We start from the raw sequence: 72089 nt of genomic DNA, 5'->3' as shown, positions 1-72089 counted from the left end.
TACTCAAGCATGACGGTTATGCGCATTCTTTCAGGTGGATGTTGCATGTGGGAGGGTTGGAGCTGCATATTTCAGATTCAAGCATCTGGTACGTCTCTTGTCAAGAATGCACATGTGTAGTTCATTAAACAGTACATTATGTGATATCATGTGCATGATATCTATGTTGTAATTTCCCTCATGTATTTTGCTTAAAATCCATATTTATGTATGATTCTCATGCATTGACATGGATTTGAGCTAAAAAAGATCGAAATAGAAAATTTGAGAAAACAGGGGAGATTTTCTTTTATAAAGTAAGTATTTGGGACCAAGTGGTTACGTATTTGCTCCATTAAATTTGCTCGAAATTAATGGAGCAGACCCGGATGTGCGTCGGAGCTATCCAGATAAGCAGGGGTCCCTGGAAGGTGGGAACCGTTGTTATGACCATGATGAAGCTGCCCATTTCCTATGGACAGCATTGGAGGAGCCTGGCCATTTGGATAGGCCGTGTTTATGTATTTGATCGAAATTAATAGAGCAGATCCGGATGTGCGGCGGAGCTATTCGGAAGAGCGGGGTTCCCTGGAAAGAGGGAACCGCTATTATGACCATGATGAAGCTGTCCATTTTTTATGGACAGCATTGGAAGGGGCCTGGCATTTGCGTCGGATGGCCTTGTTTATATCTGTATTTGCTTTGCAGGGACCATACCCTTAACCTTTCTCAATTCCCTAAACTTAAACCTACACCTAATCCTAATCGTAACTCCCTAACCTAAACCTATGTTTAAACTTTAAAACCCATACATAATACCGAAACCGAACCCAAACCCGATATCCTAAACCTAAACCTTAACCTATTCTCAATTCCCTAAACCTATGTCTTATAACCTAAACCTAAACCTAAACCTAAACCTTAACTTAGACCTATAACCTATATCCTAAACCAAAACCCATGACCTAAAATCTTAACCTATAACCTAAACCTCAACCTTAACTTAAACCAATAACCTAAACCAGAACATATAACCTTAACCTAAAACCTATAACCTAAACCAAAACCTATAACCTAAATGTATTCTCAATTCCCTAAACTTAAACCTACACCTAATCCTAATCGTAACTCCCTAACCTAAACCTATCTTTAAACTTGAAAACCCAAACATAAACCCGACCCCGAACCCAAACCCGATATCCTAAACCTAAACCTTAACCTATTCTCAATTCCCTAAACCTATGTCTTATAACCTAAACCTAAACCTAAACCTAAACCTAAACCTTAACTTAGACCTATAACCTATATCCTAAACCAAAACCCATGACCTAAAATCTTAACCTATAACCTAAACCTCAACCTTAACTTAAACCAATAACCTAAACCTGAACATATAACCTTAACCTAAAACCTAAAACCTAAACCTAAACCTATAACCCAAATGTATTCTCAATTCCCTAAACTTAAACATACACCTAATCCTAATCGTAACTCCCTAACCTAAACCTTTCTTTAAACTTGAAAACCCAAACATAAACCCGACCCCGAACCCAAACCCGATTTCCTAAACCTAAACCTTAACCTATTCTCAATTCCCTAAACCTATGTCTTATAACCTAAACCTAAACCTAAACTTCAACCTATAGCCTATATCCTAAACCAAAATCCATGACCTAAAATCTTAACCTCTAACCTAAACCTCAACCTTAACTTAAACCAATAACCTCAACCTTAACCTAGACCTAGACCTAAACCTAAATCTAAACCTAAACCTATAGCCCAAACTCAATTCCCTAAACCTTAACCTAGACCTAGACCTAAACCTAAACCTATAGCCTAAACTCAATTCCCTAAACCTCAACCTAAACCTAAACTTAAACTTATAGCCTAAACTCAAATCCCTAAACCTTAACCTAGACCTAGACCTAAACCTAAACCTAAACCTATAGCCCAAACTCAATTCCCTAAACCTTAACCTAGACCTAGACCTAAACCTAAACCTATAGCCTAAACTCAATTCCCTAAACCTCAACCTAGACCTAATCCTAAACCTAAACCTAAACTCAAATCCCTAAACCTTAACCTATAACCTAACCTAAACCTATAACCAAAACCCAAACCGACACCTAAACCTAAACCTATAACCTAACCTCAACCTAGACCTAAACTTAAACCTATAGCCTAAACTCAAATCCCTAAACCTTAACCTAGACCTAGACCTAAACCTAAACCTAAACCTATAGCCCAAACTCAATTCCCTAAACCTTAACCTAGACCTAGACCTAAACCTAAACCTATAGCCTAAACTCAATTCCCTAAACCTCAACCTAAACCTAAACCTAAACCTATAGCCCAAACTCAATTCCCTAAACCTTAACCTAGACCTAGACCTAAACCTAAACCTAAACCTATAGCCTAAACTCAATTCCCTAAACCTCAACCTAGACCTAATCCTAAACCTAAACCTAAACTCAAATCCCTAAACCTTAACCTATAACCTAACCTAAACCTATAACCAAAACCCAAACCGACACCTAAACCTAAACCTATAACCTAACCTCAACCTAGACCTAAACTTAAACCTATAGCCTAAACTCAAATCCCTAAACCTTAACCTAGACTTAGACCTAAACCTAAACCTAAACCTATAGCCCAAACTCAATTCCCTAAACCTTAACCTAGACCTAGACCTAAACCTAAACCTATAGCCTAAACTCAATTCCCTAAACCTCAACCTAAACCTAAACCTAAACCTATAGCCCAAACTCAATTCCCTAAACCTTAACCTAGACCTAGACCTAAACCTAAACCTATAGCCTAAACTCAATTCCCTAAACCTCAACCTAGACCTAATCCTAAACCTAAACCTAAACTCAAATCCCTAAACCTTAACCTATAACCTAACCTAAACCTATAACCAAAACCCAAACCGACACCTAAACCTAAACCTATAACCTAACCTCAACCTAGACCTAAACTTAAACCTATAGCCTAAACTCAAATCCCTAAACCTTAACCTAGACCTAGACCTAAACCTAAACCTAAACCTATAGCCCAAACTCAATTCCCTAAACCTTAACCTAGACCTAGACCTAAACCTAAACCTATAGCCTAAACTCAATTCCCTAAACCTCAACCTAAACCTAAACCTAAACCTATAGCCCAAACTCAATTCCCTAAACCTTAACCTAGACCTAGACCTAAACCTAAACCTATAGCCTAAACTCAATTCCCTAAACCTCAACATAGACCTAATCCTAAACCTAAACCTAAACTCAAATCCCTAAACCTTAACCTATAACCTAACCTAAACCTATAACCAAAACCCAAACCGACACCTAAACCTAAACCTATAACCTAACCTCAACCTAGACCTAAACTTAAACCTATAGCCTAAACTCAATTCCCTAAACCTTAACCTAGACCCTAGACTTAAACCTAAACCTATAGCCTAAACTCAATTCCCTAAACCTCAACCTAAACCTAAACCTAAACCTATAGCCTAAACTCAATTCCCTAAACCTTAACTTAGACCTAGACTTAAAGCTAAACCTATAGCCTAAACTCAAATCCCTAAACCTTAACCTAGACCTAGACCTAAACCTAAACCTATAGCCTAAACTCAATTCCCTAAACCTTAACCTAGACCTAGACCTAAACCTAAACCTATAGCCTAAACTCAATTCCCTAAACCTCAACCTAAACCTAAACCTAAACCTAAAACCTAAACTCAATTCCCTAAACCTCAACCTAGACCTAATCCTAAACCTATAACCAAAACCCAAACCGACACCTAAACCTAAACCTAAACCTAAACCTAAACCTATAACCTAACCTCAACCTAGACCTAAACTTAAACCTATAGCCTAAACTCAAATCCCTAAACCTTAACCTAGACCTAGACTTAAACCTAAACCTATAGCCTAAACTCAATTCCCTAAACCTCAACCTAAACCTAAACTTAAACCTATAGCCTAAACTCAATTCCCTAAACCTCAACCTAAACCTAAACCTAAACATATAGCCTAAACTCAAATCCCTAAACCTTAACCTAGACCTAGACTTAAACCTAAACATATAGCCTAAACTCAATTCCCTAAACCTCAACCTAAACCTAAACCTAAACCTATAACCTAAACTCAATTCCCTAATCCTCAACCTAGACCTAATCCTAAACCTAAACCTAAACTCAAATCCCTAAACCTTAACCTAGACCTAGACCTAAACCTAAACCTATAGCCTAAACTCAATTCCCTAAACCTCAACCTAAACCTATAACCTAAACTCAATTCCCTAAACCTCAACCTAGACCTAATCCTAAACCTAAACCTAAACCTAAACTCAAATCCCTAAACCTTAACCTATAACCTAACCTAAATCTATAACCAAAACCCAAACCGACACGTAAACCTAAACCTAAACCTAAACCTATAACCTACACCTAAACTTAAACCTATAGCCTAAACTCAAATCCCTAAACCTTAACCGCTGACCTAGACCTAAACCTAAACCTATAGCCTAAACTCAATTCCCTAAACCTCAACCTAGACCTAATCCTAAACCTATAACCAAAACCCGAACCGACACCTAAACCTAAACCTAAACCTATAACCTAACCTCAACCTAGACCTAAACTTAAACCTATAGCCTAAACTCAATTCGCTAAACCTTAACCTAGACCTAGACCTAAACCTAAACCTATAGCCTAAACTCAATTCCCTAAACCTCAACCTAAACCTAAACCTAAACCTATAACCTAAACTCAATTCCCTAAACCTCAACCTAGACCTAATCCTAAACCTAAACCTAAACTCAATTCCCTAAACCTTAACCTAGACCTAGACCTAAACCTAAACCTATAGCCTAAACTCAATTCCCTAAACCTCAACCTAAACCTAAACCTAAACCTATAGCATAAACTCAATTCCCTAAACCTATAGCCTAAACTCAATTCCCTAAACCTCAACCTAGACCTAATCCTAAACCTAAACCTAAACTCAAATCCCTAAACCTTAACCTATAACCTAACCTAAACCTATACTTATAACCTAAAACTATTCCCAAATCCCAAAACCTATTACCTAAATCTAACCTTTCCCTAAACCATAACCCATTCTCAATTCCCTAAAGCTATAACCTATAACCTAAACCTAAACCTAAACCTAAACATAAACCTAACCTAAACTTATAACCTTTCCTAAAACCTTTAACTTAAACCTAAACTTAAAACCTAAATGTATTCTCAAATTCTTAAACCCAAACCTACACCTAATCCTAATCTCAACTCCCTAACCTAAACCTAAACTTGAAAGCCCAAACCTAAACCCGATCCCAAACCCGAACCCGATTTCCTAAACCTAAACCTTAACCTGTAATCAAGTTCCCAAAAGTTATAACCTATAACCTAAACCTAAACCTAAACCTAAACCAAAATCTATAACCTAAACCTTAACCTATAACCTAAACTTAATTATAACCTATAGCCTAACCTTAACCTAAACCTATAACCTAAACCTAAACCAAACCTAAACCTATAATCATATGGTGAGACCATTTCTTTTGTGTCAGTTTCATTCCTCTTTGAGTTTTTTTTTTAATTCATTAAGAAAAAAAGTGGTTATACGTGATGCACTTCTTTTACTGTCTTTCTTTTCTCTAATGGGCATTCTAATTTATGAATGACATGACTGTTTGTAGGATGATGGAATATACGAAGCTGCTGAAATTCGGTGAAGTCGAGCACATTTCTCTAATGAAGCCAAAGATTTGTATTTTCAGCATTATTGTATTTGTAACTGTATTTGATTGTAATTGTAATTAATTGAATGAAGGATTGTAATTGTAATTGAATGAATGAAGGATTGTAATTGTAATTGAATGAATGAATGATTGTACAGGTGGTATTTGAATGAACAGGTGGTAATTGAATGAACAGGTGATGAATGAATGAATGATTGTACAGGTGGTATTTGAATGAACAGGTGGTAATTGAATGAACAGGTGATTTAATTTTTCAATGTATAAAATAGCTACGGATATTGACCGTAGCCACTAGTCAAACAGGTGTAGACTTTTTAATTTTGGCATATTGCTACGGACTTTCAGCTACAAATAATATCCGTAGCTGTTTGAAGTTTTTGCTACAGATATAATTGCTATGGATTATATCTGTAGCTATTTACAATATAGCTACGGATTAAATCCGTAGCCAATAATCAGATAGGTATAGCCTTTTAAATTTTGCCCTATTGCTACGGACTTTCAGCTACAAATATATCTATAGCTGTTTATTTTTTTTTTGCTACAGGGGAAAAGGCTACGGATTAAATCCGTAGCCTTAGGTCTATGGCTACGGTTAAATCCGTTGCAATAGGTTCCAGACCTATCGTTATGGTACCTACGACGACGGTCGTGTTACGGACTACTTGGTCTAGTGTGTTGTAACGATACCCGGATCAAAAGTTGTGATCAATTTACGGTCCACCTTCTTTTGGTCCAAGTATGTTAGGAGTGTATTTGTGACACGTTGAACATCATAAACTATACATGTGGACTATATTAACTCATTTAATTGACTAAATCGTGGAAGCCATATGTACTAAGTCCCAATCTCAAGAAAATGAATTAGTTGAATAATTCTAAGATTTGATTCATGAACACTTGTTTATTGAAATAAGACAATAGGATATTTTTCAGTTTATTGGTCCAGTAAATGCTCACTGACCCAGTTTTCACCTGATCAGACAGTTTAAATTTTTGTTCATGATAGACCCAACCTCACCCAAGACGGTGCAGCCCCATACCGTGGGGCCCGCCTTGTTGTGTGTATTTTGTATCCACTTCACCCATCTGTTTTTTAAAATCATTTTAAAGAATTATTCCAAAACTTAAGATGATCCAATTATCAGGTGGACCATGCTCCAAGAAACATTAATGATTGAACACACCACTATTTGAAAGTTCTTAGGGCCCACGTTAATGTTTTCTTAGTTTTTATTTGCTATCTAATCTGTTGAATAATTTCCTATGGTATGGTCCACCTGATAATTGTATCTGCTTCATTTTTAAAAAAAAGTAATTCTCTAAAATGATATGAAAAAACGGATGGATGGAGTGGATACAGAATACACACATCAAGGTGGGTAACACTGTAAGAGCCGCACCTTCGCAGTGAGTCCAAGATCACACCTAATCCACGCTTGGTGGTGCAGCACAGGTATAGAGAAGAAACGGGAGGTGTGGACATGTGGAACTTTCGTAGGCCTCATCATGAGGTATATATCAGATCCACACTGTCCATATATTTTTTTCATACAATTTTATTGAATAATACAAAAAACCAGGCAGATCTAAGAATTAAGTGGGCCACACTACAGAAACAGTAGGAATTAGAAACCAACCATGGGAGACTTCTTGAGGCCATATAAGACTTTGATCAAGCTGATATTTGTGTTTTCCTTCATCTATGTATTTGCGACCATATGAAGAGGTTAGATGGCTAGTAAACCTTACAGTGGATTCTAAGAAGATTTTAATAATAGTCATTCAATCCCCGCTGGTTCTGTGGTCCACTTGAGCTTTGGATGTGCCTCATTTTTAGATTAATGCTCTAAAATGATCTGTAAAAGTTGATAGACAGTGTGGATCTAAAATATAAATCAGTGTGAGGCTCAGAGAAGTTACAATCGTTTAAAAATTGAAAATTGTTCTTTTCTAGTCGTTGTTTTGAGGACAGATTATCCGAGATGTCCAACTTTAGATCAATGGTTGGGATCCCATCAAGACTGTACAAATTTACAAAATATGGAATATAAACTAAAATGCCAAAACATTAGTAAACAGTGCTGGCCCCACCATGGACGGATTGGACAATTCGACCTGTGGATTGATCTAGACCAGTTATCTGGTTCAAGGATTGGATGACCCCGAGACGGGGAAGACAAAAATGGAAAAAATAAAATAAAATAGCAAAACAGGAAATGAACAAAAAAATGAAATAAAAAGCAAAACATAAAAAGTAATAATAATCATAAAAAAGTGGAATGACTTTAGAAACTGTACTGACTGCGTGGGCCTCATGTCTCACGAATGCGTGAAAGGCCCAATCCCTCTTGCCGATATAATGCCACCCTACCTATTCTCTTACACCGTCACAAATTCCCCCAAACCAAATCAAATGGATCGCCTCCGCCTCTCCTCTCTTACTAATAAACTCTTTTCATTTCCAGTCTTTTTCTCCATTTTCCCTTCCTTATTTACCTTTCTCTTATTCTCTTCCCTCCTTTTATCTACCTCTTTTGTCTTTGCCCGTGTCAGTAATGCCTTGTCAATCCAACACAAATGCATTGAAGGCCACTTCTCTGCTTTGCTCCACTTGAAACAGGGCTTTAACTTCTCTGGTCAGTACACCAAGACTACACTCCCTTCTTGGAATCCTGATAACAGGGATTGCTGTTCTTGGGAGGGCATCACGTGTGATGGTGCCACTGGTCACGTGACCAGTCTCGATCTCAGCGAGCTCGTTATCTACGGTCGGATTGATTTTGTAAGCCTCTTTAGTCTTCAGAGCCTTCAGAAGCTAAACCTCGCTTACAATGACTTTGATCACTCTCCAATCCCATCTGGGTTTGAGCAGCTCACCAGTTTGACCCATCTCAACCTCTCTTCTTTGCAATTTTATGGCCAAATTCCGCTGGAAATCTCCAGCTTGACCACTTTGGTGTCCCTCGATCTGTCTCACAATCAATATTTCAATGGTTCCTACATTGAATACCTGAAACTCGAAAACCCGAACATTGGAGCATTCGTCCAAAATCTGTCCTGTCTGAGAGAACTCCATCTCAGTTGGGCAAACATCTCAGTTCAGGGTAGCAAGTGGGGCTTGGCCTTATCCTCGGCACTCCCTCATCTCCACAAGTTGAGCTTGAGGTATTGTGGTCTATCAGGCCCCATCCATCCTTCCCTTTCCAAGCTCCATTTCCTATCTGAACTCGACCTCAGTGGAAACAATCTCTCTTCGGTGGTACCTAACTTCATAGGGAACTTCTCTTCTTTAACTTCACTGCGCCTCAGATATTGCATTTTGCATGGCAAATTTCCAGAGAGTATTTTCAGGCTGCCAAACCTACAAACCCTGGATGTAGGATACAATCCACTTCTGACGGGTGAAATCCCTCCAAACAATACTCTCCGGGAGTTGTACCTATCCGACACTGGATTTTGTAGCAACCTACGGGATTCATTCAGTAATTCCAAACTGCTGACAATGATCCAGCTTAGACATTGCAAACTAGCCGGCCAATTTCCATCATGGGTTGTGAATCTCGGGAAACTCATGTATTTGGATCTTTCAGACAACGGTTTCAGCGGACCATTGCCATCATGGCTTGTGAAGCTCAAGAAACTCATGCATTTGGATCTTTCATCCAATAATTTCAGTGGTCCAATCCCTTCTTCCTATGGCAACAAGTTTCAAAATCTTCAATGGCTCATCGTTTACAACAATTCACTTAGTGGGACCATCCCATCATTATTGTTTTCACTCCCATCATTACGAGGGCTGTATCTCCTAGATAATCAATTTAGTGGTCAACTTAGTGAATTCCACAACCCATCCTCTTCTCTGCTAGACACAATCGACTTGGATAACAACAAGTTGGAGGGGCTTATTCCAATGTCCATCTTTGAACTCAAAAAGCTTCAATACCTCTCTCTTTCAACAAACAATTTCAGTGGTGACGTAGACCTTGGCTTATTCCAAAACCTTAAGAACCTCTTGGGCCTGGATCTTTCAGATAACAACTTCTCAGTCCATGATGGCAGAAGCAATTCAACCTCCATGTCCTTCTCCCATATTCAATCTTTGCTCTTAAGATCTTGTAATATCACCAAATTTCCAAATATCTTGAGAAACCAAGAATCTATGAGTTTCATAGACCTTTCCAACAACAACATCAATGGTGAAATACCGAAGTGGCTATGGAAGTTGGGAAACGGTGCTTTATCTTATTTGAATCTTTCTCACAATGCACTTGAGGGATTAGAGCAACTATTTCCCTATCATTCTTTTAGTTCATTTGAATATCTTGACCTAAGCTATAACAAGCTAAAAGGCTCAATTCCAATCCTTCCTTTACCTTCCATTTTCCTTTCACTTTCAAGCAATCATTTTAGTGGAGAAGTTCCCTCACTTATTTGCAATTGCACTTTCCTACAAGTCCTCGATCTGTCTCACAACCACTTCAGTGGTTCTATTCCACCATGTTTGGGTCAAATCAGTGATGCCCTCATTGTGTTGAATCTTGGAGGAAATGCATTTCATGGCCCGTTGCTTCAAACATTCAAAGAGGAGTGCACCCTAGAGACACTTGATCTCAATGGAAATCAATTGAAAGGACAGGTGCCAAGTTCTTTGGCTCGGTGCAAGAAGCTAGAGGTGTTAAACCTTGGAAACAATCAAATACATGACACCTTTCCTTTCTGGATAGAAAATTTGTCCCAGTTGCACATTCTCATCTTGACATCCAACAGATTTCATGGCACCATTGGGCACCCCCAAGCAAATCATACATTTCCACTCTTACAAATCTTTGATCTTTCATACAATGGCTTCACAGGTAACTTGCCATCTAATTTGTTTAGGAGCTGGAACGCAATGATGGAAACCAAATCTCAATCTCAAGTTCTTAGCAAAACTGCTGGCAATGGATACTATCAAGATAAAGTGACTATAGTGAGTAAAGGGCTAGAAATGGAGCTGGTAAAGATCCTTACTGCCTTTACGGTAGTGGATCTCTCAAATAACCAATTTCATGGGGACATTCCAGAATCGATTGGGAATTTAAAGTCATTGATTGTGCTTAATACGTCCTATAACCATTTTACAGGCCGAATTCCAGCATCACTCGGAAACATTAAAGCTCTTGAGTCATTGGATTTATCACATAATAGTGTGTCTGGAGAGATTCCTTGGCAACTGACAAAGCTAAACTTCCTTGCCGTGTTGGACCTTTCGCAAAATCTCCTCGCTGGAAGCATACCACATGGTCAGCAATTCAATACATTCACGAATAAATCTTTCCTTGGGAATTCGGGATTGTGTGGCATTCCACTGGCAAAGAAATGTGAACACGTTGAGACACATGCATTACCACCATTGGCACAATCGGAAAGCAAATATGACTGGAAATCCATGTGGATTGGCTTTGGAGTTGGATATGGAGTGGGAATGGGAATCCTTTTTTGGACTCTAGCACTTTGGACAAATGGAATGAGAGAATTCACTATATTTATTGATAAAGTGCTTATGTTGATTTTTCCATGTGAGGCATTTATTCTAATGCATCAATACTGAGAGGATTGGAGCTAGGAGTGAAAGAACTCAAGGGAAAAGAAGCTTAAGAGGAAGGATGATATTTATATTTTTGTATATGATGTATTCAAGTATATATATGTTTATGGCTATATATTAGGCGAGGCATGTCCCCTTTATGTGGAGCCCACCTGCATGTTTGTACACATTTTTGTCAAATCAACAAAGTTACAGGTGGTGTGCTCCCACCTTTCTGGAAAAAAAAAAAAAATCTATGTATTGATAGTTTTGTATTTCATACTTGTTGCTTTCATTTAATTAGTTTTGTTAATTTTCTAAACAGAGTATTAATTATTCAATTTCCACTATTGAACCTTATGTTATTGGCACTACAATTGTTCAAGTTGTTATCTGATCTCTAGTCAATACATGACATAACCGAGTCATTGGCGAATCGTCAGGGTGACTCATGGGGTCAAACTGGATAGGGTCCATCTTTCAAATAAGCTTAGATTTTTGTTGATGGTCCATCTAATTGAAAAACTATAATTTAAACAGTTTAGTTTGAATTATGCAATTTTCGAGTAACCTGCATATTGTCAATGGCACCTTCGTACTCTACAAGAGTATCAATGTATTTCTCTAATATATTATCAGAGTTTTTATCTTTTTGCACAACAGCTGAAGCACATGTATCAAACCATTGAAAGATGAACCAAGGTGGAAAGATTGAGGCCCAATGCATCCAATAATAATACACTAGACTCTATTTTAGAGAGTATTAATTAAGGTGTTGTGTCAATGTTGTATAGCAAATAAACATTACAGTGGACCCTGAAAAGTTTTTAATGGTGAGCATTCAATCACCAGTCTTCTGGAGGTTTAGTATACCTGAGATTTGGATCTGCCTCATTTTTGGGCTCATGCCCTAAAATGAGCTGGAAAATTGAATAAACAGCATGAATAAAATACATACATCATAGTGGGACCCACAGCATCGACCAGTAGCCAGGTTGCCATGGGCAGGGTCAGTATGGTTAGGTCGAATATGTAACCAACCAGACCCATCCTGACAGTAACACATGTTCCAGTCAGATCCCACCGCATCATGTCACCGTGAACATCTGTGGTGGCAGGGTCACCATGCAATTCTTGTGCCTCTTTCCATGGTCACCATCTACAAAACATTCTATGCAGATTGTGTACTCCCCCTGCTTCCACTGATGGGATGTGACTGGTGGAGCCTAGATTGTCAAAGATGGGGCCCATGCATAGCATGTTTGGCCTCTTCTTTCACAGGCTGGGCTCTACCTATCACACCTGCCGTGTCGTGCTTGTACCAATGTTGCTACATCCAAGGGCAGTATCCAATCTACATCCTCAATGGGCATGATTCTCTGATCTGATTCGGCACAAGTCAGTATTAAAAATAAGGATGACTCAGACGAGTCATGACTCAACCAAGGACCCAAGAGGGCCAGGTTGATCTTATCCTAGTCCCTAACCTTCTTTCTTATTATCAAAAGCTTCTTTTCTAAGATGGTTTTGCCAAACACTCCTACACCCATAAAATACAGGCGAGATGACGTACTATCCCACATTCCATTGATTGGCAGACATCCAAACAATCCCTTAATTTCTAGGACACAATAAGCTTTACTTGATCCACCAAAGACCATCTCACTACCAAAAGGAAGAGGCTTACTTATCAATTGACAAAGAAAAAAATTACATTAATTTCAATACATTGTGATGTTACAGTTCTGATTCAGCAGAAACTGAACCTGTTTCTTGATTGAGATTTGAAGCAATGTAATTCCAAAATTTACATAAATTACAAGTGAAGAACAATGCTCCATTGAGAAACGACCAAAGAAATTTCTCTATCAATCTTGAGAACGAAAATCATGGCATCGCAGTACATCTTTTGTTACAAGTCAGCTGTTCATACCAATGCCATGGTCTTGGGTTCAAAAGTCTTCACAACCATCAACGCATCAATGCCCTGCCACCCCTGCCCATCTTCTCTCAGCTATACGGACATTGTCGGAATGGGATACAAGGAAATTATGGAATTAAGCTCAGACATGCCACAATCTTCTGTTTGGCTACCATTTCAAATTCCTCTCTCAATGGAGAAAAAAACTAGTCTGGAATCAGAAAGAACATTACTCTAGAAGCTTAATAATGAGCGTGTTGAGAATTGTAAATGAAGTCATAGATCCCAATTTCTTATGTAAATGAAGTCACAGATCCCAATTTCTTATGCAAAATTACAGAATTCAGCTTCAATCATTTCACACAATGTCTCCGCTCTGCAAGTAGCAAATTGGGTCATTTTCTTCTTGCAAATCACTTCCTGAAACAGCGCACTTTCTGAACCCAAGCTAGAATTCACAAACCGTTGCATCTTGGTCAATATCCCTTGAGATGTGATGGGCCCTACAACTCCAGTGCCTATAGGAAATACAGCGGATGATTCTTGTGCTTGGTATTTTCCAGCTGGGGGAGGGGAAAGGCCTTAGCCGACATCGGCTTGGTGATATAAATTAACGAAAAACAAAAACTACCCACGCGGTCGACTGCAATGGATCTTTTCTATTTTCCCAGTGTGAATTCCTTCTCAACTAGGCTGAACATCTCTTTCAGACGATCAGCCAGATTTGATATCACATTCTTAGTAATCCTTTTCTGATGCTTTGTGCTTTTCAGCCACGCGATTCCCATGAATACTTGAACATTGCATGCCTTCGATCTAGATGGGAGATCCTCAACCTGGTATCTTATATGAAGCTGCAAACCAGACAAAAGCAATGATTACACACGAAACTCATGCATCCTGGAACGAAAAAAGAAGAAGCGCGGAGACGTAGTATTCCGGACTGTGTAAGGTATTCCGCAGCAGAGGGACGGGCGTTCCTGGCTGCGGAAGGATTGTTTCCGCAGCCTAATCCTTTCAGGACTCCACAACAACTCTGGAGGGAGCTTTCCATCTTTAAAAAGGAAAGAGCTTTGGACGAGGGGGGGCATTCAATTTGGAAGGTTGGACGTGAAAGGGAGAGCTGAAGATCGGTTTTGGTTTTAGGCAGAAGAAAAGCTGAGGAAAAGAGAGGTTGGCTGGAACGTGGACAGGGATTGAGGAAGGAGACTTGGAGTCTCGTTTTGGAAGGAGCAGGAGGAAGCAAAAGCAGTTGTTTTTCTTCTGCTGTAACGTGGCACATGAGCTGAGAGAGAGACCTGGTTCTCCTTCTATCCTTTCTCTTTTTATTTCTAAGTTCAGCCACATCATGCCTATGTGTGGCTAAACCCCTTAGCTAGGGCTAAGAGGTGAAGCCTGTAGCGAGATGGGAGATTCTACTTTGTGCCCTTAATTCATAAACTGAATTTGATTTAGTTGATTATTAAAGGAATATTTTTTAGTCTTTTATGGTCTGTTGTGACTGAAATTACAATGGGTTTGCAATGGCTTTGAATATTTCCTTCCCCTTTTTATGTTTATGAAGTCAGGAAGCCCTGTTGTTCATCATTGCTCCATGGGCATGGTAGGATGACAGTACCCTTCCTGATCCTCATACATTGTTGATTGGTTGGTAATTAGTTTAATCCTGTTGCTTGCTTTGTCTCTTGGGCATGGTTAGATGATGGAATTCATTCTAATTCACATACCTTTCACCTCGTGAAGACCAAATCAAGTAAGTTCAGTTTAATTTCCATGGCTCTTGATGCAGGCAAAAGATCTCCCTGATCCCTACAAGTGGATCCTCTGAATCCCTAGTTTCCCTTCTCTGTTTTCCTTAAGTTTTAGATAATTATTCCACAATTATTCCTTAAATTTACATTTTATTTTGATTACATCTTAGTTTAGTTCTAGTTCTACTTGGTTTCAGATAACGTACAGGTATCAGTCCTTTGGGATTCGACCTCGGTCTTACCGAGTTTATTACTACATCACAACCCTATACTTGGGGAGTGAGCAGTGATGAGCCTTTGCACTAATATGATCCTGCAACCTCTATTTTTTACTGTTATACCCATTCCAAGGGACAATAATGCAGAAGATTCTACAGGGCTCACTTTTATTCATGAGCGTGATCATGCCATCCATTTTGTGATCTCATTTTAAGCCATGAACCTAAAAATGAGCCAGATAGAAGTGCAGGTAGACTCTGCTACAGGAAATGCTAGTGATGGAATGCCTAATGTTGAAGCAATGGATTTCAAATTAAGCTGATTTTGTGTTTTCCCTTCATCCACATGTGTGGCCTTTTCAATAGGTTGGATGGCCCTAGTAAGCATCAGGGTGGGCCCTAGGAAGTGTGCAGTGGTGGTTGTAAAAATATGGGATGCAAATTGGGATTGTCCATGGCTGCTTTGGTGGATCCCGGGATTGTGGGGCCCACCTCAATATATATACTGTGAATCCACACCATCCAGCCATTTTGAAAACCCATTTTAGGGCATGATCTCAAAAATGAAACATATTCAATATCAGGTGGAACATAATAGAGGAAATAGTGGTAATCAACCATTAAAAACTTGTCACGGGTGACAGAGTTTTGGATTAAGCTGATATTTGTGCGGTATTTTCATACAGGTCTTAGTGACCTTATCAACAGGTTGGATGAAAAATAAACATTCTGACGGCCTCCCCTCCGTAAGGTTTTTAACGGTGGGGATTCAAAAAGGATGGTTTCCTATGGTGTAATCCACATAGTACTTGAATCTGCTTCATTTTTGGGATCATGTCCTAAATAAGTTATCAAAATGGATGAAGGGCGTGGATGTAAGACACATATATCACATTAGTTTCAAAGTTAGGAATCCACCGACCACGGTAAATCCATGGATATACGGAGAAGGACGTCCAGGGTAACATATGACGCTGGTAGCGGATAATGGTGCACACACTACCAAACTCCATGTTGTAGTAGACGTCACCAAGTTATATAGTCCCAACCATTATATATGTGTTATATCAAAACTGTTTATACATTTTGCAAGATCATTTTAGTGCTTGAGATTAAAAAAAAAAAGATAGGCAGATCCAAAGCTCAGGTGGACCACACCACAAAAAGTAGTGGGAGTGAATACCTACCCTAGAAAACTACTTGGGGGCATAGTAGACCTGGTATTTGTTTTTTCCATTCATCCAGTACTTTATGATCCTATAAATAAGTTAGATATATGGTAAATAAGCATAATGGTGGGGCCCAAATGGTAGGCATCAGTCCCTACTACTTTACATAGGGTGGTCATTTCTGGGGAAAATGAATGTATGACTCACATATAACGTCAACACAGGAAGGTCGGTGGGGCTTGTACACGCAAGCCTCTCATTTTTGCAAATTCATTTAGTACATGCAACCAAAACCAAGTAGAATGTAAGACCCAGGTGACCCACACGGGAGGAACAACGGCCAAAAAAGACACGGTTAAAACATTTACATGGATACAAACGTTTTGCATCGGGGTAAGTTTTTCATCCTTTCAGCTCATCTCAGCTAAAATGACTTTATAAACGGTTTGTATGGCATATAAACATCAAAGTGGAGACCACAAAGGTTCTAACGATAGGCATTTCTTTCCGACTTCATATCATATGCATTAGCCATGACTCCTGTCTACATGTTATGCATATAAGGTTTGATTTGGGTTGGGTTAGTTTGCCCAAAGCCTCAACCCAACCCAACTTCGGTCAGTTTAGGGATTTTCAAGCCCAGCCAACATCAATCCAACACCAACCCTAGTTCAGGTCATACTAAGAAGGTTTGAATTGATTACCTAACCAAGTTGCACCCCTAGCCAACCCAATCTGACCAAATCCCAACCTGATCAATCACTTTCCCAACCATAACCCATCTCAGGTTGAGTCCGATTGGATCCTCACCCTTGCTCCGGTGGTAGACTGTCAGGAGTTTCAACACCTGGTCATGAGTTCGAGTAACCATAGGTGGTGAAATCCCACTACAGCGTGGGTGTGTGTGCAGGGCTCGAGTATCCATCGGTGGTTTGGGCAAGATTTCTCAAGACTGGGCATGCTCTCCCATTGATTCATATGGTGTGGGCCGGCCATGTGAGTTTTGGATCAGCATGATTTTAGGTGCACCCCATTTTCTTGGTGGGCCTCAATGGATTCATGGTTTGGATGATACACAAATATTACTGTGTGCATAAAAATATTCCTCCAGCCATACTTTTACTAGTACCATAGCCTCATGAATCATAAATTTCTTAGTTTTGACTTTCCAAGTATTTGATATTCTTGCAGAATAACATGCTTGACACAAATGCAGTTGTAAATTGTACATGTGGACTATATTAATTCAGATTTAATGGACTAATTTGTGGCATCCATCCTTCTTTGTTTTTTTATTTTGTTTTGTTTTGTTTTTTTTTTTTTTTTTTTTTGGCAAACTCACCCCACACGCCACATGGGCACTTGAATCCATGACCTCAATGTTGAAACACACACTGGCTACCACTATGCCATGAGTAGGGACCCATCCTTACTAAGTCACTATCCCAAAATCAAATTGGTTGAATAATTCTTCTTATTGATCCAGTAAATGCTCACCAACCTATTATCAAAGAACCAAACGAATTTAAATTTTAAATTTTTGTTCATGATACATCTAAATTGAGACTACTCATAATTTGGACTGTTTAATTTGAATTACTTGTATGCCATGCTTATAATTTCTTTTAATACTCGCACTTATATTAGCTCATGTCAAACAATGTATAGATACATAACACCATTTCTAATCCTTTATGATGATAAAAATTAACCTTAAATCTTGAACATGAAGCCAAGGTCGGGAATTCTCGATGACGGATTAGAATCATTAAACCCACTATTATCTTTTGTTGCCCAAAAACTTATGAATTTGTATTATATAACAAAGATATGATAATCAGCCACTCAAGCACCCACTCAGTCAAAAAAATTGGGTGCGATCAGGAAACGTTTTTTACGGTAACTCGTCCCCGCCGTCTGTTTTTGGTCTGTTTTCTATAGTAATTTAAAGAAAATTAATTAAGTACAAACTAAATTAATGGTGGATTTAGTTCAAACCACCATCTACGCAATGACAAGACCCAAAACCATCAATATCGCTAACTCAACACTACTTAAATACCTAGGAGAAATCCCATGAGCCTGTCGCTCTCGGGAGTACATTGAAACTCTGTATCGGACCTGGACCACACGTCAAGAATCCGATGACCATGAAACTATAGGGTTATGCCCGCCGTGCTGGGCTTGACAACCATCGTGGGAATCAAGCCCAAACTGTGTCAAAAAATGCACAACTTGAGCCTTGAGTAAAGTGTGTGAGAAACGCGAATATCTTTAGAAAAAGTATTGAAACTTAAGTGAATTTGGCCGTTTGCTTACACGAGAAATTGAGAATTTTGGACTGTCAGTTTCTGACCAAACTTCACCCATGGGAAAAGGAAATTTTCCTTACTCATATCGGTATACTCGTGGCCTCGATCGAACAAGTATGACCATTGATCTAACACAGTCCTCCACGATCGATCACCTAATCCGATCAAGTGAAATCACATCCTGGCATGGATCCATCGTAAGGGAACTTACCTTACGACGTATGTGAGTTGTGGACCTCCTTATGAGCCCTGTTTATCAAAAAACTGTCACCCTTTGGAAAGAACCTAAGTATACTAGGGCCTTGGGGCCATTTACATCACTTATGGGCCTATATATAGCCCTTAAACCACCCCACCCCTCTCTCATACGAATTTTTCCAAACCCTAGGAAAGAGAAGAGAGAAAAGAAGAGAAAAGAGTAAGGAGAGAAGAGAAAAACCGGGAGATCGTTGCTGTGATTCTCTCCTACTACTCCACGTACTGATTCACCTCCCCACTTCGCTACAAGATAGTTGTCGGCTACGATTTGGGTAAGAAATCCTAACCCTAATCTTGATTTAGAGATCTAGAATGGTTGATTTGTCAACCTGGCTAACCGATTTCACTATTTAGGTACCCGACGTTCTGCTCAACTTGATTCAACCGAGTCCGAATCGAGTATTCGATGAAAGGTGCGGACTATACATGTTTAGGTTATAGTTTTCAATGCTTTCAATGTCAACTAATGATTTATGTCTGACTTGATTGCTGCCATATTGTCTCAGATACGACGTTTTCGATATAACATACATGTATGAACTATGTTGAATAAAAGATGCATCCCATGTGTTTGTTGAAAAGTTTAAATAAACATGTAAACATGATTTGTGTTTGCTATGACTACTATTTAAGATTCATCATTGTCATATGTATACTGACTTCCTTGTGTAAGGAATTGCCAAAATACATGTTGTAACTAACCTAGTTTATATATTTGATGAAGTGTAGTCTGAGTGTTTGATGAATTGTCTGAATGAGAAATTGTTGATGATTTGTATTTATTAAGAGTATTAAGATAGGATTCTTAATTACCTTATTCATATATTTAGTTTCTTTCATGTGATCATATTTGCCGCTACGCAATTTATGGATAGAATGCAAGTGTTAGGTGACATGTCCAATGTGTTTGATGAAATGCTCAAATGAGGTACTTATTTAGATTGTTTGTTAAATGCTGACATGATTATCATGTGTGTCTACCTATTACATTTGAGTAAGATTGGGGTTACAACGTAGCCCAGGCAATCGGTAACAATCTATGTACAGGTGGCTAAATTAGTCTTGCTACATTGGGTAACTTGATGAATCCGGGTCGCACGACGATTGTCGACAGTGGTTAGGCCACAAGGGGTGCTTATGCACTCCATGTCGATCAAGTCTATATGTGCTCGTACCAATCGAGCTTACCAAACAAACCGATTGACTTATTATGTGTTTACCTTGCATGGACACTACTGCTTGAATCTAAGGTACCACTTACCAATGTAAAAACCCATTTTAACCATGGTACCACAATCCGCTAAAACTCATGAGCCAGGCATGGTGGCATGGGATACCATGGTCGAGCTGTCTACCTACGGGCTGACGAGCCTCCCCATAGTGACTAGTGAGCAACCTAAACTCGTGAGCCATGCATGGTGGTATGAGACACCGTGTTTGAGCTGTCGACCTACGCTGAGGTGACGAGCCTCCCCATAGTGACCATGAGTATAAACTTTTAAATATGCTCATCCACTGCTTTCCTGTGATTAACTAAGATTGACGACCCTAGATGGATCCTTCGTTTGGGTTAATGATATAAAGGGAGGTACCTTAGCTTCCTGAACCTACTGTATGAATAAGCTTAATTAAGTACTCGGCTAACACGGCCATGCATCGCATTGCATTAGTTAGGATGTGCTTTTGGCGAGGAAGGTGCACTTTAAGGAGTGTTATCATATACGAAATTGGTTGTCGGAGTCGCTTGTGAGGGAGTTTTGTGCGAGGGCATACATCATTACTGCATTCCATTCCTGCATTAACAAGAGTAGTTAGGAAGTGATTGTTGTATTGCTTTATCATTACTACTTGATGGGCTTGATAACATGTTAACCTTTGTCTTATAGTACCACTAAGTTGATCACTCACTCCCACCCTGGGACGGTGTTTTAAAACACCAACCAGACTCTGGTTTAGATGCAAGTGATAGGAAAGCCTATGCAGCGAAGTTGGACTTCATAGATGGGGAGGAAGAATTCTCCTACGTTCAGCTCTCAGGCTGGTTTATGTAGACCTCGTGCTGATTCGACGAGATTACAGGGACATATGGATTAGTTGGACACTTTACATTTTGATATTTTGTCAATTTTGGAACAATACATGTATATATTCAGCCTGGTAATATACTCATATTCTGAAGGTTGTAAAACACTTACATACTTAAATATATATGTTTCCGTCTTTCGCTTGCTTAAATTAAATTATCTCTGGAGTATGATGTGTCGTTTTAGTATAATCTTACTCATGTTTAACTCATTCATATGGACGAAATCTGAACATTATCATCCATGTTACATAAGTAATGTGCTGGATCTCAGGAGTAGAGCTTTGAACGAGTAGAATGCAAGACCCAAGTTAACCACGTGGGAGGAAACAGAAACTAAAAACCCTGTATATGTTGTCCCCACCTATTTCTGCCAATGTTGACTCTTCAAATCAATTTAGAAGACTCACACATACATACAACTAGAGTCATGCGTACGTGGTCTTTTACTACAAAGAAAAGAAAAGAAAAGAAAAAAAGAATATTGGATGGAAGAAACAACACGCAAGGTTTGGTATAGTATATCCCCATGACTTGCAATAGGATACATTGGTTTATTATGATGGGCCTCATAGTCTATAAGAGATTAAAAAAACAAAAAAAAAAAAAATTTAAAATTAAAAAAAAAAAAAAAAAAAAAAAAACTGATATTGAAATAGGTTAATCTATTGATTTTTCAAAGGTTAAGTAGACCATTTATATTTAAAAGGAACTAGTCCAACGATTAAAGGATTTGATATTTAATAGTTATTTGATACTCTTCCAAAGTGTGATGCTTGACGCATGACCATTCTGAAAATATAGGCGTGGCATACATTAACTTGAATTAAATAGACCAAACTGTCTACCACCGCTAAAGACTGTTCTAAAGTCTGGCTAGGCATGGTTGAACAACTCTATCCTCTGATTTGGAGACAAATTTGTTGAAACAGCACCTGCTTTCAATTTTAACCTTCCAATAAATGTCCACCATTTGACGGTCAGAAAATTAATCAAGCCTAGATTTTTGTTGGTGATAAATCTGAATGGAAACCATAGTTAGAATAATTTAGTTTGAATATGCAATTTCTAAATTACCTGTGTATCATCCCTAAAACCTTTGTATAGAGTTTCAAAGTTTTTGTTTAAAATATTTGCATAGTTTTCCCCATCCAAATGTGAGGCGCATTGATTGAACCATTGAAAGATGAACCCAAATAGGAAGGCTAGAGACCTAGTGTATCGAATAGCAATACACTGGAATGTATTCTAAGGAAAATTAATTGAGAAGAAGGAAGGTGAGGTTTGCATTTGGATAGATTGAAGTCTCTCTGTGGTCATCAATGCACAACTTTCTACGCTAGTGTGAATATATTGATAGAAGGTTCGACGTGCTTGACTCGCTCATCATCAATTGATCTTTTGCCTCTTTTTTCACATGTGGGATTCACATTTTGATAGATGGAGGTTTTCCATAGTCACCATATGCACGACTTTCTACCCCGGTGTGAATAAATTGACAAACGGGACGTGCATGACCCCCTTGTCATCAATCCTTTGCCACTTTTTTCCCGTGTGGGATCCACATTTTGATCAATGAGGTCATTTCATGTCACATCTGCATAGCTTTTTATGCTGGCATGAATACATTTGAGGGAAGATTCGACGTCGATGCATGACTCACAATTGTCGTCAATCTTTTAGCTCTCGATTTCACATGTGGGGTCTACATTTTGATAAATAGAGGTCTTTTCATTCAGAAAAGGCCCGGTCGACGACAGAAGTGATTCGCACCATCGGACCTTAGATTGGGCGTATCTCACAATCTGGAATGAGTTATCTGACGTAAAATATATGATTTTGGGGTAGAACAAGCTACTTTAGCCAACCAACTCAGCTATGCTAGGTTGCACAGCCTGAAATTGCAAAAAATCCCTGGATCGACTGTCGTTTCCTTGTTTTAATTTCGTTTTTACTATAAATAGTAAGTTTTAGTTTGATTATAACTCTTCATCCGTCAGGCTTTAGGAGTTGTACCCAACGTGAAAAGAGCTTAGAATAATCAGGAAAATGGTTTGGTGAAGCCAAATATGACACTTACTATTTTTTGCCGAAAACCTTGCGCACTAGTAGACATCACGATCGTCTATAAATAGTAAGTTTACTATTTATAGTAAGTCGCGGATTCTAGGAGTTTGAGTTGTAGTTTGATTCTGATTTCTTTCCCATTGCTTGGTACCCCTATTTAAAGGGTTGTGAACTCGTTTTTATTCATCAATTAATCAATTTCGAATTTATTAGAATTTATTTCTATTTTCTGCTTTCTTTCCTCGTGGATTCAAGAAGTGACGTGGATGCATGACTCACAATTGTAGTCAATCTTTTAGCTCTCGTTTCACATGTGGGGTCTACATTTTGATAAATAGAGGTCTTTTCATAATTTCCTGTCATCCATCTTTCACCTCTCTTTTCATGGCACATGCATTTTGGAAGAGTGGCTTTGAAGTCTATGTCCATGCAAGAGACTCCCTTTTCCAATCTGATCACCTTCTCAACAAACTTCTTAAGATAGCCGTTAATTAGGTGAGAATCAAAAACAGTAATGATGCAAATCGTTGTTTAACATGCAATCTTGGTTAGCAACGGTGGCTTGGGCATGGTACCCTATCAAAACTCTTCCCTCATCCCCTTGAGATGCAAATTTCCAGCAACCGTAGTCATAGGAGCTCTGTCTACAAAGTGAATTGCCATATCCTGAGGGAGGAAAATGCCCTAGGCTGAAGCTCTGGCCCGATTCGGTAGCGCCTCGAAGGAGACTTCTATGTTCAAGATCTCAGCCGAGCTCCCGCAGCATATTAGGGGATTATTAGTGCTTGATAAAACAAGTGTGGGAGCCATTAAAAAATTATAGGGAGTCCTCGATTGTGCCTTGTAGGGGCATTCCATATGATAGGCGGCCCTCCATCTCTTTTTATGATAGGGGTGCCCGAATGTTGGTCCAGTCAGTATATAGCTACAATTCTATGCAATGAGAAGTTCCTTTCAAAAAAATAAAATAAAATTGCCTTTGTGCCGGCTTAAATTAGCACATGAGCTCTAAAATCAAACATATTTGAAACTCAAGTAGGCTGCACCATAATAAATAGGGGAGATTGAGTGCCTGCCATTGAAACTTCCTTTGCACCAATGGAAGTTTTTTATCATGCTGACATTTGTGTTTTTTCCCTCCTAGTGGGGTTACCTTATAAACCGGTAGGAATGCATACAAGCATGACCGTGCGCTACAGGAAGGTACCAATGGTGGATGCTTCCAGTCATGCAGCCCACTTGAGATCTAATTTTACTAATTTTTATGATCATGAGCTAATATGATCTGGTGAAACTGATGAACGGAGTAGATGTCTAATAGACATCACGATGGGGCTCACAAACTTTTGGGTTGCAGACCCACTTATATTAATGTGTGGCCATTGCTGATGGTTTATGTAGCCTAAACCAATTCACAGTGGACCGCAAAGATCGTTTCTTAGAAAACAGGGAAGACAAAAATGAAAAATAAAATAACAAAAAAGTATATGAAAAAAACAGATAGATGCAACCCACTTTGTGAGTCAGTTCACCTTGGATAGTCCATTTCAGTAAAGATTGATAGGTTATATGTCCCGTAACGATGGCCGAATCAAAAGTTGTGATCAATTTACGGTTCACCTTCTTTTGGTCCAACCATGCTAGGAATTTAAATCTGACACGTTCACTTTAGATAGCCTATTTCAATAAAGATTGATAGGTTGTGTGTCATGTAATAATAATGCCCCGATCAAAAGATGATCAATCTACGATCCTCCTTCTTTTGGTCCAACCATGCTAGGAATGTGCATGTGACACGTTGAACATTGTGAGCTATACATGTGGACTATATTAACTCATTTAATTGACTAAATCTTGGAAGCCATATGTACTAAGTCCCAATCTCAAGAAAATGAATTAGTTGAATAATTCTAAGATTTGATTCATGAACGCTTGTTTATTGAAATAAGACAATAGGATATTTTTCAGTTTATTGGTCCAGTAAATGCTCACTGACCCAGTTTTCACCTGATCAGACAGTTTAAATTTTTGTTCATGATAGACCCAACCTCACCCAAGACGGTGCAGCCCCATACCGTGGGGCCCGCCTTGTTGTGTGTATTTTGTATCCACTTCACCCATCTGTTTTTTAAAATCATTTTAAAGAATTATTCCAAAACTTAAGATGATCCAATTATCAGGTGAACCATACTCTGAGAAACATTGATGGTTGGACACATCACCATTTAAAACTTCTTAGGGCCCACCTTAATGTTTTCTTAGTTTTTATTTGGTATGGTCCACCTGGTAATTGTATCTGCTCCATTTTTTTGAAGTAATTCTCTAAAATGATATGAAAAAACAGATGGATGGAGTGGATAGAGAATACACACATCAAGGTGGGCAACCCTGATAGAGCCGCACCTTCGCAGTGAGTCCCAGATCACACCTAATCCACGCTTCGTGGTGCAGCACATTCCAGGTACAGAGAAGAAACCGGAAGTGTGGACATGTGAAACTTTCGTGGGCCTCATCATGAGGTATATATCAGATCCACACTGTTCATATATTTTTTTCATACAATTTTACTAAATGATACAAAAACGAGGCAGATCCAAGGACTAAGTGGGCCACACTACAGAAACAGTAGGAATCAGAAGCCAACCATATGAAACTTCTTGAGGCCACATAGGACTTTGATCAAGAAGTTGATATTTTTGTTTTCCCTTCATCTTCATCCAGGTCTTTGTGACCTTATGAAGAGGTTAGATGGCTAATAAACCTTACAGGACTCTAAGAAGATTTCAATAATAGTTATTCAATTCCCGCTACTTCTGTGGTGTGGTCCACTTGAGCTTTGGATGTACCTCATTTTTGGGCTAATGCTCTAAAATGATCCGTAAAAGTTGATGGACGGTGTGGATCTAAAATATAAATCAGTGTAGGGCAGAGAGAAGTTACAATCGTTAAAAATTGGAATTTGTTCTTTTCTAGTCGTTGTCTTCGAGGACAGATCATCCGAGATGTCCAACGTTAGATCAATGGTTGGGATCCTATCAAGACTGTACAAATTGACAAAATATGGAATATAAACCAAAGGGCCCAAATCAGCGGTTGGGCTAGAACTTTTGATAGGCCTGTTCACTCCCCAAGTATAGGGTTGTGATGTAGTAATAAACTCGGTGAGACCGAGGTCGAATCCCAAGGGACTGAAACCTGTACGTTATCTGAAACTAGGTAGAATTAAAATTAGATTAAGATGAAATCTAAATAGAATGACCTTTTAGGGAATAATTGTGAAATAATTATTTAAAACTTAAGAAAATCAGAATTAAGAAACTAGGGATTCAGAGGATCCACTTGTAGAGATCAGGGAGATCTTATGCCCGCTTCAAGAATTATGAAAATTGAACTGAACTTACTTGATTTAGTTTTCAAGAGATGAAAGGTATATGAATTAGAGTGGATTCCATCACCAAACCATGCCCAGGAGACAAAACAACAATAGAATTAAACCAATTACCAACCAATCAACGATGCATGAAGGTTAGGAAGGGTACCGTCATCCGACCATGCCCATGAGATGATGGTGAACAACAGGGCTTCCTGACGTCATAAACATCAAAAGGAGGAAGAAAATATTCAAAGCCATTGCAGACCCATTGTAATTTCAGTCACAACAGACCATTAAAGACTAAAAAAAATATTCCTTCGATAATCAACTAAAATCAAATTCAATTCATAAATTTAATAGTTAAATCAAGGCATAAAAATAGAGTCTTCCATCTCACTACAAGCTTCACCTCTTAACCCTAGCTAAGAGGTTTAGCCTAGCATGATCATGCTAAAATCAAAGAAAAAACATCAAAGGAAAGAAATAAATAAAAGGAAAAGAAAAAGGAAACAAAAACCGGATATCTCTCGCTCTTGCAATCGTCTAGCCACGTCCCTCCAAAATTCTTTCTTCTCTTTCTTCTTCTTTTCCCCCATTCCAGCAGCCAAACCTTCTTTTAATAACATCCCTGGAGATGCTAGGTCCCTCCTTACCTTCTCTACGCACTACACTTTGTAAAAGAGCTGGACACGAGTCTCTGTTTTACGCAGCAACAACGCACAAACATCCTGCGTTTGAACTGAAACCGAGACGAATGGTCATCCATTCCGTGAACTCCAACTGCATAAGAAAGGTAAAAACCCTCATATCCACCTTTTGGACGGTCTGGATAATCAATCTGATCTTGTATTTGATCACATAATGGCCCACAGCGGCCGGTTTTCTCTGCGTGCGGAGGCTGCAAAACGGTCTTGCGCTGGTATGATGGTGGGCCAATTTCTTGGTGTTTCTTGCGAGATCGGGTCCGTTCATTGGATTGTACACGGAAAACCGGTCGAACATGACCGTTTTTTGTCCGTTTTTATGTGGCCCTCCTTAGCTTTTTAGACCGCGGTCCGAACTGCGTTTGGATGATGAAAAACTGATCATGCAGCTCTCTTTAAATTCACTCTCCTAAGTCTACATTAGCTAGGTCGTTGGAGACTACTGAACGGTTTAGATCATCGAACCGATCATGGCCACGGATACAAAACGGCCCGGATCTTTCGGTCACGGGCGAACAGAGCTTTTGCTCTTCTTGCGCTGTGATGATGGTGGGCCCCAATTAGCTATCTTTTTGAGAAATCCAATCCGTCCATTATGATCCTCTCGAAAATCCATTAGGGAATGGATGGTTTTGGATTGATTTATGCGTGGCCCACAGGAGTCTTCTAACTGCCGTCCATCGTCCATTTTGTCGGTTGAAATATGATATACTCTATCTCCTGAAATTCTGTCACCTAGGCTTTGGTAATAAAGCCTTTAAAATCTTAATGGACGGCACGGATCTTCTAATTACATGATGAGTGGGGCCCACTAAGCAAATCCAAAGACGGACAGCGTTAACGCTGTTGCGTTTTTGACGAGTTTGAGTTTTTGTCGGTCAGCGCCTGCTGACCGACTTTGAGTGCATGGGTGCATGGCTGGTGCACGTGCACACTGTGCACATGCAATGCACACGTGGGGTCCATCATGGTGTATGTACAAAATCTCCTCCGTCGAAGATGAGGTATATCCAGAGATCAGGTGGGCCCCAGATCAGTAAATTGTGGGCTGATCTGTCCGTTGGGCCACTTCCACAGCGATCCAATGGATGATTTTTGATGTGTACAGTTAATTTGTGGGCCCCTGGCCATGTATGAAGTTTTGAGCTGAACGGATGGTGGGAACCCCATGATCTTGCATTCTGGCTGACTTTCAGGCCGCTTGAGTTTCAGATCCTCGATTTTCGCGGATCCCTGGCGTGTAATTCCATAGATCTTGGTCCCCTGGAGTCCGTCCCTTGCCTTGGTGCATTCTGAACGTTAAATCCGTGCTTTTAGCATCCCGATCCAGTCCCAGCTCGCAATTCCACCTTGCAACACAAACATGATTAAAATGGGTTATTACACGGTACCATGTTCATAAATTCAGGCAATAACTAGGTCTGATATTCAATATTTGACCCTCAACAAGGCACCATGGACGGATTGGACAATTCGACCTGTGAATTGATCTAGACCAGTTATCTGGTTCAAAGATTGGATGACCCCAAGACATGGAAGACAAAATTGAAATTAAATAAATAAATAAAAATCAAAACATAAAAAATAATACAGACAAAACCAAATGGATCGCCTCCACCTCTCCTCTCTTACTAATAAACCCTTTCCATTTCCAATCTTCTTCTCCATTCTCCCTTCCTTGTTTAGCTTTCTCTTATTCTCTTCCCTCCTTTTATCTTCCTCTTTTGTCTTTGCCAGTGTCAGCAACAGTAACGCCTTGTCAATCCAACACCAATGCATTGAACACCACTTCTCTGCTTTGCTCCACTTCAAACAGGGCTTTATCTTCTCTCATGATTACAACACCACTACACTCTCCTCGTGGAATCCTGCTAACAGGGATTGCTGCTCTTGGGAAGGCATCACCTGCGATGGTGCCACTGGTCACGTGACCAGTCTCGACCTCAGCGAGCTCAGTATATATGGTCAGATTGATTTTGTAAGCCTCTTTCATCTTCAGAGCCTGCAGAGGCTCAACCTCGCTTCTGGCTCGATGACGACATCCGGGGAGGGCCTCCTAGCTAGAAGTCAAGTTTTGGTTCAGAAAAGTGACCCGATAGTCAAGAAAATCCCACCATGGGATCTCGTGATCGTGGCCTACTCGTCGGATTAGTTTTATATTTTAGGTTTTGCTTATTGGTATTATTTAGAACATCGTGAATGCTTTAGATTTCCTTGTTTGGTTTTTATTTTAGTTAACTTCATCCCCAAGTAATAGGTGTCGCACATGGTGCGAGTTTTTGGGTATAGGGTTCTTCCTATAAATAGGCACCCCTTGTAATTCTTTTCATTCATTGAAGTTAATAAAAAATTCCTACTTTATTTTTCTACTCTCTTCGTGAGTTGTGGAAGAATTCAAAAGTGGGTTTAAAGGGCTAACTACCTTGGTGCGAAGTTACATCGATCCCAATTCACCCCCATTTTCCATCATCTTTTTTTCCATCTTCCCCACCATCCATACTTCGAATTTTTTCTTTTGTTGCATCAGATTTCTTCATTACAGCAGGTTTTCAGATTTCGGCCCGTAGGCGAGCTGAAACTTCGGCGGAGCACCACGCACAAACCGTACATCGGATCGAGCTGATATTTAGAGGTTTTAGAGTCCATCCCTGGCCTACCAGGGCCAAGGTGGCCTTTTTCTGAATATTGGGCCCCACACACGTGCGACCGGGATCACACGCACGTTCATCTGGGCCATTGTTGTTGTTCACACGCGGGATCATCTTTTGGCTCAGGTTTTTATCCTCTTTTATCCTCTCATAGCCGTTTTTCATGAATCCTAACTCTATATTACATGATCCCTAATTGATTTGCCCTTTTTTATCACCTTCGGGTTTCTTGAATTGAAATTAGGGAATCCCTTGGATTAGGGACTGATTTTTATGCATGAGTAGTTGATTTTATTTCCCTTTGACATCATTTAGCTTATAATTTTATTGGTCCAGTCCTAGCCTATGTCGACTTGGACCCGCATAGATTCCCCTTTAATTAAATGTTTGGGTTTTCATGTGAGATATGGAATTTGTTTGATTGTTTCTGAATTGGTGTGATCTAAGCCTGAAATCTTGCATATCATATTTAAATTCACGTCCTGCGTTAAATTTGGTATCAAAGTCTAGGGTTCTTGTAGGGGAATTCACCACATATTTAGGGTTTAGTTTGTTTGAGTCCTTCATGCATTCAGTCCATCATATATAGCTGAATTTTAGTAACAGTGTGTAGTCTCCTTCATATAGAGTCTCGTAGGGTCATTTAGTTTTTAGACGCATATAGTTGTCATAGCAGGTCCTTAGGTTGAGCAAGTCAGTGTATGCCCACACGTACGGGTCGTGGTTTCGGTTTGCACCCCACACTAAACATGGAGCAACTGCAAGAAATAGTGGTCAAGTTAACCCAGCAAGTTGAGTCCTTAAATAATCATTGGGAACAACGCATAGATAAACACCTTGAAGAAATAGAGGCCTCCTTCAGGGCAAACCCCACCACTGGGGAGGATGCCCAATCTCAGGCAGTTGGTCAGGAGGTTAGACCAAGGAATGGAGGCGGCCAAGGAGCTGGTCATGGGCGCGTACCTGTGCACCCACCCCGTGAGGGACATCATGATCAATATGACCTAGATGCACAACTCCTCAAGGGAGTTAGGGTAGATGCCCCTACTTTTGATGGCCACTTGGACCCTAAAGCTTTTTTAGATTGGTTGGCGGATATGGACCACTATTTTGAGTGGTATGATATGTCGGATGCTCGACGAGTCCGATTCGCCAAGATGAAGCTTGTGGGTCAAGCAAAGAGGTTTTGGGCGACGGTTGAGCGAAAAAAAGAAAGAGCGAGGGAACTTCCAATAGTCCATTGGGGAGAAATGAAAGAAACGTTGAAAGAGAAGTACCTCCCTTTCTCTTATCGCATGCGGTTGATTGAGGAGTGGCAGTCTCTTCGATAGGGTTCCATGAGTGTTGCTGACTATATTGAGAAATTCGAAGAGTACTCGACCCGCTGTGAGGTTGATGAGGACCCCGTACTCACCCTTGCTCGTTTTAAAATGGGCCTCCGTCCTGACATTAGGAGAGAATTGCTCGCCAAAGACATAGACACTATCGAACAGTTGTACCAAGTAGTGTTAGATGTCGAGCAATACCTTAAAGCATCTGTGGGAAGGCGGTTTGACTTTCGCGAATCCGGTGCTAAGGCCAACCCCTCTGGGGCTAGACCTAACACGGGATTCCAAAACAAACCTTCCCCTAATGTTCAGCCCAGACCTAAGGATGATAAGGGTAAAGAGATTGTCGGGTCTAGTTCACGTGGAAGTGGGGCCACTAAGTGTTTTAGGTGTCAGGGGTTTGGTCACTTTGCTCACCAGTGCGGCACGAGAGAGGGCACTAAAGTACTCCTTATTGATGGGCAAGTAGAAGTAGTGCCCCCAGAGAGTGATAGTGAGGAGGAGGAATATGAGCCAGTCGGAACCCCTAGTGATGAGGAAGAGGGAGCACAAGAGTCTTTGACCCTCGCAATTGTGCGTTGTGCCCTGGCTCAAGCCAAGAATACTGATGACTGGCGCCGCAACACGATCTTCTACACTTATGCAAAGTGTGGGGAAAAGAGTTGTAAGATGATCGTGGATAGTGGTAGTTGTGCCAACGTGGCATCGACTATCATTGTTAGCCGTTTGGGCTTAAAGCTGGAAGCTCATCCTTAACCCTACAGAGTCTCCTGAGTTGATGAAACTTCCATTCCAGTCTCACACCGTTGTTTTGTTCCTCTTCAGTTCGGATCTTATAAAGACACAATTTGGTGTGATATTGTTCCTATGGATGTGGGCCATGCTATTCTTGGTAGGCCGTGGTTTTATGACAGGGATGTTACCATATTTGGTCGTTCAAATGTGTGTACATTCTGGTTTGAGGGCAAGAAGGTCAAGTTAAATCCTCTACCACCCAAGAATACAACTGGAAAAGAGTTCACCACACAGTGGTGTGAGCGGCCCAAAAGAAGTGAAGGAGTCGAAGTCCAAGTCCAAACCGCTCCATATTTTGAATGCCAAAGACTTTGAGCGAGAGACGGAGGCAGACTCGATGATATACGCCCTTGTGGCTAGGGAGAGTGTACCAGAGACTAGAGTAGAGTTACCCACTGAGGCCATTCAGGTAGTACACGAGTTTCGTGATGTTTTTCCTGATGATTTACCGAATGAGCTTCCCCCTATGAGGGATATATAGCATGCCATTGATTTAATCCCTGGGCTAATGCTACTATCTTCTCAAAAATTGACCTCAAAAGTGGGTATCACCAAATCCGTATACGCCCTGGTGATGAGTGGAAGACGGCCTTCAAGACGAAGGATGGGCTATATGAGTGGTTAGTTATGCCTTTTGGGTTAACTAATGCCCCAAGCACTTTCATGCGTGTGATGACCCAAGTGTTGAGACCCTTCATGGGGAAGTTCCTGGTCGTATACTTTGATGATATCTTGATTTATAGCATGACTAAGGAGCAACACCTCAACCATTTGAGGCAGGTTTGTGGGATCCTTAGGGCCGAGAAGTTGTACGCCAACCTAAAGAAGTGCGCGTTCTTGTCTAGTAGTGTGATCTTCTTAGGTTTTATTGTGTCAGCTGAGGGCGTATCGGCAGATCCCGAGAAGGTCAAGGCCATCGTTAATTGGCCTGAACCCCGCAATATTCATGAGGTGCGCAGCTTTCATGGCTTAGCTACTTTTTATAGGCGGTTCATTCGAGGCTTCAGTTCCATTGTGGCTCCCATCACGGACTGCATAAAAAAGGAAGAGTTTCAATGGACAAAGGCCGCCTCGAAGGCCTTCAAGGAGATAAAGGTCAAGATGACCGAAGCTCCAGTTACGCGACTTCTAGATTTTTCAAAAGCTTTTGAAGTCGCATGTGACGCGTCAGGAGTCGGCATAGGAGGAGTACTTAGCCAGGAAGGGCACCCTGTCGCCTTTTTTAGTGAGAAACTGAATGAGACGAAGCAAAGATATTCCACCTATGACAAGGAATTCTACGCGGTAGTGCAATCACTACGTCATTGGCGACATTACCTGTTACCACAAGAATTCGTCTTGTTCTCAGATCACGAGGCCTTAAGATACTTGAACTCTCAAAAGAAATTAAGCCCCAGGCACGGTAAGTGGGTTCAATTCCTTCAAGAGTACACTTTTGTGCTTAAGCACAAGGCCAGTGTAGAGAATAAGCCTGCCGACGCGTTGAGTCGTCGAGTCGCATTACTCAACTCCATGAACGTTGAAGTTACGGGCCTTGAGCGCATCAAAGAAGAGTATTCTGAGTGTCCAGATTTTGGAGTTGTGTATACGTCTTTATTAGAGAGTCCGTCAGGAGCTAACAGTGGGTATTTGATTTTGGACGGATATTTGTTTAGAAGTGACCGCTTGTGCATACCACGCACCTCCCTTCGCGATTTTCTTGTCTGGGAGTTACATTCAGGGAGGGTTGCAGGTCATTTCGGTCGTGACAAGACCATTGCCCTAGTGGAGGATAGATTTCATTGGCCAAGCCTCAAGCGGGACGTAGCCAAAATTATAGGGCAATGCCGTACTTGTCAACTGGTAAAGTAGAGGAAACAGAATACAAGATTATATACACTTTTCAGTCTCATTCATACCTTGGCAGGACATCAGTATGGACTTCGTGCTTGGACTCCCCAAGAATATTCAGAAACACGATTCCATATTTGTTGTCGTGGACCATTTTTCTTAAATGACCCACTTCATTCTTTGTTTTAAGACCTCTGATCTCATGTTGCAAAGTTATTCTTTAGTGAGGTCGTCAAACTGCATGGGTTACCAAAACCATAGTGTCTGACTGTGACATGCGATTCATGAGTTACTTTTAGAAGATACTATGGCACATGATGAGTACTAGGCTCCAATTTTCTTTTGCCTACCACCCTCGGACCGATGGCTAGACTGAGGTGGTCAATAGGATCATAGGGAGTTTGCTCAGGTATTTAGTGGGGGAGCACACCAAGACATGGGACACCGTACTACCTATAACCAAGCTTGCGTTCAATAGTTCTGTCAATAGGTCTACAGGTCTAAGTCCTTTTGAAGTCATTACTGGTTATAAGCCTAGGAAACCTATTGATCTTATCCCTAAGTCATTGTCTCATAGGCCATCAGAGTCTGCAGAGTCTTTTGCGCATCACATACATTCATTGCATCAAGAAATCAGGCGAAAGATCACTACTAGTAATGAGCATTACAAATTTTCTGCAGACCTACATAGACGTTTCAAAGAGTTTAATATTGGGGACTCTGTAATGGTCCGTATCAGGCCCAAGCGGTACCCTTCAGGGGCTGTTCGTAAGTTACACGCGAGTAGCGCTGGGCCCTTCAAAATTATAAAGCGAAACGATCTCAATGCGTATGAGGTAGATCTTCCACTTTCCATGGGAATTAGTTCTACATTCAATGTAGAGGATCTAGTTGCTTTTCAGGGACCCACTGACACTTTGTCTGGCCCTTCGCCCGCCCATCCTTATGCCCCAGCCATACTCTTTGATCCATGGCCTCTTCCCGACCTTTCATCCCAGCCTCTACCTCCCATACCTAGCCTTCACACACCCAGAGAGGAAATAGAGGATATCCTGGACCATGAGATAATTTTCACGTCGGATGGCGGGTTTCAGAAATACCTAGTTAAATGGAAGTCACGCCCAACTTCGGACAGCGCGTGGCTCACTGAGGAGGAGCTTCAGAGACTTGATCCCGACATCCTAGAGCGGTTCAGGAGTTTTATTTCGCCAGTGGCGAAATCTTCGCAGCCGGGGAGAGTTGATGAGGACATCGTGCACACGCACGCCCGCACACCACCACCCCTACGCACGTACGTACGCAGAAGGAGGACCCCACCATCGATCTGGCTCGATGACGACGTCCAGAGAGGGCCTCCTAGCTAGAAGACAAGTTTTGGTTCAGAAAAGTGGCCCGATAGTCAAGAAAAGCCCACCATGGGATCTCATGATCGTGGCCCACTCGTCGGATTGGTTTTATATTTTAGGTTTTACTTATTGTTATTATTTAGAACATCGTGAACGCTTTAGATTTCCTTGTTTGGTTTTTATTTTAGTTTACTTCATCGCCAAGTAATAGGTGTCGCACATGGTGCGAGTTTTTGGGTATAGGGTTCTCCCTATAAATAGGCACCCCTTGTAGTTCTTTTCATTTATTGAAGTTAATAAAAAAAATTCTGCTTTATTTTTCTGCTCTCTTCGTGAGTTTTGGAAGAATTCAAAAGTGGGTGCGAAGCCCTCCGTTTTCGAAGGGCTAACCCGTGGTGCGAAGCCACATTGATCCCAATTCACCCCCATTTTTCATCATCTTTTTTTCCATCTTCCCCACCATCCATACTTGAATTTGTCCTTTTGTTGCATCGATTTTGGGGATTTGTGGAGTTTTCATTGTGATTGGAAATTGACGGAGCACCACTCACAAACCGTACATCGGATCAAGCGAGATTTGAAGGTTTTGGAGTCCATCCTGGCCGACCAGGGCCAAGGTGGCCTTTTTCGAATAGTGGGCCTCACACACGTGCGGCCGGGATCACACGCACGTCTGTCTGGCCATTGTTGCTGCCCACACGCGGGATCATCTTTTGGTTCAGTTTTTATCCTCTTTTATCCTCTCATAGCCGTTTTTCAGAATCGTAACCCTATATTACATGATCCCTAATTGATTTGCCCATTTTTATCACCTTAGGGTTCCTTGAATTGAAATTAAGGAATCCCTTGGATTAGAGACTGATTTTTATGCATTAGTTGATTTTATTTCCCTTTGACATTGTTTAGTTTATAATTTTTATTGGTCCAGTCCTAGCCTGTGTCGGCTTGGACCTGGATAGATTCCCCTTTAATTGAATGTTTAGATTTTCATGTGAGATGTGGAATTTGTGTGATTGTTTCTGAATTGGTGTGATCTAAGCTTGAAATCTTGCATATCATATTTAAATTCACGTCCTGCATCATTGAGTGGAGGGTGATCTAGATTTTGACCTCAACATTTTTTGGCACTTGTTGAGGGTCAAATATTGCATATTAGACCTCAGTTATTACCTGAATTTATGGACATGATACTATTTAATGCACCAGTTTAATCGTGTTTGTGATGCAAGGTGTATTTACGAGCATGGACTGAAAAAGGGTGCTAAATGCATGGATTTGATGCTCCGAAGTCACTAGAGCAAGGGACGCACTCCAGAGAACCAAGACTAAAGAATTTGCATGCCAGGGATCTGGAAAAATCAAGTCATTCACATTAAAGAGGCCCGAAATTGGTGAAGAATGCAAGGTCGCATAGTTCCCGCCATCTGATTGGCTCAAAACTGCATGCATGGCCTGAGGGCCATAAATTAACCGTACATATCAAATTTCAGCCCTCAGATCACTATGGAAGTGACCCAACAGTTAGATCAGCCCATAGAACAACGATTTGGGGCCCACTGGATCTCTGGATAAACTTCAAACTTGGGCTCAACCCGTTGAATGTGCTAGCAGATCGGATGGATGGAGACGATCGCATCTGAAGCACTGAAGTGGACCCCATGGGAAGCAGCAGTGCATAGTGCACAAGTGCACTCTCGTTGCACTGGACCAGCCTGCTCGGTCCAAGTCGGTTTGACCCAATCCTTCTCACATACGGAAACAGCGGGCAGACGCTGTTCGTCCGTTTTCGTGTAGTGGACCCCATCAATCACAGTTTTCGACAATCAGAGCCGTCCATATGCTCTGCGAGGTGACCAACACCGTCGTCTAGCTTTCCTTTTTGGCCCATGCACACACACACATGCAGATTGCATGTAAATGCAGGAATGGACGGTGGGAACAAAGATCGTATGGGCCACACCGAATCTAACATAAAACCAGCCAAATCTTACTGGTTTTTCGACGCGAATCGAATGGTCAGAGTGGATTTTACACACGGCGTCAATCAGCGGTTCGCCGCCTTCACAGCGCCCGACCGCGCGTGCACTGTTCGCAACAGGAAGCTGCGGTTGATCTAGGTGGGCTATCATCGCTGATCAAAACAATGATCCGGACCGTCTATTGTGTAGAGGGGCCAAAACCGTCCGGAGGGACGTTATCTATTTGGAAAGAATGTGAGGGAAGGGGAAGTCTCTTTCCTCCGTTTTCTTGGCTGCGAAAACGCCTACGCATCGACAGTGTTGTGTAAGGAGTCTTCCGGCTCATGAAACTTCCGCAGGGAGTGCGGAAACTCTTCCCCGACGACAGTTCTATAAAAAGAAGGGAAGGTGGAAGCAGAGGGGGGAGAGCACATTTTTGGAGGGACGTGAGGAGGGGGCTTTTCTGCTTGATGGGGGGACTGGACGTGGCTGGATCTTCTTTGGCTTGGGCTGCACGTGGTTGGATCTTCTTTGGCTTGGGCTGCTGGCAGCGTGTGGAGGGAAGAAGAAAAGGAGAAGAAAAGAAGAATCGGCTTGGCTATTGGAGCGGGAAAGAAAGGAAGAAAAGATGAAAGAGCCTAGTTTTTTTTCTCTTCTTTTCCTTTATATTTCCTTTATTTGAGAGATCAAGCCCAATCATGTTGGGCTAAACCTCTTAGCTAGGGCTAAGAGGTGAAGCTTGTAGCGAGATGGGAGATACTATTTCCTGCTTTTCATTTAAATTCATGAACTGAAGTCGATTTGTATTAATGGAATGTTTTTTAGTCTTTAATGGTCTGTTGTGACTGAAATTACAATGGGTCTGCAATGGCTTTGAATATTTCTTTTTCTTTATTTTTGGATGTTTATGACGTCAGGAAGCCCTGTTGTTCACCATCGTCTCCTGGGCATGGTTGGATGATCGTACCCTTCCTAACTTTCATGTACTTTTGATTGGTTGGTAATTAGTTTAATCCTATTATTTGCTTTGTCTCCTGGGCATGGTTAAATGATGAAATCCATTCTAATTCATATACCTTTCATCTCTTGAAAACCAAATCAAGTAAGTTCAGTTTGATTTCCATGATTCCTGATGCAGGCAAAAAATCTCCCTGATCCCTACAAGTGGATCCTCTGAATCCCTAGTTTCTCTTCTCTGAATTCCTTAAGTTTTAGATAATTATTCCACAATTATTCCTTAAATTTACATTTGATTTTGATTACATCTTAGGCTAGTTCTATTTCTACCTAGTTTCAGGAAACGTACAAGTTTCAGTCCCTGTGGATTCGACCTCGGTCTTACCGAGTTTATTACTACATCACAACCCTATACTTGGAGAGTGAACAAGTTTTTGGCGCCGTTGCCAGGGACTGACGTTTTTTTGGGATTAATTAGTTTTAGAATTAGGTTAAGATTAGGATTTTACTAACTTTAGGTTAAAGTTTTTTTTGTTTATTTTATTTTTAGAAACTAACATGTTTTCCTGTCTTGTAGGATCCTGACATAAACTTTTAAATTGGTAATCCCTTTCTAATTCCTCTACTTTTTCTATTTTTAGAAAATTGTTTATTTTTTAGAAACTTCCCTCTTTTGTTTTTAGAAACAAGGTTAGTTATTTCCTTTTTTTTCTAGAGATTCTTTCTAATTTTAGTGACTAACTCATCTTTCCTTTATTTTTAGAAATTTTCTAATTCTGGAACTTTCCTTCTTAGGAATTAACTTTCTAATTCTAACTCTTTTAGAATCTAACTTTGTTTCCTAATTTATTTTTAGAAATTTCTACTTGTAGACTTTTTGTTTAAAAACTAACATTACTTTAGAATTTTTAAATTTAGAAACTAATTTCTGTTGTTTTCTTTTGCAGGATCTTAATATAAGAATCTCTAGTCTGGTAACATCTTTCTAACTTCTCCTCTTACTTTATGTATTGCTGTAGGATTTTTCTTTTTTTCTAGGATTAGACTCAGAGTTAGGGTTCTACCATGGAAGCGTGGGTACGTGCATATGCCGAGATGGATAAGAGATATTGGGGAATGCCTGAGGGTTGTGGAATTCAACGTATACCTCAAGATTTTTCTCCATCAAGAACAGACATTGAGAACCGACTAAAACGTTATGTTCCATCTGTTAATAGGGCCGTATATGATCGTAATTATGGAAACGAGGATTATTATCAACCATCATATTCTCCCATGTATGATCAGTATGACTATTACCAGGGGAAACATCAAAATTTGGAAGATGAACTAACTATATGTTATAATGATTATCCTCTTGGATACCCTACCATTGATATCCAACCAGAAACAATCCAAGAGGATTCAGCTCAGCGTAGCCTGGCCTATCTCACGGAAATGAGAAAATCGTTGGAAGCGCTTAATTCGCGCCTTGATAAGATAGAGGAGGCTCGGTTATCTCAACCACAATTCATTCCAGAAATACAATGCGAGAAAAGTGATCCTAACTCGCTTTGGAAGAACTCTGGAATTACAAATGAGGAGTTGGATTCTATCAATGAGCATATGGTTCAATTTTTCGATGAGTTGATCTCGATGACTGTTCAAAGGAATGGTCAAGATGCGTGGGTATCTTTCAAATACAGTGATGATGACACACTTTCCTCACATGACACACAGGATCTCAATGATGACGTAGAGGTTAGTTTTTTCAAACCTCAACCGAACTTAGGTGTAGAATGTGAGGAGAGCGACCCCATCCCAAGTGTGTACTGCACGGAATTAGACGATGATGCTTATTGGGATGATGATCATGAATATACAGCCCAAAGTCCCCTAGAATCAATCTCAAGTTTGGTCCAGGTCAATGATCAAGATGTACATGAAGTGGTCGGTCATAATGAGCCACTCCCCTCACCTGACATGTCTGATTTTAAGGTGGAGGATGAGCCCCTTACAATCGACCCTTCTAACTCTTGTGAAACATGTTTGGACCACTCCTCTGAATTAAATGATGATGTGATTCGGGAGAAGGACGAGTTGCTCGCTACGACCTTGGAAATTGAAACCACTAAGTTGAGGCCACCATCTGAGTTGTACACGTTTGACAATTCAACACCTCGATTGAGTAGTTTCAATGAACAAAGTGATCACATCGATGCTTCCCCTATTGATTTTCAATCTATCTGTGAAGTGGAGCGAGAGAGCACACCTCCGTTTACCTTTAAAGACAATGGATTCCTTGGGCGATCATCACAAGCTTTAATGTGAAAAATGAGTCACCCTCAGCCTGAATGTCTCAACTCTTTTGATGACTGTTTGGCACACTTTGCGATTCAAATGATCCCATGATAAGAGACATAGTGAATGCCTTGCAAGACAACATCTGTTCATAACCGAGAGAACCCTTACTTTGAAGCCCCTTCTTCCACAGATCCTGAATGTTTACCATTAAGGGAGGAGGAGCTGAAAATTGAACCGAAGTCTGACACTTCGGAATGTGTTGAGACTACATTACTTCTTGTGAAGTTTTCTAAACTTTATCTACCTGTAGTTTCTGATTCACTATGGGATACTAACGTTGAAACTTCTTCTGTCACAGGTGAATCGTATATACTATGGATACCTCAAGCACTTCAACGGAAAATTTCTTATGAGGTACATAAGTTTCTATGGAAGGTCATGCTCCAAGGCGTCCAAGCCTATTGCAAAAAGGGCTTTTGGATGATCCTGTTAAGGAACTTACTAAGAAACTTATCAAGATACTGGCCGAAAGAGGAACCTTGCGGCTTGACTCAGTAGTTTTTCCTTGCTTTCTTAGGACTAGGGTAGTTGCTTTATTTGTCTGGCTGAAGACGGTAAACTTAGCGCTCCTGGGAGGCAACCCAGCTCTTCATTTCATTTCGTTTTTATCATTAGTTAGTTCAATGTTTGTGGGTAACATTACTGCAAACCCTCACGAGACTACAACTCGTCCACTAGGGGCAACCTAGGGGTTTAAAGGCTTGTTGCATATGCTAAATGCAATCGAGAGCACCTGCGAAAGTGGTATAGGTAGGATTTTGTCTTTACTTTTGTTGGTTTCTCTCTTGTACTGACCCCCTTTTACATAAATAGCTATGGAAAGCCTCTTGATTCTTTCGTCCAGGTACTATCTTTCCATCACTCCTCTTATATTTTCGTTGTCTCATGTGCATTGCATGTTTATTTCTTTTACATTGAGGACAATGTAGATTTTTGGTTGGGGGTGGGAGATTAGGTTTCCTAATCTGTGTTTCCTTGGTCTTGAGCAAAAGTTGTGAAAATTTTTATTTTTTTTCAGGCTTTCTGATGAATTTGAAGTGATTTTGACGGCCATTTAGGGCACTTGGAATTTCAAGATGCGTGATGTTGGTACTTTATGACTCTTGGATTCGATTATTTGTTAATTTTACAACTAAGTTTGAATTGTTAATCCATTACTAGAATTTGTAAACATTAATTGAGATATGAATTCGCAGGACACATCTCGCGTGCATATTAAGGTTTCAGTTCGATATTGAAGGATTAACTTGGTAATCACTAAACATGAAAGAAACCAACTTGGAAAATTGAATGGATTGGGCGAACAGTCTTCACCATAGGTTTGCTCCCTATAGGTGAGGATTCGATTCCCCATGGATGATATTTGAAAAAGAGTTGGGTGTACAGTCTTTACTTTAGGTTTGCTCCCTATAGGTAAGGATTTGATCCCTCTTCTTGGCGTTACTTCTAATGTAAAAATCAAAAATCAAAAAAATAAATTCTCTTATTGGTTACCAAGGATATCCTTAAATAGAGAAGTGAATTTTAATGTTGATAATTCGAGATTAGACTATGCATCCATGGAATTCAATGTTTAGAATTGTTCTAATTGATGGACTAATATTTTGAACTTAATTATGAAGTTACCGTGTGCTTAAGTCTAGGAGAGAAAGTAATGCCAGCATTCATGAATCTTAGAATTCTAGTATCTGAATTGTTTTTTTTCATAAATCACTTGAGTTATAAAAATTGTCCTGTAATTCTCAATTTATCTTTCGCATACCTTGCTCAAGACTAGCAAGATGTTGGTTGGGGGTTGTGTTGAGGGTCAAATATTGCATACTAGACCCCAATTGTTACCTGAATTTATGGACATGATACTATTTAATGCACCAGTTTAATCGTGTTTGTGATGCAAGGTGTATTTACGAGCATGGACTGAAAAAAGGTGCTAAATGCATGAATTTGATGCTCCGAAGTCACCAGAACAAGGGACGCACTCCAGAGAACCAAGACTGAAGAATTTACATGCCAGGGATCCGAGAAAATCAAGTCATTTACGTTAAAGTGGCCTGAAAGTTAGTCAGAATACAAGATCACAGGGTTTCCACCATCTAATTGGCTCAAAACTGCATGCATGGCCTGAGGGCCATAAATTAACCGTACATATCAAATTTCAGCCCTCAGATCACTATGGAAGTGACCCAATAGTTAGATCAGCCCATAGAACAACGATTTGGGGCCCACTGGATCTCTGGATAAACTTCAAACTTGGGCTCAACCCGTTGAATGTGCTAGCAGATCGGATGGATGGAGACGATCGCATCTGAAGCACTGAAGTGGACCCCATGGGAAGCAGCAGTGCATAGTGCACAAGTGCACTCTCGTTGCACCGAATCAAGCCGATCGGGTCAGCACCGCTGACCCGATCCTTCTCGCATACGGAGAATAGCGGGCGGACGCTGTTCGTCTGTTTTTGTGTAGTGGGCCCTATCAATCACAAGTTTCAACAATCAGAGCCGTCCATATGCTCTGCGAGGTGACCAACACTGTCGCCTAGCTTTCCTTTTTGGCCCATGCACACACACAGAGGCAGATTTCATGTAAACGCAAGAATAGATGGTGGGAACAAAGATCGCATGGGCCACATCGAATCTAACATAAAACCTGCCGAATCTTACTAGTTTTTCGACGCGAATCGAATGGTCGGAGTGGATTTTACACACGGCGTCAATCAGCAGTTCGCCGACCTTCACAGCGCCGACCGCGTGAGCTCTGTTCGCAACAGGAAGTTGCAGTCGATCCAGGTGGGCCATCATCGCTGATCAAAACAGTGATCCGGACCGTCTATTGTGTAGATGGGCCAAAACCATCCATAGGGACGTTATCTATTTGGAAAGAATGTGAGGGAAGTGGAAGTCTTTTTCTTCCGTTTTCTTAGTTGCGGAAATGCCTACGCACCGGCCTTGTTGTGTAAGGAGTCTTCCGGCTCATGAAACTTCCGCAGGGAGTGCGGAAATCCTTCCCCGACGACAGTTCTATAAAGAGAAGGAAGGTGGAAGCAGAGGGGGGAGAGCACATTTTTGGAGGGACGTGAGGACCGAGGGGCTTTTCTGCTGGACGGGGGGACTGGACGTGGCTGGATCTTCTTTGGCTTGGGCTGCACGTGGCTGGATCTTCTTTGGCTTGGGCTGCTGGCAGCGTGTGGAGGAAAGAAGAAAAGGAGAAGAAAAGAAGAATCGGCTTGGCTATTGGAGCGGGAAAGAAAGGAAGAAAAGATGAAAGAGCCTGGTTTTTTTTCTCTTCTTTTCCTTTATATTTCCTTTATTTTTTAAGGATCAGCCCATTCATGTGTGGCTAATCCTCTTAGCTAGGGCTAAGAGGTGAAGCTTGTAGTGAGATGGGGGATTTTATTCATTGCCTTTAATTTGATTTCAATTCATGAACTGAATTTGATTTTCGTTTAATTAAAGGAATACTTTCAGTTTTTAATGGTATGTTGTGACTGAAATTACAATAGATCTGCAATGGCTTTGAGTATTTCCTTCCCTTTTTATGTTTATGAAGTCAGGAAGCCTGTTGTCCACCATCGTCTCCTGGGCATGGTTGGATGATCGTACCCTTCCTAACTTTCATGTACTTTTGATTGGTTGGTAATTAGTTTAATCCTGTTATTTGCTTTGTCTCCTGGGCATGGTTAGATGATGGAATCCATTCTAATTCATATACCTTTCATCTCTTGAAAACCAGATCAAGTAAGTTCAGTTTGATTTCCATGATTCCTGATGCAGGCAAAAGATCTCCCTGATCCCTACAAGTGGATCCTCTGAATCCCTAGTTTCCCTTCTCTGAATTCCTTAAGTTTTAGATAATTATTCCACAATTATTCCTTAAATTTACATTTGATTTTGATTACATCTTAGGCTAGTTTTATTTCTACCTAGTTTCAGAAAACGTACAAGTTTCAGTCCCTGTGGATTCGACCTCGGTCTTACCGAGTTTATTACTACATCACAACCCTATACTTGGGGTGTGAACACAGAGTAACTTACGCTTCCAATTACTTCAATGACTCTCCAATCCCATCTGGGATTGAGCAGCTCACCAGTTTGACCCATCTCAACCTCTCTTTTTTGAGTTTTTATGGCCAAATCCCGCTGGAAATCTCTCGCTTGACCACTTTGGTGTCCCTCGATCTATCTTACAATTCCCTTCAACTCAAAAACCCAAGCATCAGAGCATTCGTCCAAAATCTGTCCAGTCTAAGAGAACTCCATCTCAGTTGGGCAAACATCTCAGTTCAGGGTAGTGAGTGGGGCTTGGCCTTATCCTCGGCACTCCCTCTCCTCCGCAAGTTGAGCTTGAGCTCTTGTCGTCTTTCAGGCCCCATCCATCCTTCCCTTTCCAACCTCCATTTCCTATCTGAACTCCACCTGAGTGGAAACTATCTCTTTTCGGTGGTACCTAACTTCATAGGGAACTTCTCTTCTTTAACTTCACTGCGCCTCAGATATTGCATTTTGCATGGCAAATTTCCAGAGAGTATTTTCATGCTGCCAAACCTACAAACCTTGCATGTAGGATACAATCCACTTCTTACGGGTGAAATCCCTCCAAACAATACTCTCCGGGAGTTGTCCCTATCCGACACTGGATTTTGTAGCAACCTACGGGATTCATTCACTAATTCCAAACTGCTGACAAAGATCCAGTTTAGTGATTGTAACCTAACCGGCCAATTTCCATCATGGCTTGTGAAGCTCGAGAAACTCATGTATTTGGATCTTTCATACAATGGTTTCAGTGGACCATTGCCATCATCATTGTTTTCACTCCCATCATTACGAGAGGTGCATCTCCGAGATAATCAATTTAGTGGTCAACTTGGTGAGTTCCACGACCCATCCTCTTCTCTCCTAGAGAGAATCAACTTGTATAACAACAAGTTGGAGGGGCCTATTCCGATGTCCATCTTTGAACTCACAAAGCTTCAATACCTCTCTCTTTCATCAAACAATTTCATTGGTGATGCAGACCTTGGCTTATTCCAAAACCTTAAGAACCTCTAGCTCCTGGATCTTTCATATAACAACTTCTCATACCATGATGGCAGAAGCAATTCAACATCCATGTCCTTCCCCCAGATTCAATTTTTGCTCTTAAGATCCTTCAACATTACGGATCCCAAATTTCCAAATGTCTCAAGATTCAAGATATATTTCATAGACATTTCCAACAATAGAATCAATGGTGAAATACCAAACTGGCTATGGAAGTTGGGAAACGGTTCTTTATCTTATTTGAATCTTTCTCACAATGCTCTAGAGGGATTAGAGCAACCATTTCTCAATCATTCTTTAAGCTCGTTGCAATATCTTGACCTAAGCTTTAACAAGCTAAAAGGCTCAATTCCAATCCTTTCTCTATTTTCCGTTTTCTTTTCACTTTCAAGCAATCATTTTAGTGGAGAAGTTCCCTCACTTATTTGCAATTGTACTTTTTTGCAATTGTACTTACTTACAAGTCCTCGATCTGTCTCACAACCGCTTCAGTGGTTCTATTCCACCATGTTTGGGTCAAATCAGTAATGCCCTCATTGTGTTGAATCTTGGAGGAAATGCATTTCATGGCCCGTTGCTTCAAACATTCAAAGAGGAGTGCACTCTAGAGACACTTGATCTCAATGGAAATCACTTAGAAGGACAGGTGCCAAGTTCTTTGGCCAGGTGCAAGAAGCTAGAGGTGTTAAACCTTGGAAACAATCAAATACATGACACCTACCCTTTCTGGATAGAAAATTTATCCCAGTTGCACATTCTCATCTTGAGATCCAACAAATTTCATGGCACCATTGGGCACCCCCAAGCAAATCATACATTTCCACTATTACAAATCTTTGATCTCTGTAACAATAGCTTCACGGGTAAGTTGCCATCAAATATGTTAAGGAGTTGGAAAGCAATGATGGAGACCAAATCTCAATCTCAATTTCTTAGCAAAACATTTGACTATGGATACTATCAAGATAAAGTGACTATAGTGATCAAAGGGCAAGAAAGGGAACTTGTAAAGATCCTTATTGCCTTCACGGTAGTGGATCTCTCAAATAACCAATTTCATGGAGATATTCCAGAATCAGCTGGGAATTTAAAGTCATTGGTTGTGCTTAATATGTCCTGTAACCATTTCACAGGCCGAATTCCAGCATCACTTGGAAACATTAAAGCTCTTGAGTCATTGGATTTATCACATAATAGTATATCTGGAGAGATTCCTTGGCAATTGACAAAGCTAAACTTCCTTGCCGTGTTGGACCTTTCGGAAAACTTCCTCATTGGAAGCATACCGCAAGGTCCACAATTCAATACATTCACAAATAAATCTTTTCTAGGGAACTCGGGATTATGTGGCACTCCACTGTCAAAGAAATGTGAACACATTGAGGCTTCACCACCATTGGCACAATCGGAAAGCAAATATGACTGGAAATCCATGTGGATTGGCTTTGGAGTTGGATATGGAGTGGGAATGGGAATTCTTTTTTGGACTCTAGCACTTTGGACAAAGGGAATGAAAGAATTCACTATATTTGTTGATAGAGTGCTTGTGCTGATTTTTCCATGTGAGGCATTTATTCTAATGCATCCATACTAAGCGGATTGGAGCTAGGAGAAGAACCAAAGAACTCAAGGGAATAGAAGCGTAAGAGAAGAAGGATGATATTTATAATGATATTTATACTTTTGTATCTAATGTATTCAAGTATATGTTGATGGCTATATAATAGGCAAGGCATGTTCCCTTTTTGTGGAGCCCACCTATATGTTTGTACGCATTTTTGTCAAATCAACAAAGTTACAGGTGGTGTGCTCCCACCTTTCTGGAAAAAAAAAACTATATATTGATGGTTTTGTATTTCATAGTTATGGCTTTCATTTAATTAGTTTTGTTAATTTGGTAAACAGAGAATTAATTATTTAGTTTCCACTACTTGGGCCTTATATTATTGGCACTACGGTTGCTCAAGTCGTGATCCGATCTCTAATCAACTCATGACATAACCGAGTCATTAGAGAATCATCTGGATAACTTATGGGGTCAAATTGGATAGGGTCCATCTATTAGATAAGCTTAGATTTTTGTTGGTGGTCCATATAATTGAAAACTATAATTTAAACAATTTAGTTTGAATCATGCAATTTCTGAGTAACCTGCATTCATCAATAGCACCTTCATACTCTGCAAGAGTATCAATGTATTTCTCCAATATATTATCAGAATTCTTATCTTTTTGTCACAATAGCTGAAGCACATGTATCGGACCATTGAAAGATGAACCCAAATGAAAAGGTTGAGGCCCAATGCATCCAATAATAATACATTTGACTGTATTTTAGAGAGTATTATTAAGGTGGGATCACATATGGAGGTATTTCCTGGACTCAGATCGGGTGTTCACCCTGCTACTACAGTATGTTTTTCGACCATGTGGGATTCACGGGAGCAGATCAGGTGTTACCTGATAAGACCGCTGGTGGGTGTTACTCTTACCACTTGAAACTGTGGTGATTGACCATTAAAACCTTATTGTAGGCTATAAAAGTTTTGCATGAAGCCGATCTTATGTATTTTCCCATCAATCAGGTCTCTTTGACCTTATCAATAGGTTGGATGACAAATAAAAATTATGTTGGGCCCTAGGTAATTTCTAATGAGAGGCATTCAATCAACATTGTTTCCTGTGGTGTAGTTCACTTGAGATTTGGATCTGAATAAGTTTTGGGACCACGTCCTTTTTGATCCAGAAGAACAGATGAAGTAACACCTAGTCCGCGTGACTCGCTGCTGAAAAAGCACCATGGCCCCACCATGATGCACAACCACTAATGTGTAACCCAGGCTGGAAAAGCACCATGGCCCCACCATGATGTAAGTGTTTTATCTGTGTGGTTTATCCATTTTTTTGGCTTATTTTACCGCATGAGCCCAAAAGTTAGGCAAGTCCAGTATCAGGTGGTCCACACTATAGGAAACAGTGGTGATTGAATGCCCACCACTATGAGCTTCCTGGGAGCCATAAAAATTGTATTAAGTTGATATTTAGGTTTTCCCTTCATCCATGTCTTGTGTCATGTTGTATAGCAAATAAACAATACAGTGGACCCTGGGAAATTTTAATGGTCGGCATTCAATCACCAGTCTTCCCGAGGTGTGGTATACCTGAGATTTGGATCTGCCTCATTTTTGGGCTCGTGCCCTAAAATGAGTTGGAAAAATGAATGGACCATATGAATAAAATATATACATCATGGTGGGGCCCACAACATCGACCAGTAGCCAAGTTGCCATGGGCAGGGTCAGTATGGTTAGGTCGAATATGTACCCAACCAAGCCCATCCTGACAGTAACACATGTTCCAGTCAGATCCCACCACATTAGCACATGCAAGATCGGTGGTGTGTGCAGTACAAGAGAGTAGGCCTTTAGCCTCAATATTTTAGCCTCGCTTGAAAAAATGAAGGCTAAATGTGTCTTTTAGCCTCAGTTGTTATGGAATTGAGGCTAAAAGTTCATTTTTCGCATCAGTTGCTATGGAACTGAGTCTAAAAGCTAAAAGTCTACTTTTTAGCCTCAGTTGCATAGTAACTGAGGTGAAAAGTCTACTTTTTGGCCTCAATTGCATAGGAACCAAGGCGAAAGGTTTACTTTTTAGCCTCAGTTGCATAGGAGCCGAGGCGAAAGTTCTACATTTTAGCCTCAGTTACATAGGAACCGACGCGAAAGGTCTACTTTTTTAGCCTCAGTTACATAGGAACCGAAGCGAAAGGTCTAATTTTTAGCCTCAGTTGCTTAGGAACTGAGGCGAAAAGTTTACTTTTTAGCCTCAGTTGCATAGGAACCGAGGCGAAAGGTCTAATTTGTAGCCTCAGTTGCATAGGAACCGAGGTGAAAAATCTACTTTTTAGCCTCAGTTGCATAGGAACCGAAGTGAAAGGTCTAATTGGTAGCCTCAGTTGCATAGGAACCGAGGTAAAAAATCTACTTTTTAGCCTCAGTTGCATAGGAACCAAGGTGAAAGGTCTAATTTGTATAGGAACCGAGGTAAAAAAAATCTACTCTTTAGCCTTAGTTGCATAGGAACCGAGGCGAAAAGTCTACTTTTTAGCCTCAGTTGCATAGGAACCGAGGCGAAAGATCTACTTTTTAGCCTCAGTTGCATAGGAACCGAGGCGAAAGGTCTACTTTTTAGCCTCAATTGCATAGGAACCGAGGCAAAAGGTCTACTTTTTAGCCTCAGTTGCATAGGAACCAAGGCGAAAGGTCTACTTTTTAACCACAGTTGCATAAGAACCAAGGTGAAAGGTCTACTTTTCAACCTCAGTTCCATAGGAGCCAAGGCGAAAGGTCTAATTTTTACCCTCAGGTGCTTAGGAACCGAGGCGAAATGTCTACTTTTTAGCCTCAGTTGCATAGGAACCGAGGCGAAAGGTCTACTTTTTAACCTCAGTTGCATAGGAACCGAGGCGAAAAGTCTATTTTTTTAGCCTCGGTTACACAGGAACCGAGGCTAAAAGTCTACCTTTTAGACTCAGTTACATAAGAACCGAGGCGAAAAGTCTACATTGTAACCTCAGTTGCATAGTAGCCGAGGCCAAAAGTCTACGTTTTTAGCCTCTGTTCCATAAGAACCGAGGCCAAAAGTCTACATTTAAGAATATTAAAAAAAAAGAATATTAAAAGAATTAAAAATTTTTAAAAATTTTGACAATTTTGGAAAAAGTTGAGAGTTTTGGAAAAAAAAAATGGAGACAATTGGGAAAAAATTGAGAATTTAAAAAAAAAAATAAAATTGTGTGTTTTGAAAAAGATTTGAATTTTGAATTTTTTAAGAACTAAGAATTTTAAAATATTGAGAACTTTTAAAAAATTAATAATTTCTTTTTTGAAAAATTAAGAATAAAAAAATGATAATTATGAAAAAAGTATGATTTTTTTTTTTTAAATTGGGAATTTTTAAAAAAAATAAGAATTTTGAAAAATTTTGAAATTTTTGAAAAAAAATAATAAGAATTTTGAATTTAAGAATCTTGAAAAAACTTGGAAATTTTTTTAAAATTGAGAAATTTCAAATAATTGAAAATTTTGAAAAAAAAATTTAAAAAGTTGAAATGAAATCGGACTTTTTAGCCTCGGTTGCGTAGGAACCGAGGCCAAATGTCTACTTTTTAGCCTCGGTAGCATAGGAACTGAGGCTAAAAGTCTAATTCCAAAATATAAATTCGCAAGCGCGCCGCTTTTTCCCCCGACTCCTTTTCTCACTTGCTGTGCGAGCGAGTGAGAGAGATCTTCGTTCTCTTTCTAGGGTTTTCCCCTGGGATTTTCACACCTCGATCGTCCCTCCTTTTTTTTTGCATAGAAAACCCTAGCTTCGGCTCCTCTTCCTATACTGAGATTCTCCAACGCCGCCGCCTGACGCAATTTCCGCAGAAGCAGCTAAAGCAGAACCCTTCCATTGCAGCGGAATCCGTTGCTCCGACTGCAAGAGACCTCCCGCCGGAGGTCTTTGGGATGGAGACTCCGCCGGAAAGCCTCGGGGTCGGGTTCTCCCATCCAGATGTTCAGCAGATGGTGATGCTGGAGCTCGGACCCTCTCAAGCATAATGCAGAAACTATCCAAGGGAGACGAACTTGAAAACTCGCATGATCGGTATGAATTTTCATTTCTTTAGTCGGTGATAGGGTTTTTGCTTTGAGATGATTGTAGATTTAGCGTTTCTGAAGGTTTGTGATTGTTTATGGGGGTTCATACATGCTGTTGAATTCGAATTTGAGTGCGGATTACAAAAATAGGAATTCGTTTAAAATCTAGATTGTTAATATTGTTAGTTTGTTCCCGTGAATTTGATAGCACCGATTTGGGATACGTCTGTCTCTCACTGAAAACATGGAGGGCAAAATTGACTGGCCTCTAGAACGGTCCAAGGCCTATTTCTTATTATAAAATAAATAGGCCAATATAGAGTGAGCTCTGTTCAGTCCAAATCAGATAGTTAGGTTTTTTTTAATAACTGTTTTCTTAGAGATCCTCTGCTTGGAGTGAATTTGGAGAAAAATGTGGCTTTAAAGTAGGATGCAGCCCACGGTAGCATTTCAAATCCCAACTGTATATTTGGAGTGGATCCACGTCAAGCCTCATTTGTTTCAGAGAAGAAAAAACCCATGTTTCTTTCTAAGAAATGGAGAAATCTTCTTTGCAGGTGTAATGCTTGCACAGAATTCTATGTCCAAAAGGGCATTGGCTATCTAATTGATGAGGACTCAATTGAGGAATATGAAAAGGTGGCAAAGGAAAAGAGGAAGGAGAAATTAGAGCAACAGGAAGGAGTGGAGTTAAATTTTCTCAGCAAACTTGGTCATGTCCAAAAGATTGAGATTCTGAATGGCATTGCTGACATGAAGAATGAGCTCAGGTCCTTCATGGTATGGGTTCTATGTTCCGAATTTCCTGTTTTTATATGTGATTGTGTCTGTAATTCTGAATTCTTATTTTAAAGGGGCTACTATAGGGGAGGGCCACAAATTTCATTTTCTTTCATCTGAAATTTCTTTTTTATCGGTTTATGGTTTAGAGTGCATTTGGTTGCATCAAATATCATGAAATTTCATGATTAGGTGCAATCAAATGCACAGCTAGTGAGAAAAGGGAAGTGCCATTTTTAGGTCTTCCATTTAATTAGTATTGAGAGTTTGCAGAGTTTTAGATCATAAGGATTTGAAATCAGTGTTGATATTACTTCAGATTACAGGTAATGCACTTACATCTTTTTGAAAATTTTATATCTGGTGCTATTTGTTAGGGTTTTATAGGGGTGGGCCTCATATTAGTAGCTTAGGATGCTTATGAGTGTGAGGGTGTTGAATTTATTGGTTTTGCATTGGTCTGATGAAAACAGATGAGCTCTTGCCTTTACTTGACATCTTATTTATTTGTATAAAATGGGGAGTGGTCATTGTTTTGCCCAAATGAGATTCTAGGTTTATCTGATTGTTGGGGTGAGGAATTTGAAGAACTGTACACTAGATATGAAAGAGAGGTAAGCTTGACTGGAGCTGGAAGTTTGAAAATTTTGGTACTTTCATTCCATGAAAATGTTACAAATTTTCTTTGTATTTGTTGGACTCAGGGCAAGGCAAAAAATGTTGTTCAGGCACAGACCCTATGGTTTGAAATTCTGAAATCACAGATAGAAACTGGAACACCGTATATGCTTTTCAAGGTATTTTACTAAGTGAATAAAAGATCCTCCATAATCATTTAAATCCCATTGTTGTGTGGTTTTGATGTTGATTTGTTTGTTTAGGACACTTGCAATAGTTCACAGACTGTTGTGCCTACTATTGCTCCTGCAATAGTTGGAGATCGGAGGATATCTTTAGGTCCTGGAGCAGGTTGTGCCGGCCTTGCTGCATAGCTAGAACTAGGATATCGCCAAGCAAGGGATGTCGTGCGTACCAACAATGGTATAAAGGTTCTTTTGCATCTTCTCCATCCTAGGATATTTTCACCTCCAGCTTCTCTCGACTGCCTACACACTCTAGCATGCCAAGTCTTGATTGGTTTAGCCAGAAACAATACAATTGCACACATATTAACAAAGCTTCAAGTGAGTGACCATTATATCTTTTGATGATCTTAATTAATGTAGCTTACTCAATCACGAATTAAAGTTTTTGTGTATAGTTTTTCTAACAGTATGTTGTTGCGTTTGCATTGTCTACTTTGTGTAGTGTGACTTGAATCCTAATATGGGTCACGTATAATCAGAATCCTTCCTGTCCTCAGTGCAAGCATCCGTTTCAATTTCTCAGCGTTCATCGATCACTATATGGAAGGTATATGATGGCACTGTTTGTAAATATCTTTCAATATTTACCAACTCCTAAACTCGATACTAATAACAAACCCCTGTTGATTGAGAAGGTGTTCCTATCAATTTTAGAGAAGTTCTTCTCCAAGTTTCTGAACTTGCCTGATGTAAATAGGAGGTTGAGGAAGATCATCTGCATCCTCTCAAGCGACCAGCCTCCCTGCCCTCAGCTATATCTGTATAGCATAACTGACAAGGTCATTCCAGCTTTGTCGGCAGAGTCTTTTATTCAGGAGAAGAAGAAATCTAGGAGAAAGGTATGGTGAATCATACCTAGGCCAAAATGGGACTAACCAAGATATGTTTTCTGAATAGTTCTTTACTTTTTTCAATTGCATTATTAATATAGCTACACTTTCTATTTCTTGTTATGACTACTACATCAATTTGCAGGTGAAACTGAATGCAATGGTTAAGGACACAGCATTCTTGGGGGCATCGCTCTCTGATCATCTCAAACCTGACTTCAATCCTTTTATCATGAAGAAACCCCAAATTGAAACTAATACAAAATTGGATTAGTCCCATCTTGTAGGTAAGTGGTTGGTCAATCATTTGTTGTCTTGCTCAGGCCTTGACAAATTAATGGGCTAGGTTGCAGGGCCTGCTATGCATCCATACACATCCATCTGCATTTCCTTTCTTGTTTGAGAGTTTCATTTCATGTCTTGCAGCCAGCAGACTAGAGCTACCTGTTGAGGTTACAGGGGCCTGCTACGCACAATTTAAATGGAGAATGCTGGTAGAGGCAATGATGACGTTGGCCTGGAAGCAGCAGAAGATGGACAGGCAGTGTTATCTCAGGGTCCGCCAAGCACAACGGCACCGGTGATGACGGGCGCGACCATGACTTTGTATTATTGTGGAACTTAATGTTGTGTAACAATTTGATTGATTTAAAGTAGTTAACCTCTACATAGACGGTTATTAACTGTTTTATTGGTATTGTGGCTTTCATGATTGATTGTTTCATGGGTGGACTGAATAAATATTTTTTAAAAAAAAAACATTTTTAACCTCAATTTGTAACCGAGGCTTGAATTTAGCCTCAGTTGTTGATAACCAAGGTTAAAAATAAATTTAGCTTCGGCTGGAGGCAATTGAGGCTAAAATTTGGATTTAGTCTCAGTTGAAAACAATGGAGGCTAAAATTTTGATTTAGCCTCATTTCGAAAAAATTGAAGCTAAAAAGGTTTTTGGCCTCACTTGAAGAACCGAGGCTATAAAAGTCATTTTAGCTTCGGTTGCTAAAACTAAGGCTAAAGCCTTTAGCCACAGGGGTTTCAACCTCGGTTTGGATAACTGAGGCAAAACTGAGGCTAAAGGCTTTAGCCTCGGTATGAGTCATGACTCTACTAAGGACCGAAGAGGGCCAGGTTGATCTTATCCTAGTCCCCAACCTTCTTTCTTATTGTCAAAGGCTTTTTTTCTAAGATGGTTTTGCCAAACACTCCCACACCCACAAAATGCGGTTGAGATGACTTACTATCCCACATTCCATTGATTGGCAGACATCCAAACAATCCCTTAATTTTTAGGACACAATAAGCTTAACTTGATCCACCAAAGACCAGCTCACCAGCAAAAGGAAAAGGCCTACTTATCAATTGACAGAGAAAAAAATTACATTAATTTCAATACATTGTGATGTTACAGTTCTGATTCAACAGAAACTGAACCGTTTCTTGGTTGAGATTTGGAGCATTGTAATTCCAAAATTTACATAAATTACATATGAAGAACAATGCTCCATTGAGTTATGTCCAAAGAAATTTATCTATCAATCTTGAGAACGAAAACCATGCCGTCGCAGTGAATCCTTTGTTATAAGTCAGCTGTTCATACCAATGCCATGGTCTTGGGTTCAAAAGTCTTCACAACCATCAACACATCAATGCCCTGCCACCCCCGCCTGTCATCTCTCAGCTGTACGGACATTGTCGGAATGGGATACAAGGAAATTATGGAATTAAGTTTAGACGCATGTCACGATCTTCTGTTTGGCTACCATTTCAAATTCCTCTCTCAACGGAGAAAGAAACTAGTCTGGAATCAGAAAGAACATCACTCTTATGAAAAGCTTAAAAATAAGTGTGTTGAGAATTGTAAATGAAGTCCCAGATCCCAATTTCTTATGCAAACAAATCCTTTTCTTTCAACCTCTGAACAACCAAAATTACAGAATTCACCTTCAATCATTGCACACAATGCCTCCTCTCCACAAGTAGACAAATCGGGTCATTCTCTTCTTGCAAATCACTTCCTGAAACAGCACACTTTCTGAACCCAAGCTAGAATTCACAAACCGTTGCATCTTGGTCAATATCCCTTGAGATGCATCGGCTTGGTGATATAAATTAACGAAAAACAAAAACTACCCACGCGGTCGACTGCAATGGATCTTTTCTATTTTCCCAGTGTGAATTCCTTCTCAACTAGGCTGAACATCTCTTTCAGACGATCAGCCAGATTTGATATCACATTCTTAGTAATCCTTTTCTGATGCTTTGTGCTTTTCAGCCACGCGATTCCCATGAATACTTGAACATTGCATGCCTTCGATCTAGATGGGAGATCCTCAACCTGGTATCTTATATGAAGCTGCAAACCAGACAAAAGCAATGATTACACACGAAACTCATGCATCCTGGAACGAAAAAAGGGCAACCCTTAAAGTGGATCCTGTAGATCAGTGATCCACAGGGTCCAACCATGAATGTGAGATGCACCAAGAAAAAATCTCTATATTGGAAGATCAATCAGTGGCCCACAATTCCTGGCCATGATAATTCGTGGAATAAATGACTAGATGAAGCAAATACATACGCTGAAATAATTGCCGGGACCCCTTGGAGGGTCATGACCTCTTCGACAACCCATCCATTTCTGTCGGGAATGGGGGATTTTTGCTGTGTGCTTGTCACTTGCCCTCCGTAACGAAAGACATGCTTGTCGAACTTCAAACAGAGCTGTCTTTGGTACACATCGTTCTTAATGAATTCCCATCGAGTAGAAGAGTAATCAAGACAACCAACTTTCTCCATTACTTTATGGTCCATGTAATGAACAGTTCTATTAATGAGTTGGCCTGATATACACAATAAGTAAATAGATAGATAGATAGATAGATAGATAGATAGATGGGGGGGGGGGGGAGGGAGGATGGATCATAATTGACCCGAACTCCATATGTTTGAAAAGGCAAAAAAATAAAATAAAAAATCATATATTAATTAAAACGTTTAAACTTTGTATGGAAAAAAGAAAAAACCTTCTCTTGGGCAAACTGAATTAAACACTTTTTTTTTTTTTTTCAATAATACACATTTTATTCAAAAAGAAAATCTTTTGGGGGCAATTCCAAAAGAGAAATTAGCAATCACCACCCACTGTGGAAGGATAGGATTTTACCTTTACAAAAAATGAAGGATTTAAGAGAGGTAAAGAACACCATTCAACTATATGTATATTCATTATCATCTAAGCATCATCCCAACTAATTGGGTCAGCTACATGAATCCTTTACCACCATTCCACTCTATCAAAGGCCATAGGTCAACAGTCTTTTCTACCTACACCCACATGCTTTTAGGCCTTTCCTTTGCACTTTTAGAGCCTTCAACTTGTGCCAATCCTCTCCTAATTCCTAACTGGCACAGCTCTGTCTCCATTGGACAGGCCCAAACCATCATTACCTATTGCTGCTGCTCCTAACTATATGTATATTATTGTCATAAATATAAAAGTTCTATTTATTCTACTTTTAACCTCATTTATACATAATATAGAGACACATGCACATACATAGCCATTTTTTCACTTTGTTTTTCTTTTCTTTCTTTTCTTCTTTTTTTTTCCTGTAGTTCAAACCATATTAAAACCGAACTATTCATTCTTAGAATTTTTGGCTTTTCTGTTTTCTTTCCGTGTTTTTAATGATTAAGACTGAATTAAACACGAACATTTCCTGTCCGTTTTGCTTCTTTTTTCTCTTTTTTTTAAGAATCATCTTTCTGGTATACATGAGATATTTGGCCCATGCATGAGTTTGCCAACATGAACATATATTTTGGCCCAAAAAAGAGGCCAGTCAGCTCATCAGGTGGGTATAATGGAAAGATAGATAAAATAAAATAACCATCTGCATTCAACATACTTGTGGGGCCTAAATGATGAGCATGGAATTCCATAATAGTAACGGTTGCCGTAACAGCCATTGCCATTACCATTATCAACCCCCCTCCCCCGGTGGCCCGGGTCATTTTTTTCTGTAACGACCATTTAAGGCCCACCGTTAACATTATGTAACTGCCGTTACATAAACCATTTTGGAACAACTTGATTATGAGCACATCAACCCTTTTTTTTCTTTTTGGTGGGGGCGCAATCTGCAATACTGTCCAAATCTCACACGTCCCATGCTCACATTGAGCGTTGCAAAGAGGTTTTTATATCCTCTTCATTCTCTATTTATCATTACCATCTTAGCCATTCTCCCAAAAATTTGGTGTTGGCATTTAAGTGGCGGATTGGCAAAGTTTTATGACCAGCTGCCTGCCAGACAGGACATTCTCACACATGCACACATTTTGGGGGAGAGAGAGAGAGCTAACAGGAATTGGAAGAACAGAGGAATAAACCTCGGACATGCTAGCATCTACTATGCCCAAGAAAGATCCACTCTCTTCAGTTTGGAGGAACTTGGCATTGGATTCTTCTTCCACTATTTGAACCTTCTGCTCAGGACTCAAAGTTCTTGCCTTCCATAGTGCCATGATGGTCCTGTTTCATACAAGTAAATAATTTAATTACTTTGCTAATCATCAAATTGTAAAACAACGTCAAAAAAAATGACTGACATGCAAGATTACAGGAGAAAGTGGAACCAATGCCACATCCATGAAGGTATAGGCCCTAGAGGAAGGAGAAGATAGAATTGATAGATTTCTAGCTAATTGTGGTGATGCCTAAAATAATAACTCGGGTCAAGTGATGTTGGAATGACATGAATGTGGACTCGTTTGAAAGCTTATAGAGTTAGCTCTACAACGAGCCCAAGATTATGCAATTTTGATGCTAACAGAGCAAATCATAACCAAAATATGATAGAGTATCACATAATAGAGAATTGAAAGATAGGGTGATCACGTGGCTCTAGGGTCCTAACATATGTGGTGCCCACATAAGAGACTGATTTTGGGTTTCAAATCCCGCGATCCTTCCTGTCGAATTTCGGCAACCTGTGACGTATAATCGACGTTGCGATCGACCCTAAGCCTTATGATGTAGATTTGAGGCGGCTTAAATCAAGACTTGTACCATTGCGACCGCACCGTCGTCGCGGTTCCGACGCCGCGTCTCTCGCACCGATCCGATACCCTGGCAGGAAGATGTGAGCCGGCGTTTATTTTGAAGAAAACGCCGCGTGGTTGCAATCCCAAGAGAATCTCTACAATGTGTCAAATCAATCCCATCAATCAATCCCATCCATCACCTCATGTCAAGTACAAGCAACCCATGCTTTCTCTCTCCAAAGTCAACCTTTTCTCACCCTCTCTCTTACACACCCATGCTAGTCAAGTACACATCACCTCACCCATCACTCACATCCATCACTCTCTCTCTCTTTACATCCCATCTCTCCCTCTCTCTTTCTCATTTCTCAACTCAATTCCAAGCAACCAAAGAGAGCTCTCACGTCCAAGCTTCTCCATGTGAGAGAGTGCTTGTGTGTGGCCCACTTTCCCATCCCAAACCCTCCATCCTAGCCTTTCATTCCCCATCTTCCACCGTTAAAGTGAAGCTTAAGGAGATCGGCTTTCCATCGGACCGAGAAGATCGACCGGTGGGTGCTTATTAGACTAGATTTTTCATGTTTTATGATGGGCCAAGTGAGGCCTACCGATCAATGGTATGGATCTCACTTTGGACCCTAAGATGTGGCCGATGGCCCATCTTGATCTTCATGATCATTCCATGATGGGGTCATTCTCCATGGACCCCATCATGATGTTTATTTTCTAACTTGAAAAGAGGTCATCTGGACCGTCCATTTGAGTGGAGAAGGGATCTCCACCGTTGATCCTTGATTTGGTAGGCCCACATGTATTGGGACCCACTTGATGTATGTTTTAAATTATGCAAGGGAGGGCCCATAGTGCCGGGGTCCCTCCATCACACGTGTTCCGTCTCTCTCTCTCTCCTTCTCTCTTTTTTTTTATTATATGCGATGATATGGCCGTGTGGCCCATTTGAGTGGACCCCACCGCGAAGCATGTATTGGATCCAAGTCATTGATAGGTGAGGCCCACTGTATGTATGTGTATGTTCCACACCACCCAGCCATGTGATGGCCCACCTAAGCAGGGTCCACCCTAAATATATTTGCATGCCCAAAAACGTCCAGCGTCTGGACGTGGAGTGGGAAAACAAAAACAAAAAAATATATTAGCTTGGTTCTCAAGCCATGGAGAGGGCGGTGCATGTAGGCCCCACCTTGATGTATGGGACTAATCCACACCGTCCATTCCATTTTTCAAATCACTTTAGGCATTGAGCCAAAAGATGAAGCCGATCCAAGCATCTGGTGGGCCATACCTTTCAAAACAGTGGTTTTCACCGTCTAAATTCACTTGAATCTTTTTTTTCATGCCAAAAATATCCAATATTGGACTCTACGGATTTGTTATGGTCTGTAGAGACCAATGGCTGGGGTAGATCTACCTGATGCGGGCCCCACGTAGGAAAAACCCTTGAAAAATGGGTTGTCACAAAAAAAAAAAACAAAAATGCAAGGCAGCGCCTGCTGCGTCAGGACGGTAGCAGGACCCACGGCTCCAGCCGTGGGCCCCACGATGATGTATACTTTCCATCCAACTGGCCCATTAGGTGAGGTCAGTAGACCACCCTCCAAATTTGAGGTCCATCCAAGACTCAGTTGGCCCACACCAAAGGAAACAGTGGGATTGACTCTCTACCATTGAAACCATTTTTGGGCCCACAGAAGTTTAGGATCAATATGAAATTTGTTTTTCCACTTCAACCCAGGTCTGCGTGACCTCCTCAACCGGTTGGATGGAAAGCAAACGTTATGGTGGGCCCCACGTGGGACCCACAGTGATGTACGTACTTCCTTCACACCATACGGACGGTGGAACCCACCCTGTGTATCCGCCGTCCACGGCAGTGGACTCCACCATGATTCATGTATTTATCCACACTGTCCACTGTCTGGACAGTGGACCCACCATGATGCTTGTGTTGCATCCCCAACCGTCGATTTATTTTGCAAGCTCATTTTAACGCATGATTCAAGTGGTTCAAGTGGGTCAGATATGTGGTTCAAGTGGGTCCTACCACTATTATTTGAAGTGAGGATCGATTGATCCTTTGGCATGAATTATATATATATGTATATATATATATGTATATATGTATATATGTATATATATATATATATATATATATATATATATATATATGTATATATGTATTTGTGGCCATTTTTAAGGCCCACCTTGACATTTATAAGTTCCGTGTTATAAGACCCATTTGATCTACATATGGGGCCCAATTAGTGTGGTCCATTTGAGATACGTAAGGCCCATATGATTAGGCCCATTTGGCATGCATAAGGACCATGTTACAAGGCCCATTGTGATGTTTTCAAAGGCCCGTAGGATATGGCCCATTGCAATGTACATAAGGCCCGTTGGTAAGGCCCATTAATGTGGCTCATTTGATGAATGTAAAACCCATGTGATTAGGCCCATTCTGATATATTCTAAGGCACATGGGTTATAGCTCCTTGCAATGTACATAAGGCCCGTTGGTAAGGCCCATTAATGCGGCCCATTTGATGAATGTAAGGCCCATGTGATACGGCCCATTTGATGGGTCTAAGGCCCATGGGTCGAGGCCCAATGGGATGTCCTTAGGGTCCATTGCAATGTGTGATTCCATATGGTTTGTGTAATGGTATTTTATGGCGAGCCATGCCTTGGGAGCGATGTTGGTTTGACGTCCACATTGTAAATACAATGTTGGTTAAATGTCCGCATTGTAACTCTCCTTAAGGCCCATTGATAGGCCCATACTTGTTGATAGTTCCTTACTTTATAACATGCTTAGTATAGCTCCATGATACATGCCCATATGCATCATATGTATGCTTGATATGAGGAATGCTTGATCATAGCATAAGCCGTTGGGCTGAGACATTTACGGGACTCCTTTTGAGACGGAGTGCCCCACATGAGCGCGTGGTACGCGTGAGATTTCTGCATGATTGACGGTTTGACTCATGCATTTCGCATTGTGTGTCATGATTCACTGCACGCCCTAGCGACATCAGGGTCATGGCTCCACAGACACATCGTGGATGGTCGTATCGGATACCGAAAATATTGGCTCTAGCATTGTGGGCACTTAGGATGTCCTTGGGTGAAAGTCTCATAACCTTTTTGGTACCAGGAGATGCTCCAACGTCTAGACCGAGTGGATACATGAGCGCTCGAGTGCCAAATACCAGTAAGCCCCGTCTCCCACTGTGTCGTAGTCGGTTGAAAGGGGGTGTTTCCTTATCCTCCCAAGTGAGGGAGCCATAAGTTAGGCCGAGTTTGACCAGCTCACAAATGAGTCTGCTATCGACAAGCCGGGTAGGTATTGGCAGACTACTAGTCAGGCAGATAGTGTGGTCTCTTTCACTTGCTTGGCTGTGCGGCTCGGGAGGCGGCAGTCTGTGTGGAGTGTATTAGACCCCGGTGATATCTAGAGAGGAACTGTACTGATATGTGTACTTGATGAGGACTGACATGCTTGCTTCGCATCTCGCATATGACATTTGGCTACATAGGCCTCGCATCGCATGGCCTTGGTATGGCCGATAGCATTCATGTCTTACATCATATAGCATTGGTACAGCTGATAGCATTCATGGACTTATCGCATATTTCCGCATTACTCTGATATTGTACACTTGGCGCTGGCCTTGCACACACACTTGCACCACCCTCTAAGCTTTTGTAAGCTTATGCACGACTGTTGCGTGCAGGTAGTGTTGGACAGCAGCAGCGCTGAGGCAGGAGTGCACATCAGTTTATTTTGAAGCTTTTGATCACCCTGTATTTTTCCCTTTCTGCATTGTACTTAAAAGTTTTTGTTTTAGTGGATATGTGGTGATGTTGTTTTGTGACTTGGTTATGCTTGTGGTTATGCTCTATTACAAAAAAAAATTATACTGAAAACCCTCCTTGTAGGATCCCAGGATCGGAACCTGGCATGAGAATGCCGGAATCCGAAAATGGGGTACTTTGAAAGATAGGGTGATCACGTGGCTCTAGGGTCCTAACATAAGTGTTGCCCACATAAGAGACTGATTTTGGGTTTCGAATCTTTGAGACTTCAAGATGGTTCTGGAGTTCTCAAAGTTTCTAAAGGTGTTGTCAATCAGAGTTGTTTTATATATGTTAACTTAATTAGTAGTTTAATTTCGTTAGAATTCATTAATACTTAAGACTTTCTTGACTATTGTTTTCAGTTTCTTGGCTTTTAAAAGATATTTCAAAAGAAGAAGAAGAAGCTTGTGTTGCTAGTTTTTCAGGGCCCTATCTAATGCTTATATAATAGGGGCTAACGTGAAGAAGAAGCAAGGAAGGTTTCTTTTAAGTTAGTAATAATTAGTTTTTAGAATCTTTTACATAATTATTTTTTGGAAAGATCTAAAAGATCTTTAGCATAATCTACTTTCCTTCAGGTTTGAAGTCTATTCTTGAGTCGTAAAGGGTTCTAGAAAGTCTAGTGTTCTATGAATAGACAATATCAGCCCATATTTTCAGTAACAATTGTTGGAGATATGATTCCATCCTGGAATACAATAAATAAATAAAATAAATTGTATAATGATAATATTGTCTTTGGGGAGCTTGTAAGGCTGGCAGAGCCCAGAAGAGAAGAGATTGGAGATGCCCCTATTAAGCACTTCTACTGCGAGGATGAATATCGAAGGGGATATGGGGTCACCTCGTCTGAGCCCTCTGGTAGTTTTAAAGAAACCAAAGCTTCTCCCATTGATGAGAATAGAAAACCACATGTCAGTCCAGCACCACTGCAAAGTAGAGATCCAACGGGGGTGAAAGCCGAATTTGAGAAGCACCTGAGAAATGTAAGCCCATTCCATCCGATCACGCGCCTTCTCCATGTCTAGTTTGATGATCAAGTTGGCAGGTACATAAAAGGCCATCACATTGTGGAGCTCTTCATCTGCTTGACGGACCTTCATTGAATTGCCTTTTTATTTTGAAGTCTTCCATTGTAGATTTTAGTTTTTACGGTCAAGTATGCAAGTCAGATAAATAATGTTTCAAATTACATCATGGTTGTTTTTACTATCTTTTGATTCTTAAATGAATATGGCTTAAATATATTTGTTTCTTTTTATTTATTTATTTTTTAGAGTAGGTTTTTTGGTTTAAAATCGTTCCGAAATAAGAAAAAATACTGTTCCGAAACATCACCGTACTAGAAAGGAAGGACCTAAAATTCCGTTTTTAAAAATAAGCGATACCCAAAACGGTTCTGAACCGTTCGTGTTTTTCTGCGACGCCTCATTTAGGAATGGTTTTAAACCGTTCCTGAAGAATTTAGGAACGGTTTAAAACCGTTCCTAAATGACGATTTTGGTGAAGTGCCAACCTAGGTGTTGCCTTCCTATCCCTTTCAATCCCTCGAACCAAACACGTCCTAAGCAATTTTGAAGGGATTAGGGTGGATTGGATGGGATTTAAAGGTAATGATGGTGATGTCGGTGGATTGTCTTGAGATCCATGGGATTGCTTTCCGGGATTAGGATCCTGTGTCTGCTTTGGCACGCCCGGCCAATCCAGGGGATCTATCTTCTAATCCCATCCAATCGCCCAGCCAAACAAGCCCTTAGTGAATTCAACTCAAAAACGAGTAGAATGCAAGACCCAAGTTACCTACTCGGGAAGAAACAACGACCAAAAACGAGTAGAATGCAAGACCCAAGTGACCCACACGAGAGGAAATAGCTACCAAAAACGAGTAAAATGCAAGACCCAAGTGAACCACATGGGAGGAAACAGCGACCAAAAACGAGTAAAATGCAAGACCCAAGTGACCTACATGAGATGAAACATCAGACCAAAAATGAGTAGAATGCAAGACCCAAGTGACCCACGTTCATACCCCATGTATAGGGTTATGATGTAGTAATAATCTCGGTAAGACCGAGGTTGAATCCACAGGACCGAACCTTGTACGTAATCTAAAAGTAACTTGAACTAGAACTAGGCAAAGATGTTATCTAAACTAGAGGGTTTTAAGAGAGTAATGGTGAAATATTAAATTAAAACTTGTAAAATTCAAATATAGGAAACTAGGGTGCTAAGGATCCACTTGTAGAGATCATGGAGATGTATGATTGATTCATGAACATGGTTGGATTTTGAATCCCATCTTCATCCAGTTGGAAGATATATCACTAAAACTCAATGTGAACTTCCTTTGATCTAGTTTTCAAAAGATGAGTGGTATGAGAATTAGAGTTGATTCCATCACAAAACCATGCCCATGAGACAAAGTAAATAACAGAATTAAACCAATTCACAATCAATCTGAAAGATGTATGAATGTTAGGAAGGATTCCATTATTCAACCATGTCCAAGGGGCAATGGTGAACAATAGGGCTTCCTAACTTCACAATCAAAATAATGAAAGGAAATGCTCAAAGCCATCGCAGATCTATTGTAATTTAAGTCACAACAAATCATTAAAATCTAAAGGCATTCCTTGTAATCAAATTAGAATCAAAATCAGTTCATAAACATGAATAAAAACCGTAGAAAGCTACTCATCATGCTACAAGCTTCACCTCTTAGCCCTAGTTCTACTATCTCTCTCTCTCTCTCTCTCTCTCTCTCTCTCTCTCTCTCTCTTGTGCACCCACGTCCTAGGATAAGATAGATCTCAAACTCTCTCTTTTATCTTTCTTTTATAGCAATGTAGGGAGGCGATTGAGATGGAGCTTTATGCACAAGAGGCGGTAGCTAGGTTGGTGGAAATCAGTGGAGTGTGTATGGCATTACGCACTCCCTATTTTACGCAGCTCAAAATGCAAAAATATCTTGCGTTTGTGGATTTTCGGGATGGCTGTATAGCTTGTTGTTGGAATCTGGCTTTGTGGATGGGGTTGGCCCCATCTTTTACATCTTCTGGATGGTCTGGATCATGGATCCGGACCACACCATGGTTTCACAACAGCCCGTAAAAGTCGGGCGATTTTCGCATGTGCGTTAATGCGTAATGCCTGCGATTTCTTTCAAGAAATCCACGCCGTCCATCACATTCCTCTCGAAAAACCAGTTGGGAATGGTCAGTTTTGAATGTCTATAGATGTGGCCCATCATGATTTCTACTCTACCGTCCATCCTCCGTTTGGATGAGATATTCACGCGTTCACTTGCGTGGGACTAAAAAGTCAACATGGTTGTGGTCGTGGCTATCCCCTGAGTTAGTGGACAGTCCAGATTGTCCCTTGGGATGAGTACGGTTAGCCACAATGACTCTTGACCGATCTTCTTCTTCCAAATAAAAAAGGCAAATTGACCATACTCGCCTCGAAGTTTGGGCAAATTACTTAGAAACTAGGTCATTCCATATATTCCGAGAAGGGCCTTCTGACATGCTTCCGAAAATTACTTGGACTAAAATGCTCGTCCTTGTTTCAGTAGTTGTATGGTTTTCCAAGGAAGAAGAAGTTATGTCATATTTAATGCCAAGAAAGTAATGTGTATAGAACCCTTTTTTACGCGCGGGCAAGGACCAAGCTCGTGGGGCCCACATTGATGTATGTGTATAATCTATGCCGCCCATCCTTTTTGCCGTGTCAATTTAACAGCTAGGGCCCAAATATCAGCCTGATCCAGAGCTCGTGTGGGCCACATAATAGAAAAAAATGGGGACAATGGAACCCACTGTCGAAACTTTCCAAGCTCACTCACTATGATGTTTGTTAGAAGAGGTCACTGCCCAAGTCAAGACTTTTTTGCCCCCACACCGTGCAGGCTGACAAGGTGGACGGAATGGATCACCCCATTGTGGGATTTAGGCTATTGTATCAATGGCTATCCTCTCATTTGGCAGTAAAGGACGTGAACATGTAACAACTGCGACTCATATAGCATGTGAATCACGACCCATATAACATGATAACTATGACCTATGACAACTACGACCTTTTGTGGATAAAAACCAATATCCATTGTGCATGTGAACCACGACCCTTCGAATGGATCGTGGTTGTTATGTAGCAAGGGTCAAGGTTGTCATATTATATGGGTCGTGGTTGTAAAGTTATATGGGTTGTGGTTGTCATGTTATATGAGTCGTTGTTGTCATGGGTCATAGTTGCCAAGTTATATAGGTCGTAGTTGTAGGTTGTGGTTGTCATGTTATATGGGTTGTGGTTGTCATATTTTATGGGTCGTGGTTGTCATCCGGGTCGTAGTTATCATGTTATATGAGTTGTGGTTGTCTTGTTATGTAGGTCGTAGTTGATATAAGTCGTGGTTGTCATGCCCCAAAAGGTTTTCAATGGTAGGTTTTCAATTTCACTGCTTTTTATGGTGTGGTCGACATGAGCCTTTGATATACCTCATTTTTTTGGTTCATTCCTTAAAATGAATTTTCAAAATGAATGGACGGCATGGATAAAATATATACATCACAATGGGCCCAATAAGACCATTCATCTCTACATATATTGGGATACATAAGTTGAATAACGTGACTTACTAAAATAGCCTTCGGTCTCGGGAATCTGGACTCCTCTAAGATTCCTACACGTAAGTCGAGTAACTTTTAATCCATGTCAGAAGCGGATTGGCTGGTGTACCCGTAAATGTATGTGATCTATCCACGTCGTCCATCCATTTTTCCATCTTATTTTAGGAGTTGAATCCAAAATTTAATCATACCCAAAGATCAAGTGGACCTTACCATAGGAAACAATTGGAATAATGATTTCTACCATTGAAACCTTTCTATATGATCACAAGGACATGAATGAAGGGAAAAAAATAAATATAAGCCTGATCCAACACTTCTATAATGTGGTCCAGTTTATCTTTAGTTCTGTCATATTTTTCTGCTCAAATCTTATGATGAGCTCGTAAAATGGACGGACGGTTTGGATATAACAAAAACGTCATGTGACCCACAGAACTTGCTGAAGTAAATACACCAGCCAATTCGCTTCCCAATCCCATTGGATTTACTGCGGAAGCCTTTAGCAGGAAGTTCCTGCGCTGGAACCCAGGTGGGGTCCACTGTGATGTTTGTGAGAAATTCTTCCCTTCCATTCACTTTGTGAGTTCATTTCAGGACACCAAGCTAAAAATGAATGGTAACCAAACCTCAAGTGGGGCATACTAAAGGAAAGTATGGTTAGGGAAATTTCTACCATTGAAACATTTAGAAGGCCCACCGTGATGTATTTTTGAGATCCAACTTATTCATAAGTTAACACAGAGATAGAAGAAGTGAAAATAAAAATATAAGCTTGATAAGAAACTACTGTGGCCCTGAGAAGTTTTGAACAGTGGACGTCACTATCCCCACTATTTTCTATGGTGGGGTACACTTGGACTTTAGATTTATCTCATTCTCTTTTTAACGCCATAAAACGATCTCTACAGATGGTTGGATCGTATGGATACAACACACGCATCATGGTGGGGTCCACAAAGCACGTCACTTCAGTAGCGATTTGGCTACTGCTGTAGGTACGTGTCAAGATGGGCCACGCACCATATATATAGCTGCAGGAAATCGGATTGCTTACTGAGTTACACAGTACGCTTTCATCGTACTGAGTAAACTCTGTTAGGCCCACCGTGAATTCATGTGGTTTATCCACGCCTCCTATCCGTTTTTTAATCTCGTTTTAGCGGTTGAGCCAAAAAATGAAACATATCCAAAACTCAAGTGGGCCATACCACAGGAAACAGTGGGAGTAATGATTTCCACTGTTAAAACCTTCCTAGGGACCACAGTAACGTTTATTTGTCATCCAAACTGTTCGCAAGATCACAAAAACATGGATGAAAGGAAAAAACAAATATCAGCTTGATCCAGAACATTTGTACACCCAAAGAATTTTTCAACGGTAGATGTTCAAGTCACACTGTTCCTTGTAGTGTGCTCCACTTGAGCTTTGTATATGCTTTATTTTTGGTCCCATTTATTAAAATTAAATTATAAAATATATCTACGGAGTGGATAAAATAAATACATCATGTTAGCCCCCACATAGTTTACTCAATACGCTTAGGGCTAGTTTGAGCGGTGGGATTAGAAGGTATTACGTGGGATGGGATTAAACAAACATAATTATTACCCATCGTAGGGATTGTCTTCTGTTGCCATCGGATAAGATTAATGCCATGCTTTGTTGATAATTCGGTGGTACATTAAATGGATATACCCACCATCATTTGAAATTATTGAGAATAACACACATATGTTATATCTAAACTGTTCATTTGTTTTGTAACCTCATTTTATAGCATGAGCCTAAAAATGAGGTAGATCCAAAACTTATGTGGCCCCAAAGAAGTTTTCAATGGTAAGTATTCAATCCCCATTACTTTCTATGGTGGGGTCCACTTGAGCTTTAGATTTACCTGATTTTTTGGCCCATGCTCTAAAATAATCTCGATAAATGGGTGGACGGTGTGGATATAGCCAACACATCATGGTGGGACCTACACAACTTACTAATATTGAGTGAAATTGACACAGGACCGATGCAATTCCATTTAATGTAGTTCCAAGCTTTTTCATTCTTCCTGCAGGACTTCTATAGGTACACGTAGGTACGTGTCAAGATGGGCCACACACTAGATATATAGCTGCAGTAGGTCGGTGTCGTGCAAGACTGTCATAGTTACGTGCCGTGCGAGGACGAGCACTGACGCTCCCTGAGCTCCGGCTTCTACGAACGATTCAAAGTAGATCAAAGTTACATAGCCCACAATAATTTATTTGTTATATCTACACCGTTCATCTAATTTTAGAGATCATTTTAGACCATTATCCAAAAAATGAATAATATCAAAAGATTATCTGTACCACACCACAAATAGCAGCATAGATAATGGTATTCACCGTTAAACAATTCGTAGGGCCCACCGTAACATTTATTTTCTATCAAATCTATTCACAACGTCAGAATAACCTGAATGAAGAGGAAAAACAAATTTTATATTAATCCAAAACTTCAGTGACCCCAAAAAGGGTTTGGATGGTAGAGTTCAATCTCCCACTGCTTTTTGCAGTATGGTCCACTTGATAGTTAGATTTGTCTTATTTTTCATATCAAGCCTTAAGACGAGCTCGCCAAATGGATGGACGGTTTGGATATAACATATACCTCATGATCAGACCCACATAACTTATGTGTGAGGTACACTAGTCCGCCTTCTTATCCGGATGGAAACGGATTGGCTACTCCCGCTACTACCAGGCCTCTGGCTGGAGGTCGGTGCTATGTGGGCCCACTATGATGTATGTGTTACATTTATTCCGTTTATCCATTTTTACAGATTATTTTAGAGTTTTATACCAAAAATGAAAGGGATATAAATCTCAAGTGAACCACACCACAGGAAAACAATGGTGATTGGATAAACACTACCAATGACAATTACGACCCATATAACAGGATAACTATGACCCATATAACACGACAACTGCGATCCATACAACTATGACCCATATAACAAGACAACTGCGACCTAAATAACAGGACAATTGCGATCGCGACCCATATAACATGATAGCTGCGACTCATATAACATGACAAGTGCGATCCATATAACTACAACCCATATAACAGGACAACTGCGGCCCATATAACAGGATAACTGTGACTGAGACCCATATAACAGGACAACTGCGGCCCATATAACAGGATAACTGCAACCCATATAACAGGATTTTCACGACCCATATAACAGGACAACTGCAATCTATACAACTGAGACCTATATAACAGGACAACTAAGACCCATAAACATGAAAACTACAATCCATACAACTGTGGCCCATTTGGGTCGTGGTTTGCATGGGTCATAGTTGCCATGTTATATGGGTCATAGTTGTCATGTTGCATGGTTTGCGGTTTGCAACGTGTTCACTTTCTTTTTTACTAAACTATTGGTAGTATAGCTTAAGGCCCACAATGGGGTGATCCAATCCATCCACCTTGTCGGTCAACTCGGCGTGGAACAAAAAGTCTTAACTTGGGCAATGTCTACTTCTAACAAACATCACAGTGAGCCTAGAAACTTTCAACAATCACCATTATTTTTTATTATGTGGGCCACACGAGCATTGGATCGAGCTGATATTTGGGCCCTAGCCCTAAAATGACATAGCAAGAAGGATGGGCAGCATGGATGAAACACATACATGGTGGTGGGTCGTAGTTGTTATGTTGTATAGGTTGTGGTTCTCATGTTATATGGGTTGTGGTTGTCATGAGGTATGGGTCATGGTTGTCATACAATTTGGGAGCAAGAAACGAGAACCATGATCCATATCACACGAAACCACGATCCATTTAACATGAGAACCACGACCCATATAACACGAGAACCACGACCCATATAATATGAGAGCAAAAGATATCCTGTGGTGTGTTCCACCTTAGATTTTTATCCACGACCCTTACCTCATGGAAACCACGACCCTTACCACATTACAACCACGACCATCGCGGTTGTCATGTTATATGGGTCATGGTTCTCATTTCCTGCTCCCAGATTGCATGACAACCACGACCCTTACATGCACATAAGATCCTTACCATCCATCAAAGTTAGAAAAGTAATGTGCCCTTCCGTACCAAAGCTAGTTTGGCGTTTTTCAAATATGATATGATTATTGATAGACTGCAGGAGCAGGAAATGCAGGCTATATGGGTTGTGATTGTCATGACATAAAGGTCGTAGCTGTCATATTATATGGGTTGTGGTTGTCATATTATATAGGTCATGGTTATAATAGGTCGTCGTTGGGTGCCGTTGAAGAGAACCGTTATTTAACTCTGTAGCTCAATGATAAAAATAGTACGCCCCTAGTCATCAATGAGAAATCTCATAGGTCATGGTTGTCATGTAATATGGGGTCGTGGTTCTCATGTGATATGGGTCGTGGTTGTAATGGGTCGTCGTTTCCATGGGTCATGGTTGTCATTATATATGAGTTGTGGTTGTTGTGTTAAATGGGTTGTAGTTGTCATGAGCTAACGGTCGTGTTTGTCATGAGGTAAGAGTCATGGTTGACACGAAAAAAAGGATGGGCGGCATAGATTATTCACATACATCAATGTAGGCCCTACTAGTTAATCCTTGTAAAGGCCTATAAAATGAAGACTGTAACCCGCATAGCATGATAACCACGACCCTTACCTCGTGACAATCACGACCCTTTCCTCATGACAACCATGGCCCATATAACATGGCAACCACCACCCATACCTGGGTCGTGGTTGTAATGTGGTAAGGGTTGTGGTTGTAATGTAGTATGGGTCGTAGTTGTCATGGGTTGTGATTATCATGTTATATGGGTCGTGGTTCTTATATTATATGGTTCGTGGTTGTCATGGGTTATAATTATAATGTTATATGGGTCGTGGTTCCCATGTTATATGGGTCGCGATTGTTACATGTTCACTTCCTTTACTACCAAATGAAAGGATAGCCATTAGTACAATAGCCTAAGGCTAATA

The 72089-nt window shown here is 40.5% G+C and overlaps 4 protein-coding genes and 1 long non-coding RNA gene across 6 annotated transcripts; all 5 read left to right on the top strand.

The window, feature by feature from the left end:
* Positions 1–8101: 8101 nt before the first annotated feature.
* LOC131255262 (receptor-like protein 6) lies at positions 8102–11332 on the top strand. Its single transcript, XM_058255955.1, has one exon. It carries the CDS (start codon positions 8102–8104, stop codon positions 11330–11332), a length of 3231 nt encoding a protein of 1076 aa, XP_058111938.1.
* Positions 11333–43050: 31718 nt separating this feature from the next.
* On the top strand, positions 43051–47002 carry LOC131255260 (receptor-like protein 33). Its single transcript, XM_058255954.1, has 4 exons — positions 43051–43155; positions 43356–43441; positions 44391–45235; positions 45813–47002. The coding sequence occupies exons 1-4, from the start codon at positions 43051–43053 to the stop codon at positions 47000–47002; spliced, it is 2226 nt and encodes a 741-aa protein (XP_058111937.1).
* Positions 47003–50553: 3551 nt separating this feature from the next.
* On the top strand, positions 50554–52207 carry LOC131255886 (uncharacterized). Its single transcript, XR_009176507.1, has 2 exons — positions 50554–51819; positions 52022–52207. It is a non-coding gene; the product is annotated as an uncharacterized LOC131255886 (long non-coding RNA).
* Positions 52208–52243: 36 nt separating this feature from the next.
* On the top strand, positions 52244–52974 carry LOC131255259 (ribonucleoside-diphosphate reductase large subunit-like). The gene is made up of 4 exons (XM_058255952.1): positions 52244–52255; positions 52354–52443; positions 52534–52626; positions 52711–52974. The coding sequence occupies exons 1-4, from the start codon at positions 52244–52246 to the stop codon at positions 52819–52821; spliced, it is 306 nt and encodes a 101-aa protein (XP_058111935.1). The 3' UTR covers positions 52822–52974.
* Positions 52975–53110: 136 nt separating this feature from the next.
* Positions 53111–54133, top strand: LOC131256510 (uncharacterized). Of its 2 annotated transcripts, XR_009176855.1 has the most exons (3): positions 53111–53242; positions 53331–53534; positions 53671–54133. XR_009176855.1 is itself a non-coding variant. In XM_058257377.1 (2 exons), the coding sequence occupies exons 1-2, from the start codon at positions 53250–53252 to the stop codon at positions 53797–53799; spliced, it is 414 nt and encodes a 137-aa protein (XP_058113360.1). In that variant the 5' UTR covers position 53249; the 3' UTR covers positions 53800–54133. The 2 variants fall into 2 exon arrangements, 1 of the variants encoding a protein (XP_058113360.1); XM_058257377.1 differs by lacking the exon at positions 53111–53242 and having other exon boundaries at positions 53249–53534.
* The last annotated feature ends 17956 nt before the right edge of the window (positions 54134–72089 follow it).

This window comes from Magnolia sinica, chromosome 9, assembly GCF_029962835.1.
Source record: "Magnolia sinica isolate HGM2019 chromosome 9, MsV1, whole genome shotgun sequence".
Lineage (NCBI taxonomy): Eukaryota > Viridiplantae > Streptophyta > Magnoliopsida > Magnoliales > Magnoliaceae > Magnolia > Magnolia sinica.
The sequence above is the reverse complement of the archived record's forward strand: the minus strand, read 5'-3'. Positions and strand labels throughout refer to the sequence as shown.

What these genes read in the sequence shown, in the direction of transcription:
- LOC131256510 (XM_058257377.1), top strand. Translation starts at nt 53,250, where the DNA reads ATGGCACTGTTTGTAAATATCTTTCAATATTTACCAACTCCTAAACTC. An exon ending in AGAAGAAATCTAGGAGAAAG is followed by an intron (nt 53,535 to 53,670) that starts GTATGGTGAATC and finishes ATCAATTTGCAG; the next exon opens with GTGAAACTGAATGCAATGGT.
- LOC131255259 (XM_058255952.1), top strand. An exon ending in ACACTAGATATGAAAGAGAG is followed by an intron (nt 52,444 to 52,533) that starts GTAAGCTTGACT and finishes TGTTGGACTCAG; the next exon opens with GGCAAGGCAAAAAATGTTGT. An exon ending in CACCGTATATGCTTTTCAAG is followed by an intron (nt 52,627 to 52,710) that starts GTATTTTACTAA and finishes TTGTTTGTTTAG; the next exon opens with GACACTTGCAATAGTTCACA.
- LOC131255262 (XM_058255955.1), top strand. Translation starts at nt 8,102, where the DNA reads ATGCCACCCTACCTATTCTCTTACACCGTCACAAATTCCCCCAAACCA.
- LOC131255260 (XM_058255954.1), top strand. Translation starts at nt 43,051, where the DNA reads ATGGTCGGAGTGGATTTTACACACGGCGTCAATCAGCAGTTCGCCGAC. An exon ending in GGAAGTTGCAGTCGATCCAG is followed by an intron (nt 43,156 to 43,355) that starts GTGGGCCATCAT and finishes AAACTTCCGCAG; the next exon opens with GGAGTGCGGAAATCCTTCCC. An exon ending in GAGCACATTTTTGGAGGGAC is followed by an intron (nt 43,442 to 44,390) that starts GTGAGGACCGAG and finishes GTGTGAACACAG; the next exon opens with AGTAACTTACGCTTCCAATT.